This window comes from Paramisgurnus dabryanus, chromosome 22 (genome assembly GCF_030506205.2).
Source record: "Paramisgurnus dabryanus chromosome 22, PD_genome_1.1, whole genome shotgun sequence".
In the NCBI taxonomy this organism is placed as follows: Eukaryota; Metazoa; Chordata; class Actinopteri; order Cypriniformes; family Cobitidae; genus Paramisgurnus; species Paramisgurnus dabryanus.
The window spans coordinates 30,812,659-30,884,747 of NC_133358.1; the positions used below are offsets into that span (position 1 = coordinate 30,812,659).

Sequence of the window (72,089 nt, forward strand, 5' to 3'; positions counted from 1 at the left end):
TCTCCGAATTTACCGGTATTTTGATACTGATGTGTGAATGATGTCTTACTGGTAAAAAGACGGAATGTCACTGCATGTGTGAACAGCACATTTTTGTATTTACTGGTAAATTCATTCTGGTAAATTCATGGTAATTTACCAGAATTACTGTGTGAAAGAGGCTATAGATGGAGAGCCACGATCACAGAAATCGCGACGATAGTCTCACGATGGCAATCTTTCGTCTGGAACAGACAATTATCGTGCAGTGTATCCCGGGCTTTATATGTCTCCATATATAAAAACACCTGATTCAGTTTATCAGCTCGTTAGTGTGTTAATTAAGAAGCCAGATGAGTGAAATCAGCTTCATATAAGGAGACATCTAAAACATTCTGGGATGGTCATATATGCCAGACCCAACAATGAAAAATTGTGAAAATCATTTTTTTATGATTTTCACAAAAGTTTAATGCCTTCCAGAAAATTCCTCTTTAAATATATAAACATACAAATATATCAAATGAAAGAACAGATCCTCTGCTTTTAAACAAACAAACAAACAAAAAATGTTTCATCATATCTTCATTTGGTCTTTGATTATAACCTCTGAAATATGGGTACTAGGTTTCTTCAAAAATACCAAATTTTGAACAAAAAGCTGAGATAATTCAATTTTTGTAAAAGACTTTTTAACTGAGTGAATGCTTCAGTGTACAGGCGCTGTCATTTAATTAGAATTTCATATAAAAAGTTGATTTATTTCACTAATTCCATTCAAAAAGTGAAACTTTTATTATATTCATTCATTACACACAAACTAATATATTTCAAATGTTTATTTTTTTATTTTGATGATTATAATAACTGACAACTAAGGAAAATCCCAAATTTAGTTCCCCATAAAATTAGAATATTACTGAAGATCAATACAAATAAAGGATTTTTAGAAATCTTGGCCAACTGAAAAGTATGATCATGAAAAGTATGAGCATTTACAGCACTCAGTACTTGGTTGGGGCGGCATTTGCCTGATCTACTGCAGCAATGTGACGTGGCATGGACTCAATCTGTGGCACTGCTAAAGTGTTGAGACCCTAGGTTGCTCTGATAGTGGCCTTTATTGTTGGGTCTGGCTTATGGCATCATATATGACCAGCACTTGTATATTGTTAAAGTCAAGCAGCCCTTCTGACATGATTTTTATAGGAAAACTTGGAAAATATGTGTCTAGAAAATAATTAATAATGGTGTGTTACACAATCATAATATTGTCTCTCTCTGTGTGTGTGTGTGTGTGTGTGTGTGTGTGTGTGTGTGTGTGTGTGTGTGTGTGTGTGTGTGTGTGTGTGTGTGTGTGTGTGTGTGTGTGTGTGTGTGTGTGTGTGTGCAGCTGCAGTATCTGTCAGGTGTATCTGTGCAGTCTGACTGCTGGAGGTTTTTGTACGACTCTTTATCACTGTGTGAACACCCGTGTGCCACTAGGATAGTGTAAACTCATACAGTAATAATCTCCTGCATCTTCAGTCTGAACTCCACTGATGCTCAGAGTAAAATCTGTACCATCATATCTTGCTCCACTGCCACTGAATCTCTGTGAAGTGTCACCATGACGAGTTTTTATATTATAAATGATGAGTTTAGGAGCTTCTCCAGGTTTCTGCTGATACCAAGATAAATCATTGCTGGTTAATCCAGTATCAATTGTACACTTTATATTGACGGTTTGTCCAACAGAAACAGATTGATCTTTACTCTGAGTTACAGTAACTCCTCTGGATTCTGTTGAGAAATAAAAAGTTTGTTAAAAAAAAGAAAACTAACATTTAAAATAATTTTTAAACAAATAAAGATGAATTTCTGTTACCTTGAATAAAACCCCCAAGAATCCAGATGAAGGTGATGATGAAGAGATTCATTTTGTGTATTTGTTGTTTTTCCAGCACTGTGTTATAAAGTCAGACTGTTATAAACACACAGAGCACTGAAGCGTGTGATGAGATGTAAAGCAGTGATCAGACTTTACTAAACCTCCTACTATCATCAAATATTTCAATATTAAAACAGATGAGTGGAGTCTGTATCTGTACTACTCTACAATAATATCTGCTGGATTAAAGTTTGTATTCAGACAATCTAATAATATATGAAGATCAAATATGACAGCACTCACAGTAACTTCATTCACACAACTCACACAATCTTTACATTTTAAACCCAAACACACCAGAGGACTGATTTACATCTCTGTGTCTCTTCTGCATTATTGTTGTTCTAATACAGCTGCAGATAACATTGAAGTCAATTCCAGCACTGTTTATGTGGTTTGTTATTTTTTTAATGAAAAGGTCGATATATCATAACGCACTTTTCACATGCAAAATTGTTATGGCTATTCCAAACATTGTTTATCTTGTAAGCCGTTTTACACTTTTCTTATTGGGTTAGTCATTATTTTTGCACTTACCCGATTCATGAAAAAACTTAAGCCAAAACGTTATTTACTAATTTTAAACTCTGTTTATGTTTTGATATTCAGCCAGCAATCTCAATTGAAAGAAACTAGATTTGACTCTAATTTAAAAATACTATCAAAAAATCAGAAAGTTTTGGTCTAGCCATATTTTTAGATTTCTGAGACAGTTTAACAATTGCTGAACTGAGAATTTATAGTTTGTTTTTACAGCAGATAAATCTGTTCATTGTTTGCATAGCAGTGAAAATGGAATGCTGTTTGTGATAAAGCGAACCACCACCAGTTCGCTTTGAGACGTGGGTATGTCCCAAAATACCACAATAACGATGGCCCAAACCGTAAGAGTACTTTCGTACAAGGTGAAGTTTATTTACAGTGTATGAGAAGATAACCAAAAGTGATATATTTATATTTACAAGTGCAGACAAAAAAAACTAAATACCAAATAAATAAACAAAAAGGCAAAATAATGATGAAAACGTATACACAAGCAAATATCAACAATATATCAAACAACTTTTCTCCACTTCCACTCACTTTGGTTGACTTGGTAAACAAGTACCTTCTGTGAGTCTGGCCTCTCTCTTTATAGGCCAGACTCCTCCCCTAAATCGGGAGCTTAACTCTCAGGTAAGTATAAATTAATTAAAACCCTCCTTCATCTTTAAGGAATTTAAATACCAACATTTGTACAAACATAAAAATAACATTTATCTTTTAAAAGATAAATACACATATTAATACATAAATCAAACGCAATAAACACTTAACATTAACATACACTGTAGTACGGCTGGTAAATAATCAACTTTAAGTTTCTTTATGAAGAGACACTTTAAAACAATTAAACCTCAGGTGGTGTTGCTAACCCAAATTTGACTCTTAGGTGAAACTCTTAACAGACATGCAACTCTCTGTTCTCCTAATCTCTTCATCACAAAGGCTTTTGCACTGTTAGCCTTTAGGCTCATATCATTGGGTATCTGCTGAAATATATGATGTAATGTATACATATTATGTGGTTCTAAGTTGGTATTTAATATTCATGCTTAGTATTATTTTAAAGGTCATGGTGCGATGAGTAAAAAGGTCTCATTTCTATAAATCTAAGATATGATGGATTAAGGTTCAAGAACTTTGGATAGAAGATGCATTTCTTGTAGAGGTGGGGTTTTGCCTTGATATTTCTGGCTAGTTTGACCAGTTGCCAAGATACTCCTGGCTAGTTTGACCAGGTGCTCTTTAGTATCACTTGGCACAGGTCAAACTGGATTTTGGTAGTTTTCTCAAGCTGTGTATAAAAGGTGGCCTGGCAAAACATTCGGGGAGGCATCCTGTAACCAGGAGCTCCCACACTTTGTGTGTAGCCTATACAAACCTTATGGAGGCATCCTGTAACCAGGAGCTCCCACACTTTAAGTGTGTACTAAAACATCATGGAAGAAATCTTTAACAAGAATCTTACTACACCATTTTAGGTGTATTATATTCACGATGGAAGTACTCTGTAGCCAGAGTGTCTATTGCCAGGCATGACTTTGTAACTTTTGCAACTGTTGATCATTTTAATTAATTGAAATTGAATCATATTCTGTATGATATTCTTTAATTGAGTTTTGAAGCTGGAACCTGCCTGGTATAATAAATTGTTACATTTGATTCATTTTAATTCTTCGGAAATTGTATTGATTTATTTTAATTCTTTCAGAAATTATTATGACTAGTAGATTAGAAGGAGTCTGGTATTACCGCAAGATTATTCTGTCAGGATATGATCACACTGGTGTTTTGATGGTTGAATGGAGCATGGGGCACATTCATTAAAACTCTAAGGGGCGGTTTCCCGGACCAGGATTAGCTTAATCCAGGTCTAGGCCTTAGTTTAATTAGGAAATATAACTAGTTTTAACAAACATGCCTTACTAAAAACATTACCTGTGTGCATTTTGAGGTAAAACAAAGGGCCCTGATGTATTTTAAGATATGTAAGTGCAAGTTGTTTTCAGTTTGGAGAGCTCTTAAAAGTGTTTAAGTCTAGGACTAGTCTAATCCCTGTCCAGGAAACCGCCCCTATGATTTATGTCTATCACCTGCCTTAGCAAGTTGCATGAGCGCTAAACTAAAATAACTATGTTTATGATCGGAGCAAGCATGGAGCGGCCAGACATAAAAATATTAGTTCCCTTTCAGTCGGTCACTACGACGTCACGTCGACGAACTGGGAACTCGCTTAGAGAGACCAATCTGCTTCGTTTACTACTAAAACGCCAATGAACTTGGCATTGAGATATTTGCATAATGCTGGCGCCGCCCCGCCAGGTGCCTTTATAAGCAGCAGGTGCAAATAGGGAAATTAGCTTTTTCGCTTCGAAAGCCGGCTTTATCTGCTACTGAGAAGCTACTCTCTGCTCTTCTGGGAACGGTTGCTGAAGTTGATTGACAAGCAGTACTAACACAGCGGACGCTCGCAGTATTCCACGGCTCTGCATCTTTTTTGTTTTGAGTTTAGTGTGTGCGTTGCCTCTCCCTGTGCGCATCATCAGCTGAGCACCTAAAGAGTGATTTCCCTAAAAGAGTGATACGTGAGAGCTCTGTGTCTTTTTAAAGGCAGCCACTCTCTCGTATATACGGCGATCAGCGTCCTTTTCAGGATAGCTTTTCGCCCGTGCGATCTTGGGTGCGAGAAGTATAAGGGTTCTAGTGACGGTCACGAGCGCTGTCTTCGTGCTCAGGCATCGAGCACTCCGGGGCTGCGTTCGTGGAGAGTTTCTGTTCTCTCTGTGAGAGCATAACCCTCTTGGATTGCGGAGACGACTGTCGTTTCTACGGGAACGCTGTCCGCGCCTTTGCAGTGCTGACGCCGCCATGGTGCGGCTGTCAAGCGCTCGCAGGGCGCCCTTCGCGTCACTACGCTGAGTAGGACGGAGGATGCGTCCTCCACCTACCGGCCTTCTCATCCTCAGCCGGTTGAGGCTCCGGTGGAGACTGCAGAGTCGTGTTCTACGATGTCTGCCGAATCCATTGGACCTCCTTCTGGTCCCGTCACTTCTGCAGCATCAGAGGGGTGTCCATTTTTCCTCCGAGGCAGAGTCGTTCCGGAGATGGCGGCCGTGCCCGCTCGAGCGGCGGAGACGGTAGAGTTGGAAAGGTTAACCCCTCTCCGCCCGAACCGTCCCGCCCACAGGATTGGTACTTCGGAGCTGCTCGGGCCTCTCGGTCCTCTCCTCCTGTGCCTTTCTTTCCCGACGGCACGAAGAGCTGACGTGATTTGCGGCCGTCCGGCCGTTCAGCTTCACCCCTCACCTCCCTCACCAATGGAGCCGCTAAGGGCGGGGACCCCTTCAGTGGAGCGGGATGCGTTCCTGGAGGGACCACCCAACCCTCCCCTCCCGTGTTTGTAGACAGTCGTCCGGTTACGGACGCTGCCCATCAGGCATGCCGGAGAGGCGGCTTCGGCCCTGCACGCCATAACGTTGCTGCAGGCTCACCAAGGATTTACGAGGGAGCCCGCGACCTTCAGTCGTGCGATGTCCACCACAGTGGTTCAAGATCGCCACCTTTGGCTGTGTCTGGCTCACATGACGGACGCAGACGAGAACAACTTGAATGCTCCTGTCTCACAGACTGGCCTCTTCGGCGAGCCAGGGGAGTCGGACAGCTCCCCTGCGCAGACTGAGGCGATCTCCTAGGTCATGCCCCGGCGGAAGAGAGCTGCCCTTGGTCCACCACGCCGGCTCCTCAGTCTGCCTCTCGCCGTCGGCGTCCTGCGGCGACCACCTCCGTTCCCCTCCTCGGACCCCATCTCGGCAGCGCAGGGGAACCGGTCGTCAGCAGCTCGCCCCCCCGCTTAGCCGCTTCCCGTGAAATTTGGGAGTTTAAGTGGCCAGTGAAGGGCGACCCGGATTGGCAGAGGATCACTCTTCAGGAGATGGAGCTCCTTCCCCCGATAGAGGGTCGGGTGGAAAATCCTTGGTTTGCATATGTTCCACCGGCTGTTCGGCCGGTACCCACTTAACCACACATAAGAGTGCATTCCTCTTCCCTCTCCAGGTCTCCGGAGGATCGAGAGAGCCGTGAGCGGGTTCACACCAGCTCCCCTACCTCTCCTCTATCGCCAGCGGGTGACCTGAGGAGTCCGAGCTCTCCGCTGAGGAGACCGGACCACCAGCACCCTCATCGGAGTCTGCGCTCTCCGTAGAGGAGACCAGACGACCGTTACCCTCAGCGGGCTCAGGTCAGTGTCACACACACATACTGTAGATGTTTATGCTGTCACAGCAGACGCACCGGCAGTCCCACCTGTCTCGCTTCGCTGCCCCACCGCGGGTACTTCGGTAGTGTCGTTATTTCTCCTCGTACGGTGCCTGGGTGCTTGGCTTCAGTTCCCAGCCCGTTTCGTTGGGTTTTACGCACGATCCGCCTCGGTTACGAATCCGGCACTCCCCAAAATTCGGGCTTTCGTTTCACTGTGGTGAAAGCGTCCGATGCACATGTACTGCGTGCAAAGTCGATATCCTGTTGGCGAAGGATGTTCGAGCCGGTCCCTCTTACCGAGATGATGATGATGATAGGGTTTTTCCAGCCTTTATCTCATAGTACCCAAAATACGCGGTGGGTTACGATCGATTTGATTTACGCACCGGCTCTACAAAGGTGTTCTTTTTGGATGATAACGCCGAGGCTCGTATTTCAATATTCAGATCGGTTTGCAGCCTTAGACCTGTAAGACGTGTACTTTATGTGTCCATCTCCCCTCGCTTTAGACCGTTTTTTCGCTCTGCGTCGTGGGGTGGGCATATTAATACTAAGTACACTATTCGAGCTGTCTCTCTCTCTCTCCGTGTCTCCATGCTAGTCACGGCATTAAAATATCAGAGAGAGAGAGCGTTGTTCGCATTCTGCTTTTTTCTACGTCGACTTATAATAGCCCGTTCTTGGCAGACGTGCGCGAACACAGAGAGTTAATGCTTCGGCATCTCGCTCGTTTAATTCTTCAGGTCGACTGGGAAAGAGCAACTTTGCCCCGTGCAGAGGATCCTTTTTCTCAGTATGGAAATAAGACTTGATCGATTGGCGTGTTTTACAAGAGCGCGCAACCAGTCAGTTCTGACTTGCCTCGGTTTAATTCGAGGGAAGTACGCGGTCCCTCTGAAACAATTTCAGAAGCTCCTGGACATATGACAGCATGCTGCGGCTGTGACGCCGCCCGAGCTGCTTCATATGAGACCGCTTCAGCATTGGCTTACGATCGAGTCTCGAGGAGAGCGTGGCACACCGACATACACCGTGTAAACATTGCACCTGCGTGTCATTTAAATTTTTCCCCGTGGTAGACCCGGCATTTCCGATAGAAGATATGCCCCTGAGGGGTCTCCTGGCATTCTGTATGTTGCAATGCCCTCAGCACGGGATGATCAGCCACGTATGACGGGCTTGCAGTCTCAGGGGTGTGCATAGCACCCCAACTGCCGCGAGCGGTGCGCTGTATATCTGGGACTTGTACGCTCCGCTATGTAGATGCGAGGGAAGGATGTATTAGCCGACACCAATAACATTGCGACTGTTGCGTTATTTACCGTTAAGGCGGTTTTGCGCTCTCGTCACCTGTCGCATCTCGCTCGTCATCTCCTCCTTTGGAGTCAGAAGCATCTGAGGTCCCTTCATGCGCAAGGTTTAGGTGATTTATCGCAAGCGGTATCTAACACCATCGACGCGGTTCGAGCACCGTCCACAAGACGGGCTTACGCGCTTAATGAAACCTTTTTCGTCACCCGGTGCTCTTCGCAACGCGAGGACCCCAGAGAATGCCCATTAACATTGTGCTTTTATGTCTTTAACATAGGTTAGATGGTAGGCTGTCCCTCCGCCATTAAAGTTGATATCGCCGCTATTTCTGCTCATCACTCACTTATCAACGGCAGATCAGTTGGCCAGCATGATTTAATTATTACATTTTAAGAGGCGCTCGCAGGCTAAACCCCTCGCGCCCTCCCTCTTTTCCTGAGACCTGTCCATGGTGCTGAAGCCTTCAGGTCTCCCTTTTGAGCCTTTGCAGTCTACGAGTCTGATGTTTTTATCAATGAAAACTCTGACCCTGATAGCATTGGCCTCCATGAAGAGAGTAGGGGATTTACATGCATTCTCTGTTGACGTTTTGTGCTTTTAGTTTGGTCCTGCTGTCTCACTGAGACCCAGACCAGGCTACGTGCCCAAAGTTCCCACCACTCCCTTCAGAGATAGGTGGTGAGCTTGCAAGCGCTGCCCCCGGAGGACGCAGACCCAACCATGGCTTTGTTGTGCCCCGTACGCGCACTGCGACTCTACGTGGTTCGCACGCAAAGCCTCAGGACCTCTGACCAGCTCTTTGTTTGTTATGGTGGCCAGCAGAAAGGGAAAGCTGTCACTAGCAGAGGATGTCTCTTTGGATAGTTGATACTATCGCCCTGGCTTATAATATTCAGGGTATTCCTTGCCCCTTTAATTTGAGAGCGCACTCCACACGGAGCGTTGCCTCATCTTGGGCTTTAGCTCGTGGTTCCTCGCTAACAGACATCTGCAGAGCTGCTGGTTGGGCGACACCTAATACGTTCATTAGATTTTACAGTGTTCGTATCGAGCCTGTATCCTCTCGTGTTCTTTCCTCACCAGGGAGGGCACGGAGAGCAGACTCGCAAGTCGGCTTGCAGCCTCCAACTGATGCTTCATAACTGTGTCAGTATGAAAGGCCTTCAGAACAAAAATGCGTAATGGTTTGAATTGTTCTTCCTCCGCTGCCTTGGCAGCCTTTGTTGCGGAGCATTGGCTGTCAGCCTTTCACTAGCTGTATCCTCGCGAACCTACGTGTCTGGCTCGGGCTCCACATTGTGTCCCAACGGGTTCCTTTGTGAGTATTATTCCGTGGGGTTAATCCTACCAGCCCACGTTTCCCTTAGCAGAGCACTGCTTTGCTTACACAGCCACGGCTGTCATTTTTACCTCAACTATGGTTGACTTTCACCCACCATTAGCCCTTAAGAGGGGCGGTGGCTTCCGCAGCGTTCCTATCCCGCTCAGGTAGGGCGCTTCCCAGTCGCCTGCACTTCTGTGGGGTTAAAGGAACAACTAGTGCCCGGCCTTTCTGCCCTATCCTATTTCTCCAATTTCCCCGAGGGGATTTTGGAGGATTTTCTGCAGACACTGGAAGAGGTCAGCCCCTAGTGGCGTTTTGGTAGGGATTCCCAATTCGTCGGTCACGACGTGACGTCGTAGTGACCGACTGAAAGGGAACGTCTCGGTTACGGATGTAACCCTCGTTCCCTGAAGGAGGGAACGGAGACGTCACGTCCCGTCGCCACAGGGCTGCTCCCTGCTGTTTATCGACCGGTCACTTTCTCCCGGCTTTCTCAGCGAAAAGAAGCTAATTTCCCTATTTGCACCTGCTGCTTATAAAGGCACCTGGCGGGGCGGCGCCAGCATTATGCAAATATCTCAATGCCAAGTTCATTGGCGTTTTAGTAGTAAACAAAGCAGATTGGTCTCTCTAAGCGAGTTCCCAATTCGTCGGTCACGACGTGACGTCTCCGTTCCCTCCTTCAGGGAACGAGGGTTACATCCGTAACCGAGACGTTTTCCCGGCAACCTCTGACTAAGATCAGACTGACAATTTTGTGTCCGTGAGATATACGCAACGGCCGGCGTGTACTCTGTGCGATACCGGGTCCCTAATGAACGAATAACTAAGACTATGGGAATTTATAAATAATCAAACATATAAATTATGATCAACAGATAATAATAATACACTTAATTCTTACTATATTAAATTGGAGTCAGATTATAATTTAACCACAGAGATCAGAGAAATAAATTAAATAAATGGAATTATTCTTCTAGAAGCGCTACGAATGGCAAGAACACGGTCCCTTCACCACGCATTGGATACCTTCGTTGGACCGATGGGTGGCGTCTTACACCAGTTACAGTTATGATGGTTTTTCTTTATAATGGAGAGGATAATGCGATCATCCACCACTGTTATCACATTTAGACATACAGGATTTTAATGTTGCTAAGCTCACCACTGTGTTGTTTTTTTATCTGGATGTGCCAAATTGTTGATGAGGCCACTCTTAATGTTCCTGCCATCTCTCTGATGGATTTGTTGTGTTTTTGAAATGGTCTGTATCACTTGCATGGAGATGTCCCTGAACCGAATGATTTGGGTTCACAGCCACAGCTTCCAAATGCAAATGCCACACTTAAAATCAACTCCAGACCTTTAACATGTCATTCATGAGGAAATTATTTAACAAATAGACAATACCTGTCCATAAAACAGTTTTTAAGTCAACTGTCCCATTACTTTTGAAAAGGGGGAGGTACATATTAAATGGCTGTAATTCCTAAATCCTTCAGCCATTATGGATGTGAATACCCTCAAAATAAAGCTGAGAGTGTGCACTGTAAGCCAATATTCATAATATGACTGTAACTGAAATACATTTTGGTAAACAGCTAAAATAACACAAAATGTGCTTCTGTTCCAATATTTATGGAGGTGACTGTATTTGAGATACATAAAAAAAAACGTTTTATTTGTTTTCTTCCTATACTTGAAATAGTGGTCAAGAAACCCCCGCCCAACACAAAAATGGTTTGGCCACTGATCAAAATTTTAGGATGTCATTTGATTTGACGTTCAGTACGCTCAAAATATCTGGTCAGACTCAGCACAAGTCCGGTGCTCAGAAAAGAAAAGAAAAGAAAAGAGAAGAACAAAATAGAGGTTTTCAAAAGAGCGGGTTGACGTTGTATAAATAAATAGTTATTTTGTGTCAGTATATAGTGTCAGTACTACATTTATTTACTATATAAATGTTGAATACAATGTATAATAATGCAATATTCGTGGGTCATGAATCTGATAATGCCAAATGTCTTGTTACCAGTAAAAAGTAGGGGGGCCGAGGGGCCCTCAAAGATTATCTTGTCCCGGGCCCAGGCAAGACTGTCAGCTGGCCTGCACAGATGAGACAAAGAATCATAAAAGTCCCAAAATCAGGATTTGGTTGGTCAGGTTCCGCGATCAGGGCACCAAATGAGATTGTTAACCATCTGTAAACTAGATCTCCTTAGGAGGACACACCTCTAGCAGATTATGCAGATTATGTTCTAAGTACACTTTATCTAGATTAAATTTAGACCTTTTTACCCATCGCACATGACCTTTAAAATGATATCACACATGAATTTAAAACTGCAATCTCAGAACAACATATATACATAAGATTATACTTTCAGCAGATACTGTACCAAATGATGTGAGCCTGAAGGCTGAGAGGAAGGTTAAGGGTCAAAAGAGTTTGGGTTTAAGAGATCAAAGGAGTTGAATGAATGTCAGCAGCCCCACCTGAGGGTCAAATAACGGCACCAACCGAGGTTTAACTTTTTTACAATGTCTGTTTTGAAGAGTCAGTTATAAAATTTTACAAGTGTTTTATGACAGGAATATGAGAATTCATGAACACACAAACAGATTTACAGACATAAACCCCTTAAATCTGACGTGTGTATTTAACTACTCAAGAGGAACATTTAAATAAAACTCAATCTACATCATACACTATAGCAGTGGCGGCCAGTGACTTCTTTTTCAAGGGCAAAAATGCAAAGCTCGTCACAGCATGTATTAAGCCCGTCATGTGTGTTGTTCATCATTTTAAAATATGTGTTCAGCGTGTCGTATGATTCATGTGCATCATGAGTCTTGTAAAAATAAGTGCCTGCTGCACAAAGGTCTAAGAGTTTATGTTAAAAGTGAGCTTGCTTTCACCAGATAGTCGCTTAATCTCATGTGTAATCAGAGTTTAGTGTTAAATTAGTGTTGTGTGTGTGTGTGTGTGTGTGTGTGTGTGTGTGCGTGCGTGTGTGTGTGTACAGCTGCAATTACTGTGCAGTCTGACTGATGGAGGTTTTTGTACGACTCTTCATCACTGTGTGAACACAGCACTACCACTGATGCTGTGAACACTCATACAGTAATAATCTCCTGTATCTTCAGTCTGAACTCCACTGATGCTCAGAGTAAAATCTCTACCACCAGATGCTCCACTGCCACTGAATCGCTGTGAAGTGTCACCATGACGATTGTTTATATAATAAATGAGGAGTTTAGGAACTTCTCCAGGTTTCTGCTGATACCAAGATAAATCAGTGCCAGCTATTCCAGTATCAGTTGTACACTTTATATTGACGGTTTGTCCAACAGAAACAAATTGAGTTTTACTCTGAGTTACAGTAACTCCTCTGGATTCTGTTGAGAAGAAAATGATGTTTAATGAAATATAAAAGAGTCAAAAACATTCAACTTAACAACAACCTTTCACTTCTGTTACCTGGAATAAAAACTCCCAGAATCCAAATGAAGACGATGAAGAAATTCATTTGTGTTTGTGTGTTTTGTAATGATGTTGTGTTATAAAATGTTTGTGTCAGACAGTTATAAAGACTCAGAGCACTGAAGCATGTGATGATAATGCAAAGTGTTTGTCTATGGAAATAAACTCAACACACATCAGAGCTTTATCTTCATAGAAACACATTATACAGTCTGGATTAATAACACATTGAGATTAGATGAGAAGATTTGGATATCAGGAGCGTTTATGATGTCTTGTGTGTCTCTGTGTCTTCAATATTGTGAAGTTCAAACATTCAGTAAATGTGTTTTACTACAGACAGACATGTGTCTTTAAATTCACTTTTATTCTTGTGTTAAATGTGTTTACACTTCTTCACAAGTCTATGATGTATGAATATTTGCTATGATAAGATGTGTTTGTTATAGAGTCAGAGTTAGTGAAGCGTTCAGAGGTTTTTGTACAGCTGCTCAGTTTGTTTCTATCACTGTGGTTCACATTCGGCCCCGGCACGAGACTCGACGTCGGCAGTAAGTACAAGATTATATAATAAAATTATTTTAGATAGATTTTTTAGCATGTGGTTATATTCTAAAGCATTTATTTATCTTCTATTTATTATTTTTAATTCTCAGTAAGAGCATTTTGAATATGAATCGAGATTTTTTTTTTGAAGACTGAGTGTAATTCAGTCCTATAAACATTGTTTTTTTTTTAAATTCATTAGTCAAGAGGAAAAATCAAACACCTCAGTATTAAAATTATTATCATGCAGAAAAAGTCAAAAAAAGTCAAAGTAATAAGAATTTATAAATGTATAATTTTTCACATGAAAATTTTATTGATAGACAGATTCACACACTGAGGTCATTAAAAGTGTTTTATATTAAGGCGTTTAATTTTAACAGGTTTTAAAATAAATCTTGAGAATACATTTTTTTTTTTAATTTCAATAACAAGGTCAAATTTATTTGTCTTTATTAACAAATTTTGAGATCCGGGTGTCTGACAGCAGCGCTACTTTAATTTTTGTCGTGTGGCGCTGCAGACTCACTTCATATAAACACGTGATAACAGAAGACACCTTGAGTCTCGAGACCCAATTGAATATTTACACAAACTTCTGTTATAAACCTTTATAAGATTCAATATGATAGGATAAAATCATATTAAACATATTTTACATTCAAACACAACTGACAATAAATTATTTTGAAACTTTTATGCATTTGCGAGATGCTTTAATATGAAGTGATTTATAATGCAGTCAAGATATTGTACAGCTTTTGTTGAAACCCATGACCTTGTTGCTGCCACTTAAGTCATATAAAATATTGTTTTATTATTACTGTGTTTGTATTATAATAAGTGTAGTGCATTAACAGAGTAAATGATATTAACCGATGATATGATATTAAACTCAAAAACAGAATATATATTTTATTATGGATTTATTTGATTTCTTTTTAATCTCTTGATCTTTTTCTCTGTGTATCTGTGTATGTCAGGTGTAAGTCGTCCTAAAGTGATCGTCCTGCCGCCGTCCAGTGAAGAGATTTCCAGCAAGAAGACAGCAACACTGATGTGTGTGGCCAGCAATGGTTTCCCTTCAGACTGGAGTCTGAGCTGGAAAGTGAATGGGAAGATGTCAGGATCTCAGGAGAACAGAGCTGGAGTCCTACAGAAAGACGGCGGTCTGTACAGCTGGAGCAGCAGTCTGACTCTCACTGAACAAGAATGGATCAACAGAGACTCAGTGATCTGTGAGATCAGTCGGGAAGGTCAGACAGTCACTGGAGAAGTGAAGAAAGATCTGTGTTCTGAGTAGATCCTCTCTTCTTCTCATCTCTTCTTCTCATTCATGTCTCACATCAACAGTGGACAACTATTCATACAACAGTCTGGGGCTCTGCTTTATTCATTCTCTATGCTTTTCAATAAAGAAATATTAAATATTGCTTCTTTGTCTTGTGATTTCTTTTGAATTTGAACAATGAGTATATTGATCATTGGTTTATAAATAAACTTCACTCAATGAAGCATGAAGACACCTGCAGATAAATGATGAAACAAGTGCTTTATTTGATGTTTGTGGTGTAACAGAGACATCAGACTCATGTAAGTGTATGAACATCTGCTCTGTACAGAGAGGAACAGAAATCTGATGATGTAAATATGAGTTGAACTCTCAGTTTCACTCTTTGACTCTTGACTCTCTGAAATGAATCGGTTCAGTTTCCACTAACAATGAACACATTGAATAACTGAATCATTTAATTAATTCAGTGAACACTTGACCTGTATTATTTATATGATGATCACAGACTCATTCAGTTGTGTCCGACACTTCATAAACATCTTGAGCAGTTTTTATCTCATCAGTCACCTTTGACCCCCCACTGAAGCTTTAAGACATTGAGGCGTGTGTTTGTGTGTGTGCGTGCATGCGTGCATTTTGTGTGTGTGCGTGCATGTGTGTGTGTGTGTGTGTGTGTGTGTGTGTGTGTGGGTTGGTCTACGTGGTTTACGAGGACATGAATAGTGTATAATGACATGTTTATTATGCTATAAAGGTGGTTTACGGGGACACAGACAGTGTCCCCATAAACGGAAAAGCTAAAAAAACATACTAAATGGTAGTTTTTCGTAGATTAAAGACTGGCAACAGGTTTTTGTGACATTGGGGTTAGGGACTGGGGTAGGTAAGGGGAATAGAATATAACAGTTTGGACAGTATAAAATGCATTGTGTCTATGGAGATGTCCCGTAAACCACATACACCAACATATGTGTGTGTGTGTGTGTGTGTGTGTGTGTGTGTGTGTGTGTGTGTGTGTGTGTGTACCTGGTAATTATCACGTTGTGGGGACCAATTGTCCCCACAAAGATAGGAATACCAGTGTTTTTGTGACCTTGTGGGGACATTTTGATGTCCCCATGAGGAAACAAGCTTATAAATCAAATAGGGTGATGTTTCTTGAAAATGTAAAGTAGCAGAAGGGTTTCTGTGATGGTTGGGGTTAGGGCATGGGCGTAGATTTAGGGTGGGATGCAGGGCCGGCGTCAAGGGGGGGGGCATTCGCGGGCAGTGCCCGACCAAACAGGTTGTTGTGCCCCCCCTACAAAGTTTTTTATAAATTTAATACATATCAAGAATAATTAAAATAAATAAAACATTGAATGTTTCATGACTTTTAATGTAATCAAATGAGGAAAAAATAGTTGATATAGGTTTTCTTTTATTAAAATATACCAGTTTCTCTGATTGGTTGTATTGCCGGGTCTCATGCATCATCAGGCTTAAGCATATTTGTGACTTGATACTAGCAACGTGTTTTTTCGCGGCGTTTTATGGATCGTGTAAAATATGGATATTAGAACATTTAGAACGAACCAGCACCGCCTGCTTCATCTTCATGCAAACACAGACTGGCTCAAACTCAGACATTAGAGGTCGAGGTGGAATTTACAAATCTACAGGACACTGTTTTAAGGAAGTTTAAAGCTCACGTAACACACGCTGTTTCTGCATTTCTGATATTAATCTGGAGTACCTATGGAGTAGTATGACATCCTTTATATCTCTGAAGAGTCTTTAGTTTAATCAGATTTATAAAAGAAAGATTAGCTTTACCGAATCTTTCCGATAACGTACGAAAAAATGAAGAAGGAGGAGTTATAACACGGGAGGAGCGAGTACGAGTCATGCAACACTATACAACACTGTTTTAACTTATGATTCACTACATGTTCGTGTCATTTATATAATATACACGCGCCTATTTCCAACATAATACAGAAGTCTTACTTACCGCGTGTAACTCGTCATGAAAATCCACCGCATCAAACACACACACGCAAAACTCCGCTGCTAATCCGGATAATAAACTATATCCATTGTTTCCATAAGGCTGGATGTCTTCTCCTTACATCCAAAAACACACTTCTTGTTGTGCCATTGTTGACTTTTGAAATTAAACAAAGCTGAGTGGCGTGATAAGCTGTTAGCAAGCTCTAGCGTCTCCCGCTGACTGACGGCTGGGCGGGGTTTTCCAGGGGAAGTTTTCCGGCGGAAGCCCATATAAAGAAGTGATACGTATCGAAAACCCCTGAAACGTCAGTTAGAACCGTAATCGAAAAAAATTAGCCGAAACTTGTACGAACCCTGGCGAAGTGCATTCGGCACAGAAATACTCTGAAACACGCCCAACTGCATTTTTGACACTTTGCCTACGTTTAGCATGAGGAAACAACTCTATAACTGTGTTAATAAGTCAGAATGCTTGAAATACCATTAAACCCCCCCTTTAATGTTTGTACATGCTGTCTTTAGCTATTTTAAAGGTAAGTTAGCGTTGTTTTAAATTACATAAGCTTAAATGTGAAGTGTGGCTATAGACCGTTAACAGCATTACGACGTGATTATGGTAAAGCGGCTTTTTTAAAGCTAGGATGCGCTCATTGCGCTGTGCTATGAAACCCATTCTTTTCAATGGCTTGCGCCGCGCGAGGGCGGTTTGTTGCGTCAAGCAAAGAGCGAGCGCAGCGGAGCTCAGCTTGCGCTCACGCCGCGGTCGAAGTTCAGTAGTTTTGCGCATAGTTTGTGGTCTTTTGCACTTTATACGGGAAATGAGCTGACAGTCTGTACCAGTTGTATGAGTGTGTATTTGTTGCTTTAATGTCTTGTTTTTGCAAGTTATTGTTTCTATTGCGTGCCCCCCTGTTGGAAGCCAAGTGCCCCCCTGTTAGTTATGGTCTGGCGCCGGCTCTGGTGGGATGCTAGGGACATGTCCCTACCAATATTCAGGGAAGACTGAATTGTCCCTAGCAATAATTTCGACCAATTAATCTGTATTTATATATAACCACTGATGTCCGTCTTATTCTTGTGTTTTGTATTTTTTACTTATTATATTTTTCTTAATGAATCATTTAAATGAGATTAGAAATCTTTTGCAATCCCATTCTGTAAAAATAGCGCTCTATGTGGTACACAAACGGTTAACAGCTTTCGTTCTCTGCAATGCCCGCCTCCGTAACTCACATCGCTAATATAATTGGATTTGCATTTCTTTAGTCCCGCCTCTCTAACTCACATTGCTAATATGATTGGATTAGCATTTCTTGAGTCCGCCTCTCTAACGCACATCACTTTTTGATGGGCTTGTCTTTACTCGCTACGTGTGATAGGATGGTTTCACTTTGTACAACGCGCCAAAGTTCACTCAAGACGCGCGTGATTATTTGGGCGACAGGTAAGTGAGGAAGAAAGTATTATTATACCCACTGTAACTGTTTCATGCACAAAAAAGTGGTGTCACATAATGATTCAAGGACAGTGTTTTCACCAATACACGACAATCCCATGTTAACCTGAGGAGTTGTAAACTTGTGTCAACCTTTTATAAATGGGGTGGCAAGGTTATTTAGGGGTCCCTAATACATGAAAGAAAAAACCCCAACATGGTAAAAACATGAATTCATGTCATGATTGCTGAATACTTTACATTACTGCACTGTGGTCATTACTTGCACAGATGTACATAATGCAAGGTTGCATTTTATACTTAAACTATTTCTTTCACACTGATTAACTGTCTGTTAATGAAAAGAAGATTGAACTACAGAAACGTTAATTCAGGAAACAGCATGATATACATACCTACTTCAACACTGTTTTTTTTCTGGCAAAATTAAAATAAGAATTAAATATTAATTGCATATTCTTCAATGTTATAAAGTAAATATGGATTCATATATGTTACAATGTGATTTTCTTTTTTTTTTGACAAAGACTTAAACAGTTACTGTTTATTAGGCTCTAGTTTTTGCAATGCGACCATTTTATTTATGTCCCCACCAATGCCAGAATCAAACCTACGCCCTTGGGTTAGGGAATGGGGTAGGTAAGGGGAATAGAATATTCAGTTTGTATGGTATAAAATGCATTACGTCTATGGAATGTCCCCACAAAACATGGAAACCAGAGTGTGTGTGTGTGTGTGTGTGTGTGTGTGTGTGTGCGTGCGTGCGTGTGTGCGTGCGTGCGTGTGTGCAGCTGCAGTATCTGTCAGGTGTATCTGTGCAGTCTGACTGCTGAAGGTTTTTGTACGACTCTTTATCACTGTGTGAACACTGGACCATTGTGAACACTCATACAGTAATAATCTCCTGCATCTTCAGTCTGAACTCCACTGATGCTCAGAGTAAAATCTGTACCACCAGATGATCCACTGCCACTGAATCTCTGTGAAGTGTCACCATGACGAGTATTTATATAATAAATGAGGAGTTTAGGAGTTTCTCCAGGTTTCTGCTGATACCAAGATAAATAATTGCTAGCTATTCCAGTATCAATTGTACACTTTATATTGACGGTTTGTCCAACAGAAACAGATTGAGCTTTACTCTGAGTTACAGTAACTCCTCTGGATTCTGTTGCGAAGAAAACAAATTTGTTAAAAAAAAAAAGAAAACTAAGAGTTATAATAATTTCTAAACAAATAAAGATGAATTTCTGTTACCTGGAATAAAACCCCCAAGAATCCAGATGAAGGTGATGATGAAGAGATTCATTTTGTGTATTTGTTGTTTTTCCAGCACTGTGTTATAAAGTCAGACTGTTATAAACACACAGAGCACTGAAGCGTGTGATGAGATGTAAAGCAGTGATCAGACTTTACTAAACCTCCTACTATCATCAAATATTTCAATATTAAAACAGATGAGTGGAGTCTGTATCTGTACTACTCTACAATAATATCTGCTGGATTAAAGTTTGTATTCAGACAATCTAATAATATATGAAGATAAAATATGACAGCACTCACAGTAACTTCATTCACACAACTCACACAATCTTTACATTTTAAACCCAAACACACCAGAGGACTGATTTACATCTCTGTGTCTCTTCTGCATTATTGTTGTTCTAATACAGCTGCAGATAACATTGAAGTCAATTCCAGCACTGTTTATGTGGTTTGTTATTTTTTTTAATGAAAATGTCGATATATCATAACGCACTTTTCACATGCAAAATTGTTACGGCTATTCCAAACATTGTTTATCTTGTAAGCCGTTTTACACTTTTCATATTGGGTTAGTCATTATTTTTGCACTTACCCGATTCATGAAAAAACTTAAGCCAAAACGTTATTTACTAATTTTAAACTCTGTGTATGTTTTGATATTCAGCCAGCAATCTCAATTGAAAGAAACTAGATTTGACTCTAATTTAAAAATACTATCAAAAAATCAGAAAGTTTTGGTCTAGCCATATTTTTAGATTTCTGAGACAGTTTAACAATGGCTGAACTGAGAATTTATAGTTTGTTTTTACAGCAGATAAATCTGTACATTATTTGCATAGCAGTGAAAATGGGATGCTGTGTTTTTTTTAAATGGCTCCATATGTATAGCAAAAATAAAAGTGGGCCCAATATGGACCCTTGGGGGACCCCACAAGTAAGAGGAGCAACAGAGGAGCTAAAATCACCAAGGTGAACAGGGAAACTTCTATTAGACAAACTGAAACTGTTAAAGTCCTATGGCCTTTATACCAACACAATGCTCAATTGATAAAATAATCAAGTTATTAACTGTATCAAAAGCTGCAGTTAGATCTAGAAATACAAAGACTGCAGAATTACCAGAATCAACAGCTAAAGGACATCATTATACACTTGCAAAAGGGCAGTTTCAGTACTATGATAAAGCTTGAAGCCTAGAAACTAAATCTGTTTAGAAATGATTGCAGTTGATTATAAACAACTCTCTCTAAAACTTTAGATAAAAATACGTTTTAAATTGGTCTATAATTTGACAAAACAGTGATCTAGATGGTTCCTTTTTAAAAAGAGGTTGCACAACAGCATGTTTAAATGCAGCTGGTACATACCCTGAACTAAGGGATGTATTGACCAGCGAAACAATACTCGACCCAAACATTCTTCACTAAACGTGCAGGAATACTATCAGAAGAAGAGTTAGTGAGATGTAGCTGTTTGACTATGTCATAGACAGAGGAAAACATTACCGGCTCAAACTGCTGAAAAACAGCTGAGCAAAAAGTTGAAACCGTACTGTCACTGTACTGACAATCTGACAGTCAAAGACACACAGCATGGGAAGTTCTGAATACAGATGCTTTCATAATATTGTTAAGCTTTAACAAGATGGTCATTGTTGAAGCTTCTCATTAAATAATTTTGCAAAGCCAATTTGTATACAGAGATGAGACAAAGAATCATAAAAGTCCCAGATCAGGACTTGGTTCTCGCGACCAGAGGCAACAAATGGGATTGTTAACTATTTGTAAACTAGATTATGTTCTAAATTCTGAACTTTGGTACACTTTATCATAAACTAAAATTATGCCTTTTTACCCATCGCACATGACCTTTAAAATGATACCACACATGAATATAAAACTGCAATCTCAGATCAACATATATACATAAGATTATACTCAGAGCCGGCGCCAGACCATAACTAACAGGGGGGCACTTGGCTTCCAACAGGGGGGCACGCAATAGAAACAATAACTTGCAAAAACAAGACATTAAAGCAACAAATACACACTCATACAACTGGTACAGACTGTCAGCTCATTTCCCGTATAAAGTGCAAAAGACCACAAACTATGCGCAAAACTACTGAACTTCGACCGCGGCGTGAGCGCAAGCTGAGCTCCGCTGCGCTCGCTCTTTGCTTGACGCAACAAACCGCCCTCGCGCGGCGCAAGCCATTGAAAAGAATGGGTTTCATAGCACAGCGCAATGAGCGCATCCTAGCTTTAAAAAAGCCGCTTTACCATAATCACGTCGTAATGCTGTTAACGGTCTATAGCCACACTTCACATTTAAGCTTATGTAATTTAAAACAACGCTAACTTACCTTTAAAATAGCTAAAGACAGCATGTACAAACATTAAACTTCCTTAAAACAGTGTCCTGTAGATTTGTAAATTCCACCTCGACCTCTAATGTCTGAGTTTGAGCCAGTCTGTGTTTGCATGAAGATGAAGCAGGCGGTGCTGGTTCGTTCTAAATGTTCTAATATCCATATTTTACACGATCCATAAAACGCCGCGAAAAAACACGTTGCTAGTATCAAGTCACAAATATGCTTAAGCCTGATGATGCATGAGACCCGGCAATACAACCAATCAGAGAAACTGGTATATTTTAATAAAAGAAAGCCTATATCAACTATTTTTTCCTCATTTGATTACATTAAAAGTCATGAAACATTCAATGTTTTATTTATTTTAATTATTCTTGATATGTATTAAATTTATAAAAAACTTTGTAGGTTGCACAACAACCTGTTTGGTCGGGCACTGCCCGCGAATGCCCCCCCTTGACGCCGGCCCTGATTATACTTTCAGCAGATACCAAATGACGTGAACCTGAAGGCTGAGAGGAAGGTTTAGGGTGAAAGAGTTTGTGTTTATGTGATCAAAGGGGTTGAATGCATGTCAACAGCCCCGCCTGAGGGTCAAATGCAGTTTAACGGCATCAACCGAGGTTTTATTGTTTTACAATTTCTGTTTTGAAGAGTCAGTTATCAAATTTTATTACACGGCTCTCTGGAATGCTTGATTCTGATTGGTCAGTTGAGACATTTGCAGGTTCGTTCTTTTCAAATAATAACCGCTCCAAAGTAATAACGCATAGCCGGTACTACTTGTACGAGTAAAATCGCTCCGCGCCAATAAAGATCAATAAAGATTACTGTTTGGCGTCATCTTGTGACAAACACTGGACAACCACAATTAAGAATGGAAATTTTTGACATTAATTTTAACATGTACGGAAAAAAAAACATTTAAACAGTGGATAGAAGAACGAACAACGACAAGACACAGAGAGCTTACTGAGACTGAACTTGACAAAATAGAGCATGACAGCTACGAAGCCAACACACAAAAAAATACAGAATGGGCATTAAAACTTCTCAAAGACTGGTTAAAAGAGAAAAAATGGAGACAGACAAGTATGAAGCAGAGGATCTTAATAAGGTATTACGATCATTTTATGCATCTGTGCAAAGTTTCGTGGAAGGATAAAAATGTTAATTTAAAACAAATATGCCAATAAAATGTTTCAAATTCATATTCATGTTTTTTTCTTATGTGACAAGTAGCCGTGTAATAAGCGGGATAATGTAGAGGCAGCCGGTAGTTATTGGGAAATAAGCCCCTTCAGTGTGATACAAGACCCTCCGCTTCGTGTCGGGTCCTGATCACACTGTCGGGGCTTATTTCCCGATAACTACCGGCTGCCTCTACATTATCCCTTACTAACAAGTGTTTTCTCTAAACTGACAGGAATATGAGAATTAATGAACACACAAACAGATATACAGACATAAACCACTAAGTCTTTATTTTACTACTCAAGAGGAACATCTAAATAAAACTCAATCTACACCGTACACTATAGCAGTGGCGACCAGTGACTTCTTTTTACAAGACGCATGATGCAAAGCTTGTCACATCATGTATTAAGCCCATCATGTGTGTTCATCATTTTAAAATATGTGTTCAGCGTGTCATATGATCCATGTGCATCATGAGTCTTGTAAAAATAAATGCCTGCTGCACAAAGGTCTAAAGGGTTTATGTTAAAAGTGAGCTTGCTTTCACCAGATAGTCGCTTAATCTCATGTGTAATCAGAGTTGACTGTTAAGAGAGTGTCTTGCGCGCGTGTGTGTGTGCGCAGCTGCAGTCACTGTGCAGTCTGACTGATGGAGATTTTTGTACCACTTTTTATCACTGTGTAAACACAGCACTACCACTGATGCTGTGAACACTCATACAGTAATAATCTCCTGTATCTTCAGTCTGAACTCCACTGATGCTCAGAGTAAAATCTGTACCACCAGATGATCCACTGCCACTGAATCTCTGTGAAGTGTCACCATGACGAGTATTTATATAATAAATGATGAGTTTAGGAGCTTCTCCAGGTTTCTGCTGATACCAAGATAAATCAGTGCCAGCTATTCCAGTATCAGTTGTACACTTTATATTGACGGTTTGTCCAACAGAGACAGATTGAGCTTTACTCTGAGTTACAGTAACTCCTCTGGATTCTGTTGAGAAGAAAATGATGTTTAATGAAATATAAAAGAGTCAAAAACATTCAACTTAACAACAACCTTTCACTTCTGTTACCTGGAATAAAAACTCCCAGAATCCAAATGAAGACGATGAAGAAATTCATTTGTGTTTGTGTGTTTTGTAATGATGTTGTGTTATAAAATGTTTGTGTCAGACAGTTATAAAGACTCAGAGCACTGAAGCATGTGATGATAATGCAAAGTGTTTGTCTATGGAAATAAACTCAACACACATCAGAGCTTTATCTTCATAGAAACACATTATACAGTCTGGATTAATAACACATTGAGATTAGATGAGAAGATTTGGATATCAGGAGCGTTTATGATGTCTTGTGTGTCTCTGTGTCTTCAATATTGTGAAGTTCAAACATTCAGTAAATGTGTTTTACTACAGACAGACATGTGTCTTTAAATTCACTTTTATTCTTGTGTTAAATGTGTTTACACTTCTTCACAAGTCTATGATGTATGAATATTTGCTATGATAAGATGTGTTTGTTATAGAGTCAGAGTTAGTGAAGCGTTCAGAGGTTTTTGTACAGCTGCTTGCTTTGTTTCTATCACTGTGGTTGACATTCGGCCCCAGCACGAGACTCGACGTCGGCAGTAAGTACAAAAATTATATAATAAAATCATTTTAAATAGATTTTTAGCATGTGGTTATATTCTAAAGCATTTATTTATCTTCTATTTATTATTTTTAATTCTCAGTAAGAGCATTTTGAATATAAATCGAGATTTCTTTTGAAGACTGAGTGTAATTCAGTCCTATAAACATGTTTTTTTTTTTAATTCATTAGTCAAGAGGAAAAATCAAACACCAAAATTATTTTTTTAAATTTCAATAACAAGGTCAAATTTATTTGTCTTTATTAACAAATTTTGAGATCCGGGTGTCTGACAGCAGCGCTACTTTAATTTTTGTCGTGTGGCGCTGCAGACTCACTTCATATAAACACGTGATAACAGAAGACACCTTGAGTCTCGAGACCCAATTGAATATTTACACAAACTTCTGTTATAAACCTTTATAAGATTCAATATGATAGGATAAAATCATATTAAACATATTTTACATTCAAACACAACTGACAATAAATTATTTTGAAACTTTTATGCATTTGCGAGACGCTTTAATATGAAGTGATTTATAATGCAGTCAAGATATTGTACAGATTTTGGGAATCAAACCCATGACCTTGTTGTTGCTGCCACTTGAGTCACAGGAAACAAATATTCATATAAAATATTGTTTATTATTACTGTGTTTGTGTAAGGGATAATGTAGAGGCAGCCGGTAGTTATCGGGAAATAAGCCCCGACAGTGTGATCAGGACCCGACGCGAAGCGGAGGGTCTTGTATCACACTGAAGGGGCTTATTTCCCAATAACTACCGGCTGCCTCTACATTATCCCGCTTATTACACGGCTACTTGCCACATAAGAAAAAAAACTGGACATGAATATGAATTTGAAACATTTTATTGGCATATTTGTTTTAAATTAACATTTTTATCCTTCCGCAAAACTTTGCACAGATGCATAAAATGACCGTAATACCTTATAAAGATCCTCTGCTTCATACTTGTCTGTCTCCATTTTTTTCTCCTTAGCCAGTCTTTGAGAAGTTTTAATGCCCATTCTGTATTTTTGTGTGTGTTGGCTTCGTAGCTGTCATGCTCTATTTTGTCAAGTTCAGTCTCGCTGTCTGTGTCTTTGTCGTGGTTGTCGAGTGTTTGTCACAAGATGGCGCCAAACAGACAGTAATCTTTATTGATCTTTATTGGCGCGGAGCGATTTCACTCGTGCAAGTAGTCCGGCTATGCGTTATTATTTTGGAGCGGTTATTATTTGAAAAGAACGAACCTGCAAATGTCTCAACTGACCAATCAGAATCAAGCATTCCAGAGAGCCGTGTAATAAGTTATAATAAGTGTAGTGCATTAACAGAGTAAATGATATTAACTGATGATATGATATTAAACTCAAAAACAGAATCTATATTTTATTATGGATTTATTTGATTTCTTTTTAATCTCTTGATCTTTTTCTCTGTGTTTCTCTGTATGTCAGGTGTGTCTGCTCCTAAAGTGATCGTCCTGCCGCCGTCCAGTGAAGAGATTTCCAGCAAGAAGACAGCAACACTGATGTGTGTGGCCAGCAATGGTTTCCCTTCAGACTGGAGTCTGAGCTGGAAAGTGAATGGGAAGATGTCAGGATCTCAGGAGAACAGAGCTGGAGTCCTACAGAAAGACGGCGGTCTGTACAGCTGGAGCAGCAGTCTGACTCTCACTGAACAAGAATGGATCAACAGAGACTCAGTGATCTGTGAGATCAGTCGGGAAGGTCAGACAGTCACTGGAGAAGTGAAGAAAGATCTGTGTTCTGAGTAGATCCTCTCTTCTTCTCATCTCTTCTTCTCATTCATGTCTCACATCAACAGTGGACAACTATTCATACAACACTCTGTCTCTCTGCTTTATTCATTTTCTATGCTTTTCAATAAAGAAATATTAAATATTGCTTCTTTGTCTTGTGATTTCTTTTGAATTTGAACAATGAGTATATTGATCATTGGCTCGTGTGTTTCTTTATAAATAAACTTGACTCAATGAAGCATGAAGACATCTGCAGATAAATGATGAAACAAGTGCTTTATTTGATGTTTGTGGTGTAACAGAGACATCAGACTCATGTAAGTGTATGAACATCTGCTCTGTACAGAGAGGAACAGAAATCTGATGATGTAAATATGAGTTGAACTCTCAGTTTCACTCTTTGACTCTTGACTCTCTGAAATGAATCGATTCAGTTTCCACTGACAATGAACATATTGAATAAATTAATCATTTAATTCATTTATTGAACACTTGACCTGTATTATTTATATGATGATCACAGACTCATTCAGTTGTGTTCGACTCTTCTCAATGTTTTTTTTTCTCTAAACATCTTGATCAGTTTTTATCTCATCATTCACCTTTCACCGCTCACTGAAGCTTTAAGACATTGAGGCAATGAATAACAACAATATGTGCATGTGTGTTTGTGTGTGTGTGTGTGTGTGTGTGTGTGTGTGTGTGTGTGTGTGTGTGTGTGTGTGTGCGTGTGTGTGTGTGTGTGTACAGCTGCAGTATCTGTCAGGTGTATCTGTGCAGTCTGATTGATGGAGGTTTTTGTACGACTCTTTATCACTGTGTGATCACAGTTTTACTGTTGATATAGTGATCACTCACACAGTAATAATCTCCTGCATCTTCAGTCTGAACTCCACTGATGCTCAGAGTAAAATCTTTACCACCAGATGATCCACTTCCACTGAATCTCTGTGAAGTGTCACCATGACGAGTATTTATATCATAAATGATGAGTTTAGGAGTTTCTCCAGGTTTCTGCTGATACCAAGATAAATTATCGCTATATATTCCAGTATCAGTTGTACACTTTATATTGACGGTTTGTCCAACAGAAACAGATTGAGCTTTACTGTGAGTTACAGTAACTCCTCTGGATTCTGTTGAGAAGAAAACAAATTTGTTCAAAAAAAGAAAACTAAGATTTAAAAAAATTTCTAAATAATTAATTATGAATTTCTGTTACCTTGAATAAAACCTCCAAGAATCCAGATGAAGGTGATGATGAAGAGATTCATTTTGTGTATTTGTTGTTTTTCCAGCACTGTGTTATAAAGTCAGACTGTTATAAACACACAGAGCACTGAAGCGTGTGATGAGATGTAAAGCAGTAGTAATAAGGACAATATTTGTTTTCAAACTAACAAATCAAAACAAAGTGCATTTAGAAAAAAAAAGGAAAGCATGCTTAAAGTGCTCACAGATTATTGCACAAAGGTCAACAATTTTGCTAGTGAATTAATTCCTAAATGTTTAAGGTGTGATACTATTAACAGAACAATATGATGTGTTTTAATGAAAATGACATAAGCTATTAAAAACAGCACATAATAATCTGCATGATTGCAGCAAAACAATGAGAATTTGCTTTGATGTTGTGCACATTTGACTCGATGAAGTGAAGTTTGAACAAAGTGTTTTGAAATATTAATTTCTGATCTGAGAAATGCTTTAAAGCTGTTATCTTTTTAGGATCTGTTAGTGCAGCAGGGGCCAGGTTCACAAAAATGATCATTGAGTCATAATAACATTACAACCCTGCTTTATTTCACACTGTACATGTTTCACACGGTAATGTGGGGTTAACCCTGCTTCAAAGGAGGATTTTATAACCGTTAATTTCAGAGATAACACCACTTTTAAATTACACGTGTGAAACGCTCCTTACCCCAGGGTCAAAGCGGTGTTTATGAAGATTACCCGGGGTAAAGCGCAGTGTGCAAAGTCTATTTATATTATTTATAAATGGGTTGGTTTGTATTTTTTTTTGTAAGAATGTACAGATAGAGATAAAAAGGAAAAAAGAGAAAGATAGTAAGTCTTATATTAGGAAGTGAGGTAATGGTGGAAGAGATGGGTTTTTAGCTGATTCTTAAAGACAGCTACAAAGTCAGCAGATCGTGTTGCAACCAGCAGGTCATTCTATAGATGAGGAACACCTCCAGAGAAGGTACACAATAATGGTTTTTTCTCCTTTTTGAGATGGCACCACAAGCCGTTGCATGGTGGCAGAGCGCAGGGATCGAGAGGGTACATAAGGCTTTATAAGCAAGTGAATGTAAGGGGGTGCTGACCCAGTGGTGGTTTTAAAGGCCAGGAGCAGAGCTTTAAATTTGATGCGAGCTGCTATAGGAAGTCAGTGTAACTTGACAAAGAGAGGAGTGACGTGCGCCCTCTTAGGCTCATTGAAGACCACTCTTGCCGCTCCTGCAGCAAGATGACATCACAATAACAACTGTTTTCAGACAATAAAGTTGTTGCAGTCACTGTTGAAGCATCTTCGGAGGGTTAAAGGATTACTCCACTTTCCAGGGCCGGCACCACATATAGGCAGAGTAGGCAAATGCCAAGGGCCTCAGGCTTGGAGGAGAGCCTCCATAAACGCTAAATTCATGTGCGCTAGTCCACCAATCACTACTGAAGCAATAGACAAAGTTATAAGATGAGTTTGACTTTATGCGGCGCCGCAAGAACCGCAGACGATGACATCAGATTAACACAAGAACGATTGATAAGCAAACTCCTCTGTATGATTTCTAGATGAGGGTCTTATCTAACAAAACAATCCACATTCAAAAAAACTTTTAAACCTTACGTAATATGTTATCATGTGGAAAAGTCACTGATGATTTATGCAGAACTACTGCCAGTGTTTACAAGTGTAGAGAAAGAGAAGCGTTTAGACGTTGTTGTGAAATGATACTAATTAATGTTTTTGTGTCAGTTTATTGTTTAAAATGATCCGCAAATGTGCGTTTCACATATGTAACGCGTGAGCTTTCCACGTGATTATGCAACACATAAGGCCATGCTGGCACGTCACAAGGCTATATGGGTGAGGATTTTTTATGAAAGTGGAGTAATCCTTCAAATTTCAGTCGTTTTTTGTACATCAAATCATCTGCCATAATGCAAAGAACCCTCTGTGAAAATATAACCTTGATATCTTTAATATTGACTGAGTAAAATTATGTCAAAGATTGAAATGTGAAATTAAACTTTGATCATCATTTGTTTATGAGACTTTAATTTGGATTTCATAGATGGGACAGAATGCCTTTCAGAATGTAAAAATTTTGGGGTCCCAACTCACCGGTTATAAACCTCTGTTTGATGTAAATTGTACAGTGATGTTTATTAATTGTCTTCTTTTTCTTTAGCAGGTGGTCTTGCCAATAAAATACTTGTGTTTCCACATAAGATCCATTTAAATTATATTTAGCCTTAAAGTTCTGCATCGTTTAGGGGCGTGGCAACTTGAGTGACAGGTGAACTGCCACTGCTGTAACTACAGTCAAGCTAGGTGGGCGGGGTTTCAGCAATCAGTCACCTCAGCTTCACCCATGTCCCGCCTTTTTACCCATTTTCAGAGTGATGTGCGGTGACGCGCTGCCAAGATGGTGATGGCAGTCTCCACCAACTATTGGCTTAAAAAAGTTCTTCACAAACCTACGGGTGACATCACAGAAACTGTGTCCATATTTTGTACAGTCTATGATTCAAACACATATCAACATAGTCACAACATTCTCAAGTGTGTAGGTTTTGGTCAAATACTGCTGTACAAACTGATGCCATTCATGGGTTAAATAATGGTACAGGGGTCATCCCTTCTTCCTTCTATCTTCATAAAATGGAGGGATCTTCTTTGAACCATTTCTTTGTGATGACCTAACATGCAGCCTTCTTGGTTTTAAAACCAACCTAACAACAACACCACCAATAGTGTGTTTTTATTAACCAACAGATGGCGCTGTTTGCAACATTTTGAAGCTTTGAATCTCTACTTAGGTCTCTTCTCTGCTGTCTGGGTGTTTCTGTCTGGAAATGTTTAAAATCTTGTCTAAGATGAGTTCAATTGGTCATTTTTGAAGACAGTATATATATGCATTCTTCCCATAATCCATTGCATGTGTTTAAATATAATAATTAAATGGCTTTGGTTGGAGTATAGGTTAAATGTAGTCATTTATTAATTCATAAATGTTCATTATTTTGCATTAGTTTTGCATGATTCGATCTCTTCAGAGAAAATCAATCCTTAAAGCTGTGATCTGTAACTTTTTTGTTTTGGGTTAAAATAAATGAAAATCAGTAATTGAGTAAGCACATAAACCATATATTTCAAACCTTCCTCCTTAACATAAGCCATTTACAATAATAAACTAATAAAAACACATTTAAAGTTTAACTGATGGGTTGGATTTTGTGGGAAATTTTAGCTGTTTTTCAGCAAAGTAAAGATACGTCTGTATAGAGAGTATTTGTTTAGTCATTTTTAGTGTGACATGGATGGGGTGTTATGGTGCTCAGGAAGTTCACTTATTTATGATGTCTGCTCCCATGCATATTTTGATAGCCCGAGATCCTCTTTAATTTCAGCACTTATGGATATACAGATTCCCTGATGAACAACCTGTACACACATTTACATTTACGTGATCGTATAGAAATGTTACTGATGTATATGTCACAAGCCAGGGGCTGGCTGCTAGTGGTTAAGCCACGCCCCTTCTCAATTTCCACCTCGAGGAGGTCCCCAAAACCAACCCAATGACCAAACAACAACGAGGAACAGGTAAGTATAAAAAAATATTCTTTATTTATTTAAATATTTAAAAGGTACTGGGAATTGGGGAAAGGGGAATTAAAAACTAATGTCCGGCTCTGCCCTCCAGGGGGGCCACGAGCAAGTGAGTGACAGGGGGTGGGGGTTGCGTCGGGGAACGGGCTCCCGCCTCTGGTTCCCTCTGCCCGTGGCGCGCTCCTCTTCCTTCCTGGAGGCAGAATAGATCAAAATCAGTGTTGGTATAGACTTTTTCTTGTCCGTGTACCTGTAGCTAGCTCGAGGCGGTTCACCGCCTATCTCACACAGCTCCTTGCTTGTCGACTCACTCTCCTTCCCTGTTCTCTCTTTCTCCACAGACTACAGCCGGGACACGAGGACACGGTGGATCGACCTCAAAGGGTTCTCTCACCTCTTCACCGACTGCAGCTTTTGGTAAGTATGGGTTTCCTTCCTTGCTCGTTCCTTTAACACTCACACCGATTCTCTCTACTCCTCCACAGATAACTGCTGGGACACAAAGGCACTGTGAATCGGTTTCCAATGATTTCTCTCACCTCGTCGCTGACTACAGCTTCTGGTACGTTGGGCTTTCCTGAACGGCTTGATATCTCAGCGGTTACGCTGGCTCTCTCTCTCTCTCTCCACAGATGACTGCTGGGACACAAAGGCACAATGAATCGGTTTCCAATGGTTCTCTCACCTCTACGCTGACTACAGCTTTGGGTAGGTATGGCTCTCTTCACAGTTCGATATCTCAGCGTTCACGCTGGCTCTCTCTCTCTCTCTCCACAGATGACTGCTGGGACACAAAGGCACAATGAATCGGTTTCCAATGGTTCTCTCACCTCTACGCTGACTACAGCTTTGGGTAGGTATGGCTCTCTCCACAGTTCGATATCTCAGCGTTCACGCTGGCTCTCTCTCTCTCTCTCCACAGATGACTGCTGGGACACAAAGACACAATGAATCGGTTTCCAATGGTTCTCTCACCTCTGCGCTGACTACAGCTTTGGGTAGGTATGGCTCTCTTCACAGTTCGATATCTCGGCGTTCACGCTGGCTCTCTCTCTCTCCACAGATGTCTGCTGACTACCGCTTCGAGGTAGGTATGGCTCTCTGCACAGCTCTCACAACACACTCCTCTTCCCTGTAGATCTGGCAGTTTTAACAGGTCATATATTATTTAACAGGGTGGCGGACTTACGATAGCTGGCTACGCGATGCGTCGACTGGACAGTGGTTTCCTATGTGGCGCCGGGGGCCAAAACCCTCTCGGCGAGCTCGTGGGTCTACAGAGGGGCGAGAACGTCACGCCGGCACACCGGGTCGAGCGCTGCCCTTTCCTCGAGACCCGTTGGTCAATCGAAAACTGGACCGGGGCGCCCTTTCGTCGAGACCTCGGGGCGGCGGATCTCCCTCGCCTCAAGCTCTGTGATGATAAAAAGACACAGGTAAGGTAGCAATATTATAGGTAATACTCACACACCGTCAATAGCACAGTTCTTCACCGCCACTCCTAAACTCAAGTCCGCCGGGCGTTTGGCTGGGAAAATACTTCGAGATGCCACTCCGTGATTTTAAGACTGAAACACACTCACAGCATATTCATGTACAGGTCTTACTCTAGGACCGTTCTTCCTCTTCGTCGTCTCAGGAACGAGTGACTGGAGGCGGGGGTACGTCAGACAAGACAACAGCAATCTCACTGCAATACACAGCATTACACAGCACCACTTCAAGTGAAAATTTCTACATCCAAGAATCAACCACCACGCTCAGTGCATACAATAGACGCCCGTCTTCCTTTACTTCGCTCTGGACGAAAATATGGAGATGGTAACTCGGCCTAGTGTTTGTTTTCGTCACTGGAGCTGTTTCAGCACAAAGACCCTTCGGCTCACCCACCGCGCTGGTTCAGGGGTAGGGCCACCCACTCTCTTTCGGAAACACTCAAAGAGATATACAGGTCAAATACATGCACCACACTTCCATAAGGAGACTCCGTTACTCACAACTGCTGCACTTTCTTCGTCCCCCAAGGTTGATCTCACACTGCTAGGACTCCAGATGCATAGACAGGGTGGTTTGCAGCCACCAACACCACTTTTCCACAAACGTATACTCACAATGGTGCGTCTTTCCTTCCTTCGTTTCTTTCATCCAAGGTCAGTATTCGTTTAATTCTTCTACCTATAAGGTCTTCGGTATCTTCATCAATGTAAGTCTATAATCCAAACGAGAGAGAGAGCAAATACAACAATCCAAAATAGCGTACCCGGTGAGCCCAACTCAGCGCTACGATACACACCAACAACAGGGATAATAAGCACACAAACTGTGGTTTAAACTGCCCTAAAATACTCTCCTGAGTGTTGCCATCGTCCAATCACCCGGCGCTCCTCTTAATGACTCTCAGCTGTATGTAATTTGGCTGATTACAGCGTTCGCGACGCTACCGGATGTCCGGTGTTTTCTCTTACCGGTCCGGGCGGAAACATCCGGGCGGAACCAAACTTTCCCAATTTTTGGTTCCGCCTAAAAGATCGTCACTCCTGTGACATCCTCCCCCGCCAATGCATTCTAGTCCCTGGAATGCCTCGGCGTTGTCCACTCACCGTACCGGGCAGGGGGGCGTCCTCGGCTCTCCCGTTGGGAGCGTCTCACGGGTGAATCGGGTTCGACTGGCTCGGGTACTACCTCTGGTTGCATCTGGGCCGCCGGGGGTTCAACCGGCTCAGGTGCCAGCTCAGGCTGCATCTGGGCCACTGGGGGTTCGACTGGCTCGGGTGCCATCTCTGGCTGCCTCTGGGCGGCCGGGGGTAGCGCCACCGTGGGTCTCCCTGGTACCACAGCCCATCCTTCCATCCAAGGGGCCTCCGGTACTGGCTCGGCGGGCCCTTCTATCACGGCCTCAGGGTAGTTCGGACAAGGGCGAAGCATATTACGGTGTACCACACGTTCGGGGCCAGGTTTTCCCTCGGGCCGGATGGTGTACACCGGTTGTCCCGGCCTCTGCTGCTTGCAAACCACATACGGGATAGCCTCCCAGCGGTCGCTTAGCTTTCCCTTTCCTTGCCGCCGGTTATCCCTCGCCAGGACCCTCTCACCTGGTAACAGGGGGGCATCTCGAGCAGTCCGATCATACAATCGTTTGTTCCTTTCTCCTGCCGTCTGTATCTTCCTAGAAACCTGTTCGTACGCAAAGTGTAAGCGCTGGTGATGGCGCCCCACCCACTCCGTCACACTCACTTCTTCCCGGTCTGCTGCTACTCCCAGGACCAGGTCAGTGGGCATCCGTACGTGCCTGCCGAACATCAGGTAAGTAGGGGCATACCCCGTCGTGCTATGAACGCTGTTGTTATATGCTTGCAAAAGGTTTGGTAAAGCACTCACCCAATCGCTCTGCTGTCGTTGATCTAAGGTCCCCAGTAACCCCAATAGGGTCTGATTGAACCTCTCACAGCTTCCGTTCCCCTGGGGATGGTACGACGTGGTGTGGGTTTTGGTACATCCATACAACTGGCATAACTCACGGATTACCTTGGATTCAAAATTTGCCCCCTGGTCGGAGTGCAGAAACTCGGGACATCCAAATGTCTGGAACACATTTCGCCATAGAGCTGTGGCGGTGGTGTTGGCTGTCTGATCGAGCGTCGGGACTGCCCAGGCGTATTTGGTAAATAGGTCAGTGATTACCAGAATATTTTGATAACGGTCCTGAGGGCGGCCCAGCGTCAGGAAGTCCATTGCCATTATGTGGAGGGGGGCTTTCGCGTGGATGGGTACCATCGGTGCTCGGGCCTCTCGTCTAGATTTAAACAGCATGCACCGGGGGCAAGCTTGAATTAAGTTGTGCACAGACGCCTCCAATCCCGGCCAGTAGAAGAATCTACGCAGTAGGGATACGGTCCTCTCCTGTCCCTGGTGTCCCAACTGGTCATGATAGGCTGAGACCAATGCGTTTACCTGGTTGGCGGGCACCACGATCTGGCACACTTCTTCGCCCACTTTCGGATCGCGGGTCTTCCTACAAAGCACCCCCTCCTGTAGCTCCAGCTTCTCCCACTGTCCCAGTAACTTCTTCCCAGTCTCCGTCTGGGCTAGCCTTTCCGCCGACGTGGGCCGTCGGCCCTGCTCTACCCACATCTTCACCTGACACACGTCCCGGTCCTGGGCCTGCCTCTCTATCCACCGGCGGGGATCCCACCCCCAATTCCCTGGTGCAGCTTCCTGCTGGCCTCCTGGCGCCTCCACGGCCCCTATCATGTAGCCCTCCTCACGGCTATTCTCCCTTCGATACCCCTGGTGTCTGGGGCTCTTTCCCTCGGGCAGTCTTGAGAGGACGTCCGCGTTCGTATGCTCTCGTCCAGGCCGATACTGCAGCTTGTAATCGAAGTTGGCCAGCTGAGCCACCCATCGCTGTTCCACGGCCCCCAGCTTCGCCGTCTGTAAATGTACTAGAGGGTTGTTATCTGTGATGACTGTTACCTTAGCTCCCCAAAGGTAGTCCTTGAACTTTTCGCTCAGGGCCCACTTCAGGGCCAGCAGTTCCAGCTTGAAGGAGCTGTAATTTGCGTCGTTCCTCTCTGCCGGATGGAGACTCCGGCTCGCATAAGCGATCACCCGCTCTGTTCCTTCTTGCCGTTGGGCCAATACTGCCCCCAATCCCAGGTTGCTCGCGTCTGTATATAAGACAAAAGGTTCAGAAAAGTCAGCATACGCCAAGATGGGGGCCTGTAACAACTCCTGCTTCAGCCTCTGAAAAGCCATCTCACAATCATTGTCCCAGTTAATAGAGGCCGATCCACGGCCCCGGCTTCGTCCCGTGCCAACCAGCAACTGGTTAAGGGGCTTGGCAATCTTCGAGAAATCCTTAATAAATCGCCTATAATATCCCACGAACCCCAGAAAGGATCGTACTTGCCTCACAGTCTTAGGCGCGTCCCAATCCTTCACTGCAGAGACTTTCTCGGGGTCCACGGCCACCCCTGTTGCGCTGACCACATGGCCCAGGAACTTCACTTCTCGCCGCAGCAGGTGGCATTTGTCCGGCTGCAGCTTCAGCCCGTACGTTTCCATGGCTCGGAAGACTTCCTCTAGGTGCCGGAGGTGGGAATCGAAATCTGGGGAGTACACAATCACATCATCCAAATATACCAATACTGACTCCATCAACTGACCTCCAAGACAGCGTTGCATCAAGCGTTGGAAGGTGGCCGGAGCGTTGCAGAGCCCGAAGGGCATCCGGTCCCATTCAAATAGTCCGAACGGGGTCGTGAAGGCGGTCTTCTCCCGGTCTGCCTCGGCTACTTGCACCTGCCAATATCCACTGGCCAGATCTAAAGTGGAGTACCAGGCTGACTGCGTGAGGCTAGCAAGGGAGTCTTCGATTCGTGGTAAGGGGAAGGCGTCTTTCTTGGTTACCAGGTTCAGCTTGCGATAGTCCACACAGAACCTCCAGGCTCCCGTCTTCTTTTGTACGAGCACGATGGGGGCCGCCCAGGGACTGCTACTCTCTCGGACAATGCCCCGGCCCAACATGCCCTGCAGGAGTGTACGTACTTCCGCATACAAGGTAGGTGGGATCGGTCGATATCTCTCCCTACTTGGCCCTGCATCCCCAGTGGGGATGTGGTGTTCCACCACCCTGGTGCACCCGTAGTCCTCATCGTGCCTTGCAAACACATGTTGCCACTTCCGAAGGAGTGCCTGCAGTTTCTGTGTCTGTACCTGTCCCAGGTCGTCCCCTTGCAGTGACTCACCCGCTAGGTGTTTTGGCACACCTCCCCCCTGGTTACTCGCCGGGGCATCCATTTGGGTCAGGGCCACCTCGATCACAGTGGGGCACACCTGACGAAAACTGACGTCCCTCTCTTCCCTCACCTGGTGGGGTGTGACCATCGTCAGCCGGGCCAGTCGTTGATGCCGGTATAACTGTACTGCATAGGGGTGCTCGTTTCGTACCCTTACCGGGATTCTCCCCCGGTGGACCGCCGCTAGTCCCCGTGCTACCTCCACTTGTGGGCAGTCTGTATGTGGCTCTACCAACACCCACTCCTCTGGGCTCGCTTCCCGAAGGGGCACTCTTGCCCATACGATAGCCTCACTCCTAGGGGGAATAGACAAAGCAAAACGACACATTACTCTTCCCACTTCCTCCCGATCTCTACGCACCTGATTCATTTGGACCCGACGGCAGTCGGCCACTACACGCTCCCACTTGGGTCTCTCGGTAGGTGAAATCCTCGGACCAGGCCTAGCCTGGAATATCTCCTCCCAGCATTCGGAGAGGACATTCATGCCCAATAGGGCTCGGTGGGCGCCTAAACACCTATCTTCAACAATGATCACACCTTTTTGGGGAACGACTACCCCATGCACTTCAAGATCCGTCAGGCGATAGCCAATGTAGGGGATTTCTAGGCCGTTAGCACCCTTCAACGTCAGCCAGGGTGCCTCCGTTCCTTGTGTTCCTTCCTGTCCGAATATCTCCTTGGAGAGGCTTTCTGCGAACATCGTTACCTGTGAGCCCGTGTCTACCAGGCACTGAATCCATTTGCCACACACTTTTACTTCTGCCACCGGGCTATGCCCGACCATCTGCTGCCTAGAGCTGTCCCTTCTTCCCGGGTCTTCTCGAGGGGTCCCGGCCACACGACCCACTGTGGCCGGTCGTCCTAAAAACCCCCTTCAGATGCCCTGCGGGGCCCACACTGACGGCTATAATGTCCTGGCTCACCACAACGGTTGCAGATCGGCCGTCCCTGATCATCCCATTCGAAACGAGGCCGAATATAGCGGTTTGGACGTCCAGGTGGCTCTCGGCTCCTCTCCGAGTATACTCGCTCTCGGGGTGCCGGCCTTGGTTCCTCCCGCGCCCTACCTTGGCGCAGCTCTCCCAACAGAGTTTTAGATAATTCTGACATCTGCTCCCGGACATCCTTCAAAAGTTCTGCTTTCAGAGCCTGCTTCCAATCCGTGCGTTCTGGTTGTGTTGGCACGTTTTCATTTACAGCCGCGCATACTGGGGTCTCACTTACTTCAACCTCATCGCCCTCCAGAGCTAGCGCCTCCTTCCTTAGATCTTCAAATGTGAGGTCGGGGTCTCTCCGAAACTGGACCCTCAGACTCTGTCTCACGGGGCCCTCTTTCATCCCCAGAAGGAATTGGTCGCCCCGCAAGGTCTCTCCGTCACCCAGCCCATGATCACGGCGGGTCTGTAGCCGGGTGAACTGCTCACGCAGTCTCAGGGCAAACGCTCTAATGGGTTGTCGGGGGCCTTGTTTACTATTAAAAAATTGGGAACGGAGGACGGCTACGGGGGTGTGGTCCCCATATTGCTCGGTGAGAAACTGGAATATAGTTTGGGCATTGGTTCGGACAGCTTCAGGGGCGGCCTGCACTTCTCGCCGCGCTTCTCCCTCTAGGGAGTTCAGCACGAACTGGAGCCGCTAGGCTACACTAAGGCCTTGTAGGTCGGCTAGATACTCTAACTGGGCCTTCCATTCCGTCAGCCGTACTCCCGACTCTGTCCCTCCATACTTTTGGACCCAAGGGCTGCCCATAAAGACAGGCACCGCACGGGGTTGGGCTGCAGGCCCCGCGTTGTCGGTCATTGGGCTAGTCTGGTTACTCAACTCGAGGTGGAGCCCTGCCGACTACGCCAAAATCTGTCACAAGCCAGGGGCTGGCTGCTAGTGGTTAAGCCACGCCCCTTCTCAATTTCCACCTCGAGGAGGTCCCCAAAACCAACCCAATGACCAAACAACAACGAGGAACAGGTAAGTATAAAAAAATATTCTTTATTTATTTAAATATTTAAAAGGTACTGGGAATTGGGGAAAGGGGAATTAAAAACTAATGTCCGGCTCTGCCCTCCAGGGGGGCCACGAGCAAGTGAGTGACAGGGGGTGGGGGTTGCGTCGGGGAACGGGCTCCCGCCTCTGGTTCCCTCTGCCCGTGGCGCGCTCCTCTTCCTTCCTGGAGGCAGAATAGATCAAAATCAGTGTTGGTATAGACTTTTTCTTGTCCGTGTACCTGTAGCTAGCTCGAGGCGGTTCACCGCCTATCTCACACAGCTCCTTGCTTGTCGACTCACTCTCCTTCCCTGTTCTCTCTTTCTCCACAGACTACAGCCGGGACACGAGGACACGGTGGATCGACCTCAAAGGGTTCTCTCACCTCTTCACCGACTGCAGCTTTTGGTAAGTATGGGTTTCCTTCCTTGCTCGTTCCTTTAACACTCACACCGATTCTCTCTACTCCTCCACAGATAACTGCTGGGACACAAAGGCACTGTGAATCGGTTTCCAATGATTTCTCTCACCTCGTCGCTGACTACAGCTTCTGGTACGTTGGGCTTTCCTGAACGGCTTGATATCTCAGCGGTTACGCTGGCTCTCTCTCTCTCTCTCCACAGATGACTGCTGGGACACAAAGGCACAATGAATCGGTTTCCAATGGTTCTCTCACCTCTACGCTGACTACAGCTTTGGGTAGGTATGGCTCTCTTCACAGTTCGATATCTCAGCGTTCACGCTGGCTCTCTCTCTCTCTCTCCACAGATGACTGCTGGGACACAAAGGCACAATGAATCGGTTTCCAATGGTTCTCTCACCTCTACGCTGACTACAGCTTTGGGTAGGTATGGCTCTCTCCACAGTTCGATATCTCAGCGTTCACGCTGGCTCTCTCTCTCTCTCTCCACAGATGACTGCTGGGACACAAAGACACAATGAATCGGTTTCCAATGGTTCTCTCACCTCTGCGCTGACTACAGCTTTGGGTAGGTATGGCTCTCTTCACAGTTCGATATCTCGGCGTTCACGCTGGCTCTCTCTCTCTCCACAGATGTCTGCTGACTACCGCTTCGAGGTAGGTATGGCTCTCTGCACAGCTCTCACAACACACTCCTCTTCCCTGTAGATCTGGCAGTTTTAACAGGTCATATATTATTTAACAGGGTGGCGGACTTACGATAGCTGGCTACGCGATGCGTCGACTGGACAGTGGTTTCCTATGTGGCGCCGGGGGCCAAAACCCTCTCGGCGAGCTCGTGGGTCTACAGAGGGGCGAGAACGTCACGCCGGCACACCGGGTCGAGCGCTGCCCTTTCCTCGAGACCCGTTGGTCAATCGAAAACTGGACCGGGGCGCCCTTTCGTCGAGACCTCGGGGCGGCGGATCTCCCTCGCCTCAAGCTCTGTGATGATAAAAAGACACAGGTAAGGTAGCAATATTATAGGTAATACTCACACACCGTCAATAGCACAGTTCTTCACCGCCACTCCTAAACTCAAGTCCGCCGGGCGTTTGGCTGGGAAAATACTTCGAGATGCCACTCCGTGATTTTAAGACTGAAACACACTCACAGCATATTCATGTACAGGTCTTACTCTAGGACCGTTCTTCCTCTTCGTCGTCTCAGGAACGAGTGACTGGAGGCGGGGGTACGTCAGACAAGACAACAGCAATCTCACTGCAATACACAGCATTACACAGCACCACTTCAAGTGAAAATTTCTACATCCAAGAATCACCCACCACGCTCAGTGCATACAATAGACTGGAGCTGTTTCAGCACAAAGACCCTTCGGCTCACCCACCGCGCTGGTTCAGGGGTAGGGCCACCCACTCTCTTTCGGAAACACTCAAAGAGATATACAGGTCAAATACATGCACCACACTTCCATAAGGAGACTCCGTTACTCACAACTGCTGCACTTTCTTCGTCCCCCAAGGTTGATCTCACACTGCTAGGACTCCAGATGCATAGACAGGGTGGTTTGCAGCCACCAACACCACTTTTCCACAAACGTATACTCACAATGGTGCGTCTTTCCTTCCTTCGTTTCTTTCATCCAAGGTCAGTATTCGTTTAATTCTTCTACCTATAAGGTCTTCGGTATCTTCATCAATGTAAGTCTATAATCCAAACGAGAGAGAGAGCAAATACAACAATCCAAAATAGCGTACCCGGTGAGCCCAACTCAGCGCTACGATACACACCAACAACAGGGATAATAAGCACACAAACTGTGGTTTAAACTGCCCTAAAATACTCTCCTGAGTGTTGCCATCGTCCAATCACCCGGCGCTCCTCTTAATGACTCTCAGCTGTATGTAATTTGGCTGATTACAGCGTTCGCGACACTACCGGATGTCCGGTGTTTTCTCTTACCGGTCCGGGCGGAAACATCCGGGCGGAACCAAACTTTCCCAATTTTTGGTTCCGCCTAAAAGATCGTCACTCCTGTGACATATACATGCAGTTTTAAGGATGCACAGAAGACACAAACTCTCATCTTGAATGCATATTTGCGGTTCTGCGTTCTCGAGGTGAGCAGTAGAAAATCCTTTAGCTGGGAAGAGGAATACTGGACCAACTCAGGCCCGACTCCTTATTACAGATTAGATGAAGATGAGTGTTTCTGAAGGAAATGTTGCATTTGCCTTTGTATTTATACACTTAGCAGATACCTTTATCCTAATATCCATCTTTTATCCATCTCTTCAATAACTTTAATTCAGTGCTGTCCTACAGATAGAGACAGTAGAGTAAACATTACATTGCTCACAAAAACAAAGTAGGGAGATTTTTCAGTGAAAGAGTCTGATCTGAGCTCTCTCCTGAAGACCCTGATGTCCTAACATCTCACATTTGTGTTGAAGTGCTTCATTTATCAGTGTCATTCATCAAAACCTCTTTGCTGAAGTGTTAAGAGTTGTTTAAAAACTTTAGAATAGAATAGTGCTGAAAGTAAACTAAAGCTGATGTGGTTTGAAGATGTTAACAGGAGACAGAGCTGAGAGGATCAGAATCACTCAACACTACCAATGCAAATCTAATTTTAACATCTCACATTTACTGTTTGTTTAAATGCTGTGGACCTGAACACTTTCACTTCTGCTCAATAAAGTCTGTTATTAATTTATGATGTTTCAAGAGGGTTTTCACTAAACTGACAGGAACATGAAGATTCATGAACACACAAACAGATATACAGACATAAACTATGAAGGTATATTTGGTGCAAAACAACTGCACACCTGTGACAGTGGAATTTGTATTTGTAGAGATTATCCACACATGTGTATCAGTGAATTTGAAGTAACAGAGGAAGAGTTGCAAACTTGTAGATTTTTTTTCTTTCCCTCAAATACAACACAACAGTTACACATTCACAAATCCTTCAGTGCAGATGCACAAATCCCATTTTACAAATCACAGATTAAGAAACTCACAAGCTCACATTTTTTGCTACAATTGCTGCAGTAAATATGGTGCAAAACCTACTTGAACACCTGCATCAAATAATGTGAAGTCACACACAAATTTTGTACATTTGCAAAATCAGTTTGTGCATCTGTGCGATGAGACTTGCATGTGTGTACAATTTTTTTTCACAAATATATATATATTTTTTAAATATTTTCTAGCCCAAACACAAGTACATAAATACAACTGCTTGAATCTGCTGCTACGAGTTTCAAACACTCTTTTTCGTGTGCTCTCTCTTTTGCACCAAATATCTCTGAGATAAATGGTGCGAAAGTGATTTGTATACCTGTAGGCTATGGCGAGCACTGTTCAGCACTGCCCACCAGGTGGCGCCCGACACTCATTGAAGCAGAGTTTATTTTTTACCACCTATGTTTCAGCAAGGTAAATCGCCTTTATCAAGGTATTATTTTCACCAAATGGAGAAAAATATAAATGGGAGTGCTAATTATAGACACATGAAGGTAATTACATACAATACTCCAATGATTCATTAGTAAACAAAATATAAGTTCCATAAATTTCAAACCATCAATATAAGTAGATTAAAAAATACAAGCAGCAAATACACACATAGGCCTTCATTTAAATAAGATACCAAATGATGTAAGTCACATTCATTTTTAATATCATAATACCTATAAAAACAACCCAAATCAAAATCTACTTTTAAACCATGTGTGCCAATGTTCGCATTTAATATACCTAAAAGGCCTCCTGTCTAAGTAAAAATTGGTCAAACTCACCTCACCTTCTAGATGGAAATCGAAATCCCCTCTCAATTCCTATATGCAATAATGAAGTTATAGGATGATTAAGTTTAACAAAATGCAGTGCTAATGGCAGGTTCATATTTCTGCATATTATTGCACTCTGATGTTTTGTGATGTGTGTTTTATACTCTCTATTTGTTTTTCCTACATATGATTTACCACAATGACATGTTATCAAATAAATAAGCTTATATTTGTTTGGGAGTGAATCCCAAAGATTTTTCCATATCATTAAGATTCTTAATAAAATAATTTGGTCCCTTATTATTTTTAGACTTTATATATTACATTTGACTGTAAGGAAGACTTTTCTTCAATGTTAACGGATGATAACTGTCACAGGAAGGCAAGACATGCAAGATGAGTGGATCCAAATGCAGTTTTTGAGTGTATTAAATCCAAAAAAGGTACAGGAGCACAGGCAAGAACACGAACAGTAACACATGACAGGAAATAACCAACATAAAACAACGGCTGACAAACAGGCAATCAACAGGCAGGGTTACTAAACGTGACAAGAACCAATGACAGAACGGAAACAATTAATTACTATGGAAACAGAGTTCCATAGTGGAGTATGAATTAATGTCCATGGCAACAAAAAAAGGGGGCGGGGCAACAAAGGAACAAGAGGGAAATAGGGCAGACACAGACAGGACTCATGACCTTTGCCGTACCCACCATTGAGTACCTGTTGAAGTCATTAAAGTTACTTGAATAACAAAAGAAGAGAAAATCACTCACTGATCCTGACTGTAACTTCGTAAAAAAATATTAATCCATATTTAATTTTAAATAAATACCTTTTTTTGCCAACAATCCTTGATGTTGAGCTCTGCTCTTTGAAGTAAGTTGGTTTATTATTGGTTTATTATGGAAGTTCAGCCTTGCATTATGTTTGTATCATACAGTTAGTATAATGCATGTAGTAATGCATGCAGGGCAAGAATAATATTTATCTAATATGGGGTAATGTGAAGTATTATAATAATTACACATAGTTTTCTTTCATGGGATATGGACCCCCTAAAGTAGCCTTGGTCACCCCATTTATAAAAATCTAGTTCTGCCACTGGATTATTGATGTTGTATTTCAGCATATTAAGTTTATAATAAGTGTGTACATATTGTGAATGAATTTAATAAACCATTCTTGATAGCCTTTAGTTAATTTACTAAACTGATCCTATATTCAGTTAGCCTATGTTTACTTTACTGACACAGCAGTGTGCCCAGGATGGTAAAATAATTATTTCAATGAATTACTAATAAACAACACAAGTCTTGTGCATACTGACATGATTGGAAATCTATAGTTATTCGATTCTTTGGTTTTCTGATGTGTTATAATTCATATATGTAGAGCAGAGAAATAAGACATTTTTTCCTGGGGTGCATGCCCTAAAAAAAATACACATGGACCTTGGTATTTATAAAATCCTGTGTACAGCCCTGCTCACGACAATAAGAATCCACTCTCAATAGTGTATTACGAGCCGTAGGTTTTTTAATCAGATCCCTATATAAAAAATTACAAAAATTATTACATAAAAAAGATAAGGGCGATTTACTTTGCTGAAACATAGGTGGTAATTAATAAACTCTGCTTCAGTGAGTGTCGGGCGCCACCTGGTGGGCAGTGCTGAACAGTGCTCGCCATAGCCTACAGGTATACAAATCACTTTCGCACCATTTGTCTCAGAGATATTTGGTGCAAAAGAGAGAGCACTCGAAAAAGAGTGTTTGAAACTCGTAGCAGCAGATTCAAGCAGTTGTATTTATGTACTTGTGTTTGGGCTAGAAAATATTTAAAAAATAAAAAAATATTTGTGAAAAAAAAACTGTACACACATGCAAGTCTCATCGCACAGATGCACAAACTGATTTTGAAAATGTACAAAATTTGTGTGTGACTTCACATTATTTGATGCAGGTGTTCAAGTAGGTTACGCACCATATTTACTGCAGCAATTGTAGCAAAAAATGTGAGCTTGTGAGTTTCTTAATCTGTGATTTGTAAAATGGGATTTGTGCATCTGCACTGAAGGATTTGTGAATGTGTAACTGTTGTGTTGTATTTGAGGGAAAGAAAAAAAATCTACAAGTTTGCAACTCTTCCTCTGTTACTTCAAATTCACTGATACACATGTGTGGATAATCTCTACAAATACAAATTCCACTGTCACAGGTGTGCAGTTGTTTTGCACCAAATATACCTTCATAAATTTACTGCATTTTTGAAAATTGCTGTATGCTACTGTATTTATTCAAACAGTCTTTTGGCGTATTTTCCTTATTCACACAAATCCTTATTTTATTTTTCAATTGCATACATACAGGCGTTGACTTATTTTAGCCAAGGAACCATGTAGCAACCATAGACTGTAAAAAATGATGGACGACACTCTTTCGCCATTGGTGAAAAGTGAAGCCGGCAGTGTCCCGATACACCGCTGACATTTTGGGTCTTGAGTCTGCGCAGTAGCGATTTCGGGACCAGTCCTGCGCAGTAGTGAACAGGAAGTAAGCCGCGAACTCAAGGCCCCGCCCTCACAGAATGCGCATATCACAGCTGTCAATCATGACGTGACATCACCATTTTTATAGCATTAACACTCTGGGGTCGACTGCGGCGCGGGCGCCGCAAACTCTTTATTTTTCAATCACTCCGCAAGGAGATTACTCTGCTGATTTTTGACATACAGATATGATTTATACATCATTAAAAGGTTAAAGTGTCCAGTTTTTTTCTATCTACTCCCAATAAAAACAGAATGTTGTGCTTTTCGCTAAATTAAGAAAATAAACATGATGCGCGTTTTGTTCTCTCTCCCTCAGTGAAGTCCTTTCAGAAACGCGTCAGAAAAATAAACTGTAACTTAACGAATACTTGTCATAGAAACAAAAGATAAATGTCTACATAATGCTTGGAATGTCAGCTTTTAAATGATGTAAGTGAGATCGAAAACATATATTGTCATTCGGTGTAAACTGTATGAGAAAGAGGAGAGGTACCGTCTTTCTCCTGTTACCTGTTTATCTGTAATGAGATGAGATCGCCACACCCCCGCGCCATTGAAGTGAACGAGCAGAAACATCCATATGCATAACTCGTGCCTCCTGCAGTCAATGGATACGCAATCCACAATCCAGTCTCTCCATTCCTTGTTGTTTTATCCGAGTGTACCAAACATGAGATCTAAATCCTTATTTACTTGCCTATGTGTGTTGGTATCTCCAGACGTGGGTGTTTTCTTTGTTCTTCCGCCAAACATTTAATGCGATGGGAATGCACATACACAAACACAAACACGCGAGTCAGGAAACTCAACGCGCTTTTTGGTATTTTGGTAACGCTTTAGATTACAGCCCGGAAAGTACTGGGTAAGTACAGCGAATTTACAGCGTATGTTTCTGTAATTATAGTTTACTTATGAAGAACGTACGTGTAATTATTAGGGAACAATTTATAATATTTGGGGAATAAAGGGGTAACAACCAGGAAAAATACAAACAATATATGCAGTAAAGTACTGCGTAAGTACAGCGAATTTACAGCATACATTTCTGTAATTATAGTGTACTTATAAAGTACATACATGTCATTTTAAGGGAACAATTTATAATATTTTTGGAACAAAGGGGTAACAATTGCCACTTTAATTTACAGCCCGCAGATGTTGTATTTACTCATTAAATATGTGAAACAAGGGGGTAACAAGTGCCACTTTAATTTACAGCCCGCAGATGTTGTATTTACTCTGTAACAACGTGAAACAAGGGGGTAATAAGTGCCACTTTAATTTACAGACAGCATATGTTATATTTACTCTGTAACTACGTGAAAAAAGGGGGTAAAAAGTGCCACTTTAATTTACAGCCCGCAGATTCTGTACTTACTCTGTAACTACGTGAAACAAGGGGGTACATTTTTTTTTTTTTTGACTTAGACTGTAACAACACAAAACAGTAACTACAGAAAATACACTCTTAGAAAGGATGTGTTAATTTTTTACACATCTTTGTGTGTTAAGTTTTTAACACATTATGTGTAATTTTAACACATTATGTATCATTTTGTGTTGATTTTGTGTTAAAATATAAAAGTAACACAAAATGTGTTGTTTCCATAATAACACAGAGATGGTTGGATTCTGGGACAACGCATTTGTCGTCCCAGAATCAACACTAATGTGTTGTTTTTAACCCTTTCGTTCTAAGAGTGTAGTTCTAGTTTTGCTTGCTTTGTTTTCACCAAAGTTGCCTTGTCTATTTTTAATTTTGCTTGATGACCCAACAAATTCCTGTACTCTTTTTCTTTCTTAAGGTAAGTAACCTTTATTGAAAATTCTAAATAAATTGTATCGTACTAATAAATAGCATAAACACATTAACTGAATTTTAAGTTTTGTTTAGTAATCTAAAACACTTACTGCATATATTATTTGTATTTTTCCTGGTTGTTACCCCTTTGTTCCCCAAATATTATAAATTGTTCCCTTATAATTACACGTACGTACTTCATAAGTATACTATAATTACAGAAACATACGCTGTAAATTCGCTGTACTTACGCAGTACTTTACTGCATATATTATTTGTATTTTTCCTGGTTGTTACCCCTTTGTTCCACAAATATTATAAATTGTTCCCTTATAATTACACGTACGTACTTCATAAGTAAACTATAAGTACAGAAACATACGCTGTAAATTCGCTGTACTTACGTAGTACTTTCCGGGCTGTAATCTAAAGCGTTACCGGTATTTTTATAAAATACGCGATTGCAAACAGTACAATCCTTATTTAGTTGCGTTTAAGCGTATATCTCCGCACAGCAAGTTTATTAAACACAGGATCACTCGCATGTGCACACATTCACTGCTTTCATGATCAACACGTGAGGTAATGGCGGCGGCTATAAACAGACATATATATATATATATAATGTGTGTGTGTGTGAATTTACATTATATTGAAAAGTAAACCATATCATGGTTTAACTACAGAGAAAGTTACATTCCTACAAGGCTCATTATGCAACTCTTTTGTTCCTCAGCTGTCAATCACTGATTATTCAGGAGCTTTCCCGCCTCCACGCATACAGCCTTTCCCAAGCAAAAGTGTCTTAGAAATTGTAAATCAATATCTTGCTTTATGTGAATGAGTAGGCCATATGATTTTCACATCATTTTGAAGAAAAAACTCTAGACTACTAGATCCTGTTTAGAAAAGTCTTGGGAAAACATGTTCAGAATGAGTTTTGTGGACTTATATCAGTGACTCAAAAATTTTGCTTTTTCAAAAACCATGCATAAACATTTTTCTCTCAAAAATACAAACATGCACATATATGTTGATTATATAATATAGCCCAGTTTGTGCTGAACACAGTGTTGTGAGACTTTTGCCATTAATATGTTTTTAAGCAACTGAAAAAAGCACAAATGTCAGTGCATGTCAAAACTTCCCCAGGGCCCTAAAAACCCCTTAGACCCCAGAGGGTTAAATAACAAACTAAAAACAAACTTATTTTAAAAACACCCTTACTGTAAAGGCTACTGTAAAAATCCTTGAAAATGTCTAACAGTGTACTCAAGATAAACATCTCCATGATAACTGGTTTATAATTGTCTATATTAGGAAGAACTGATGACTTCATATTTTAAAATCAGACAGCGTTTCTGACATAATGTAGGCAAACCTGGGATCAGATGTTCAGATTACTCAGATCATTAGATCAGCAAACCAGTCTGATGTGTGTTAAAATTGTGTCTTTACTTTACTGTTTGTGTGTGTGTGTGTGGGGGGGGGGTGCGTGTGCATGTGTGTGTGCAGCTGCAGTATCTGTCAGGTGTATCTGTGCAGTCTGACTGATGGAGGTTTTTGTACGACTCTTTATCACTGTGTTAACACGAATTTACTGTTGATATAGTGTCCACTCTGACAGTAATAAACTCCTGTATCTTCAGTCTGAACTCCACTGATGCTCAGAGTAAAATCTGTACCATAATCTTCTCCACTGCCACTGAATCTCTGTGAAGTGTCACCACAACTTTCACTTACTAACTTAATGATGAGTTTAGGAACTTCTCCAGGTTTCTGCTGATACCAAGATAAACGATCGCCATGTATTCCAGTATCAGTTGTACACTTTATATTGACGGTTTGTCCAACAGAAACAGATTGAGCTTTACTCTGAGATACTGTAAGTCCTCTGGATTCTGTTGAGAAGAAAATAATGTTTAATGAAATATAAAAGAGTCATAAACTTACAACTTAAAAACAACCTTTCACTTCTGTTACCTGGAATAAAAACTCCCAGAATCCAAATGAAGACGATGAAGAAATTCATTTGTGTTTGTGTGTTTTGTAATGATGTTGTGTTATAAAATGTTTGTGTCAGACAGTTATAAAGACTCAGAGCACTGAAGCATGTGATGATAATGCAAAGTGTTTGTCTATGGAAATAAACTCAACACACATCAGAGCTTTATCTTCATAGAAACACATTATACAGTCTGGATTAATAACACATTGAGATTAGATGAGAAGATATCAGGAGCGTTTATGATGTCTTGTGTGTCTCTGTGTCTTCAATATTGTGAAGTTCAAACATTCAGTAAATGTGTTTTACTACAGACAGATATGTGTCTTTAAATTCACTTTTATTCTTGTCTTACATGTGTTTACACTTCTTCACAAGTCTATGATGTATGAATATTTGCTATGATAAGATGTGTTTGTTATAGAGTCAGAGTTAGTGAAGCGTTCAGAGGTTTTTGTACAGCTGCTCGCTTTGTTTCTATCACTGTGGTTGACATTCGGCCCCGGCACGAGACTGGACGTGCGCAGTAAGTACAAAAATTATAAAATAAAAACATTTTAAATAGATTTTAGCATGTGGTTATATTCTGAAGCATTTATTTATCTTCTATTTATTATTTTTAATTCTCAGTAAGAGCATTTTAAATATAAATCAAGTTAAATCATGCTATAAACATAATGTTGTTTAAATGCTCATTAGCTGAGAGGAAAAATAAACACCTCAATATTAAAATTATTATCATGCAGAATTAAATGTTAGTTTTTTACAAAAAAGTCAAAATAATAAGAATTAATAATTTATAATTGCTCACATGGAAAATTAAAGCAAGACAAGTTTTTTGATAGAAAGATTCATGCACAGAGGTCATTTAAAGTGTTTTATCTTTAGGTGTCTAATTTTTGTGTGTTAAAATTAAATGTGTCATATTATAAGATTTTTTCTAGACTGAAGTCATTTTGTTTTTAAGGATAAATTTGCTGAATTTCAAGGACAAGTTCAAATACAAATTTATTTGTCTTTAACACATTTTGAGATCCGGGTGTCTGACAGCGGCACTACTTTAATTTTTGTTGTGTGACGCCGCAGACTCGCTTCATATAAACACGTGTTAACAGAAGACATCTTGAGTCTCTTTACCAAATAAATTCAGTATTCATCTTAAAATGAACTTCATAAGTAACTGACAAGAATTTGTGGTATTTTGACATGTTTGTGTGTTTGCGAGATGCTTTAATATGAAGTGATTTGCAATGCAGTGAAGATATTGTACAGATTTTGGGGATCAAACCCATGACCTTGTTGTTACTGCCACTTGAGTCACAGGAAACAAATATTCATATAAAATATAGTTTTATTATTACTGTGTTTGTATTATAATAAGTGTAGTGCATTAACAGAGTAAATGATATTAACTGATGAGATGATATTAAACTCAAAAACAGAATCTATATTTTATTATGGATTTATTTGATTTCTTTTTAATCTCTTGATCTTTTTCTCTGTGTATCTCTGTATGTCAGGTGTAAGTCGTCCTAAAGTGATCGTCCTGCCGCCGTCCAGTGAAGAGATTTCCAGCAAGAAGACAGCAACACTGATGTGTGTGGCCAGCAATGGTTTCCCTTCAGACTGGAGTCTGAGCTGGAAAGTGAATGGGAAGATGTCAGGATCTCAGGAGAACAGAGCTGGAGTCCTACAGAAAGACGGCGGTCTGTACAGCTGGAGCAGCAGTCTGACTCTCACTGAACAAGAATGGATCAACAGAGACTCAGTGATCTGTGAGATCAGTCGGGAAGGTCAGACAGTCACTGGAGAAGTGAAGAAAGATCTGTGTTCTGAGTAGATCCTCTCTTCTTCTCATCTCTTCTTCTCATTCATGTCTCACATCAACAGTGGACAACTATTCATACAACAGTCTGGGGCTCTGCTTTATTCATTCTCTCTGCTTTTCAATAAAGAAATATTAAATATTGCTTCTTTGTCTTGTGATTTCTTTTGAATTTGAACAATGAGTATATTGATCATTGGTTTCTAAATAAACTTCACTCAATGAAGCATGAAGACATCTGCAGATAAATGATGAAACAAGTGCTTTATTTGATGTTTGTGGTGTAACAGAGACATCAGACTCATGTAAGTGTATGAACATCTGCTCTGTACAGAGAGGAACAGAAATCTGATGATGTAAATATGAGTTAACTCTCAGTTTTACTCTTTGACTCTTGACTCTCTGAAATGAATCGGTTCAGTTTCCACTGACAATGAACACACTAAATAATTGAATCATTTAATTAATTCAGTGAACACTTGACCTGTATTATTTATATGATGATCACAGACTCATTCAGTTGTGTTCGACTCTTCTCAATGTTTTTTTTTCTCTAAACATCTTGATCAGTTTTTATCTCATCAGTAACCTTTCACCGCTCACTGAAGCTTTAAGACATTGAGGCAATGAATAACAACTGTGTGTGTGTGTGTGTGTGTGTGTGTGTGTGTGTGTGTGTGTGTGTGTACCTGGTAATTATCACGTTGTGGGGACCAATTGTTAAAAAAACTTAAAAAAGATTATTGCGCAAAGGTGAACCAGTTAATAACGTTCCATGTCAGCTGTTGGACAAACAAATAAGTAGGCTGATCATTAGGGCATTAAACTTAAATTATTAGTCTACATAATTTTTCTTAAGTCTCAATCTTGTCATCAAACATTAAAAAAGGCTACATTATGTAAGCGGCATAACTGTAATTCTGACATGCCTAGATTTTTTCAGCATGAATTAAGACAAGGACAATTTCTGCCATGTTGTTTATTGGCAAACAACTTAAACAAATGTTATTAATTAGAAAATAAATACTGTGGTGTTTTGAGATCATTTTGCTTGTATGTGTCCTGTCAAGAACAGAAAGATTGTTCACTTTTTGAAACGCGTCTCTCCATGTACTGTATGCACTTTTGCACTTAAACACACGCACACACACACACAGACGGAGGACAAATTCCAAATGGCACTTCAGGAAGAAGATGTAGCATAAACAATCGCTCCACATAAAGTGAAAATGATGTTGTTTTTCGGTGCTTTATTCGCCAAATGTATTTTAATGGACTACTGTTACGAATCACTCAACTACAGTATGAGACACAGTAGCACAACTATCACTCACGTTTATACATCAAGAGTTCTGATCTTTGCTCACTTTAGCACTTTTTGGTGGTTAAATTGTTTAAAATCACTTAAGTGTTAACATTTGCAAGCCTTTGAAACACGTGCAAATGAACAACTTTCACCCAATTTAAATTTGCGTACTATTCCGCGAATCACATGCAAGCCGAACCGTGGGTCGTGATCTGTACGAATGCGTTACACTAGTATTTAAAAACAAACATCTTGAGATACTTGGTAGATATTTACCTCTTATGATTGAGCATTATAGATTTGGGCTACTTGCTAGTGGCAAGCTTCATTTCTCCGATGAGTCAACGACGACCAGAAGTGAACTTCACCGAGTCATATTGCACAGAAATCTTGTCAACCAGTTACCATTATTTTAAATAAACGATTCTGTTCCGGAACTTATTTTTTGAAAGTTTCTGGTTTTCGTTCCATGAACCGGTTTAAAGCCTTGGCAAAAATATGAGAAGTTTCACTTGGTTCTGACAAAAATGACAAATTAGAGCTGGCCAACCAACTTAGTGATAAACTTGGGGTTTGTTAGTACAACATAATTTCATATTTTATGTTGCTTATGTTGTTTTATAAGGCAACTGTGCATAATTAAAAAAAAAGTTAACTTGTTGTAATTGACAGTGAGCAGTGCCTAAACTGTGTTAACATTAGTAAGAAGTTTAATAGATAACATACTGTACGACTGTTGGGAAAAAAACTCAATGACAACATTCTTGTCTTTTAATATATAATTTAATGGTCAAGGGATAAAGGTCTATGATTTTACAAGATCTTGGGAGCAATGGTCACAGTGAATTTCTGTCCCAAAGCTCTTCTAGGTGGCCACAACATTAAAGGTTGAAAGGTCAACCATCTGTGCAGAACATTTCATACTTCCTCTTTCGTAAACTTGCATATCTGATCTTTTGTAAACCTTCATATTTCTTAAAAAGAACCATTGACATTTTAATGCTCTTTTGGACTTCTGCTGACCTGGGTGTGCACTTTTTATGCACTTGCTAATTTGCAGAGACACATGGGGGCGGTTTCCCGGACAGGGATTAGACTAGTCCTAGACTAAAACATTTTTAAGAGCTGTCCAAACTGAAAACAACTTGCACTTACATATCTTAAAATACATAAGTGCCCTTTGTTTTGCCTCAAAATGCACACAGGTAATGTTTTTAGTAAAGCATGTTTGTTAAAACTAGTTATATTTCCTAATTAAACTAAGGCCTAGTCCTGGATTAAGCTAATCCCTGTCCGGGAAACCGCCCCATGATGTTTAATAGACTGAACTCTGTCAAAGCCTTTCTTACAGATAAACAATCATTAAAACACTTAGAAACGTTTCTGAGTAAAATAGCAAATACAAGTTTAAAAAATGAACGAACAATAAAATTATCAACTACACGACATGTTTTGTACAGATTTAATAGCAAAAGTGTTGTAGAAATAACAGATTTTGCAATAGTAGGATGTGCTAACAGTTAAGACAGAAGTAAGGTACAGTAGGTATTATCTTAATATCTAAATAATAGATCACGCTGAATCAGACTTATACTTCAGAAGGTGTGTGATCAACATTATTGTAAAATATAGGGGTGATTTCTCAGACACGACTATTTTAATTATGAAATATAACAAACATGCCTTACTAAAAATATTAATTGTGTGCCTTTTAATTAACAAAGCCATAACAAAGGGCACTGATGTATTTTAAGATATGCAAGTTGTTTTTAGTTTGGACAGCTGTTAAATTTATTTTAATTTAGGATTTAGTCTAATCCCTGTCCGGGAAACCGCCTATAAACTTTGCTTCTGTGTTGCTTCAATGTCAAATATTAGCTTTTATCTTAAAACTCTTTCTTTTCCTTACAGTTTACTTATTTCTAACAGCACATGTACATACTTGTATTTATACATTTTTAACAATGAGGTACTTTTTCTATTTTTTATTGCATACGTGATGGAGATTACTTTACAACAAACTGGTAATATGAGGATTTATTTACTGTCTTATATGATTTTATTTATGCATTTTCATATAGGATACTTAGGCTACCTGCTGAAAGTGTATGACATACAGTCAATAGTCCCTTTCACACATACAGTCTTTACTGGTAATTTACTGGTAAATTGCAGTTAACAGATCATGTGTGAACAGAACCTTTCCGGTAAATCAGTGCTCCCAATTTACCAGTAAGACAGGTTGTAAGATTACCAGTAATTTACCGGTAAGCGCTATGTGTGAACGAAAAATATAGGATTACCGGCATTTAGAACGGACGACGTCAGACCGCGCTGACAGCTTCGGGCCAATCATAATGATTTAAAACAGATAACGCGTTTACGCCCAGATTGTTTACGGACGTTTCCACACATGCAGTGCTTGAAAGTCGAGCACACCTGAAGTTTACGTCCACATTTCTTCACCAAAGTTGTTTAAAACATCTTACCACCTACTTGTCGAATTGCCGACGTCCTTAGCACGTCCTATGTGAAGCCTAATGTGCAAAAAGTACTGTTGTTTAAAACGCCATCGGTTTGACGTCGCCTCGTGCAATGTTGTTTGGTCATGAGCAACTTCGCGACTGTCAGAGTTTACCACAGACGTGAAAACAACAAAATACGGACCGTGGATATGAACGACGTGGATTGTTTACAAATACAACACTGAGCTTGCCGCGCGCCACAGGTACTTCCGCTTTCTCAACGAATTTACCGGTATTTTGATACTGATGTGTGAATGATGTCTTACTGGTAAAAAGACGGAATGTCACTGCGTGTGTGAACAGCACATTTTTGTATTTACTGGTAAATTCATTCTGGTAAATTCATGGTAATTTACCAGTATTACTGTGTGAAAGAGGCTAATGTCTGCTGCGAGTCACGTCAACAAATAAAATACAAGTACTGTAGAGGAACACTATTGTTACAATAAGGTCTACTGTAAGGAAAATAAATTGTTTTGAGATATAAACTAATATGTGGCATAAGAGTAACACAGAAGCAAAGTTTATATTTTTCAATGGTGTTGGTCACACGCAGTGTGATTCAACGTCATTTAGATATTAAGATAATACTTACTGTACCTTACTTCTGTCTTAACTGTAAGCACATTCTACTATTGCAAAATCTGTTGGGTGTTGTTTCGGTGACAGTCATTTTTTGCAATTCATTCTGGTACAAAACTAAAGCTATAATAACATAAAGGGCCCTATTTTAACAATCTCAGCGCATGGTGTAGAGCGCACGGCACACAGTCTAAAAAGGGTGTATCCAAATCCTCTTTTGCTAATTTAATGATGGGAAAAATGGTCTATGCGCCTGGTGCACAGTCTAAAAGGGTTGTTCCTATTCTCATAATGAGTAATGTGTGTGTTTTGGGCTTAACATGCAATAAACCAACGAGAGTTTCATCTCTCATTCCCTTTAAAAGCCAGATGTGGCGCCATACTGATTCCTGATTTAGATGGCGGAATTTGTAAACTGAAAAACAAAGCGGATTAAGACGACCACCAACCACATTCAATGACTTTCAGGATACAGGTGAAGCAGTTCTTTACGCCTTATAACATCTCATAATCAGTCCTCATTTATGTCCGAGAGACTCAATAATAATCTTTTACATTTTATCCCTTTCATTCTTCATATTTAAAACGTTTGTGTGCTGTTGCGCATCCATATGCAATAAGCAAACGCGCGTTGTTGTCCCGTTTAGGCACATAACAAGCTCTTTAAATGACAAAAAAAAATTACATCATTGACTTTAGACCAGGTTTGAGTTGGTCAATGACGTAGTCTATTGTAGTTGCTTCAAAATAGCAACACGTCATGCACCTAAACACACCTCGTTTTCAGACCAGAACGCCCATGGGCACAAAAATGGCCGCAAATGTATTTGCTATTTAAACAACGTGGTGCTAAACATGAAAATGATAACTGTGCTGGGTTGAAACTAGCAAAAGACACTTTTTTACATCTTAAAATTAGGGCCGGGACTTTAAGGCGTTAATTAAGATTAATTACACAAAAAATAACGCGTTAAACATTTTTTACGCATTTTAATCGCACTTATTTTTGCACAGCGGAACATTTCTCATTGGATGAGTTTCGGCGGACCGAATATACTGGAGCACCAACTAGCGTTCATCATGACTTCAACAAACCACAGTGAACATGAACGAAGAAGCTGATGAGATCGCTTTGGTTTGGATGGGAATTTTTTTATAAAAAACGAACAGATGGAAGCGTCGATAAGAGCATGGTTGTGTGTAAGCTATGCAACAAGGAATTTGCATATCACCGCAGCACATCGAGCCTCAAGTATCATCTCAATGCAAAACATATAGCAGCTAGCGTGGACGTTAGCCCGACTCCGAGTACAGCGACTTGGTTGAACAAAAATAAACAATATTTTGTTGCTTAAGCTTATGTATTCAGTCATTATTCATGGTATACTAAAAATCCATTTGAAGAAATAACTTCTCAATGTTCTCAGGTCAAATATTTATGTGATTAAAATGTGATTAATTTTGATTAATTAATTACAAAGCCTCTAATGAAGTAGATTATTTTTTTTAATCGAGTCCCGGCCCTACTTAAAATACATCAGTGCTCTTTGTTTTGCCTCATAATGCACAGTAATGTTTTTAGTAAGACATGTTCTTTAAAACTAGTTATATTTCCTAATTAAACTAAGGCCTAGTCCTGGCTTAAGCTAATCCCTGTCTGGGAAACCACCCCTGTGTGTTTAATGAACTGCCCATGCATGTTAAAAAAACATTAAATTTGGGCATCCGTGGGTCCTCCTATCTGAGTTTGGGCTCAACCCCTGATGCATTTAAATTCTCAAGACTCACTCAGTTGTGATCAGATAAACCGTTCACCTGATCTGACTCAACTTCTCTTATATTAATATCAACCTGTATGTGGTGAGTATTCTGCACTTGAACTTCTTCTTTTAAAGATATATAAACAGTTTATTAGGCATGCTTTAGTTAAGTCTTTCCTTTTATAGGCCTAGAAACTATCGGTGTACATAAAGATGATGTGCAGGGGTCCTGTTATATATACAATTATAAAATTGCATTTTTTTATTTTAAGTCAAGCCTGATAGGGGCTTTAATTTCTTTTTAATTCAGTGGTTTATCAACTACTAAGTGTCAATTTACAATATTACATTTATGATGTTTTAATTATTTTCATGCTTTTTTTATCTGCAGCAAGATGTTGATGTTAGCAGTTTTCCTCCTCTGTTTGCTGTCTATGTCATCAGGGTCTGGTAATGGTAACACATTTTATATTTATTATTTAGTAAATCATATTATTTCATATTAACTTTTATTCAAGCTAGCACAGAGAGCCTCAACAAGAACACGGGGCACACAGGAAAAAGTGCTCCCCTCTCTCTCTCCTTTTCTCTTCCCCGCGCGCATTCCCCCACCAAAATAAAAGTCCCTCATAATACATGAAAGAAATAGGTAAATGCCTTATAAAATAAAATAGACAAGAATGAAATACAACCATATAACAAACTTTGTCTGTCTCACATCAGTTACCCTGGGGGAAAAGAAACGTCCACGTTTCAACTTACAAATGGGAGTTCAAATGTTAATTCAATTAACAATTCAGTGCAATAGAGGAAAGAAAAAAAAACATACATTAGACTGTAAAGATGATCCCTCCCAATCCATTTGTAGGCACAAAACAAGTATCAAATGATAAAACAATAATTATTCCGTTCAATAACAATAAGGCATATTTTTTTTATATATTTTTTTTTACAACAGTTAACAAACCAAAGGTTGAAACAGACACGTTATGACAGAATTTTTATTTTATTTTTTTTTACTTCACAACAAAGTCTTTGAACCTAGCAGGCGGCTTGACAGGCCTGCGACCTAACAGTCTAGAATTCATAACAACAGAATGACCCAGCTGCTGTGATACAATGTCTATGTCATTAAGGGGCTCAACATCGAAGTGCCCCGTTTGCGGAGTTAAGTTTGACTGGGGCTGTTCTGAAGGCAAAGGCCTGTCTGAGGTCGGATAAGGTACTTCACCAGAAAAGACAATAGAAGGCAAGTTCTCTTTCTCAGCTGTTCCAGATAAATTAGTACTAGGGAGAACATCCTTTGCAAGTGGTGGTTCACTAGGAAACAGTACATCTGACACTGGTTGACTCAACTGAGATGCAGGAGACAGATACGGTTTGAGACGGTTATAATGTACAACCAGCGGTGTCTTTTCAGGAGCGGCTTTTGACTGAATGGCATAAAGTACAGCATGACCCTCAGTAGGTTGAACAATTTGTGTCACAACATAAGGTCCTTTCCAGCGCGGGGCGAGTTTACATCGCGAATGGGCAGCATCACTCAACCACACTAAATCGCCTACATTGTATGAGCTGTATTTGACCTTTTTGTCATATTGGGCTTTCTGCTGAGCATGAGCATGTTCATGATTCTCTTGACGGGACCTGTAAGCAAACTGTAGCTTTCTACAGACAGACCTGGCATACTCTGCTGGGGAACCAGGGGATGCACTAGAGGGTTCTACAGGACTAGAGAACAGTAAATGAATGGGCAACCTGGCTTCACGACCGTGAACAAGAAAGAAAGGTGTGTATCCAGTACTACTGTGAATACTAGTATTGTAAGAAAACTGTATTGACCTTAACATTGTATCCCATGGTTCAGCTTGCTGATACAGGCATTTGCTTAACTGATCCTTCAGGGTGCGATTAAATCTTTCAATTAAGCCATCTCCTTCAGGATGATAAGGAGAGGTTCTGGTTTTGTTCACACCCAATTTTGAACACAACTCCTTAATCAAATCTGCCTCAAACTGACGCCCTTGATCAGTATGGAGATATTCAGGGACACCATGCTCTGTAATGTACTGCTCAAAAATACAATGTGCAACGGTTATAGCCCTTTGGTCCTTCATAGGGTATAAATTCACATATTTGGTGAAGTAGTCTTGAAGGACTAGAACGTATCTATGTCCGGTCGGTGACACAGGAAGCTCAGTAATGTCTGCTGCCACCTTTTCAAAAGGACCATTAGCATGAATAGTCTGCAGTGGAGCTACTCTATGTGGGACTGGCATAGACCTAGACTGGCATGCAACACATTGTTGACAATATTTCTCTATGTCTCTAGCCATGAATGGCCAATAGAAATGCTCTTTTGCCCTCCAAAGTGTCTTTTTATGACCTAGGTGTCGTACTGTGGAATGACCATGCAAAAACTGTAACACCTGAGGAACAACTTGACTAGGAATGACAATATGAAGGGTACGACACTCTTTTGGTCTGTTACAAGATAGACGGTAGATTTTGCCATCCTGTAACTGCGGTCTATCAAACTGTCGCCAATATACCCTGAGATCTGCTGAACTTTTCTTTACAACCCAAGCTGGAGGTCGCTTTCCTTCCTCCAACCAATCACGCACTGTCCTCAGTGTGCCGTCATCTGTCTGACATTGAGTGACGTCAAGTGATAGAGCCTCAGAAAGATCTAAGACAGCATTAACAGTAACTGGAGCAGTGCTTTCAGACTGTTTTGATTCATTTGAATCGGTATTGTCATAAGTAGGTTGGGAAATAGAGTCACTGTGACTTGGACGCCTAGACAGAGAGTCTGCATTTGTGTGCTTCACACCATCTCTATGCTTTATGACCCAATCATACACATCAAGCTCTAGCGCCCAGCGAGCCCTACGCCCTGTGGGATCTCGTTCGATAGGCATTTTCCTCAAACCTAACAAGGGGCGATGGTCGGTGACAATGACAAAAGGACACCCTTGCAAATAATGTGAAAAATGTCTGACAGACCAAACAATAGCCCACCACTCACGGTCAAAGGTGGCCCAGTTACGCTCAGTTTTGGTCAACACATGACTGGCATAGGCTACTACCTTTTCAACTCTCTGCTGTTTCTGTGCAAGATCAGAGACAATTGCTTGGTGAGAGGCATCAGTATAGAGAATGAAAGGCTCACTGAAATCTGGGTACGTAAGAATGGGAGAGGACGATAAAATACGGCGAAAGTATTGAAAAGCCTCCTCACATCCTTCTGTCCATATGAATTTTGCATGTTTTTGTGTCAGGGCATGTAAGGGAGCTGCTCTGTCTGCGAAACCTTTGATGAAGCGCCGATAGTAAGAGCAGAGGCCCATAAAAGCACGCATCTCTGTGGGTGTAGTCGGACAAGGCCAATTCAACACTTTGTCGGTTACTTTTGGGTCAGGTTTAATGCCGTCTTTTGAGACAATGTGTCCTAAAAAGAGCACGGACTGTTTGAAAAGCTGGCACTTTTGAGGATGGAGTTTGAGACCTGCCTGACGCAATCTGCTTAACACCTCAGTAAGATCAGTAATGTGATTGTGAAATGATTTACTAAAGACAATTATGTCGTCAAGATACACCAAAGTCTTAGACCAATGGAGGCCACGGAGGACAAGCTCCATCAAGCGCTGAAATGTTGGAGGTGCATTAGTGAGGCCCATTGGCAAAACCTTAAAATGATACAAGGAATCGCCAGTGGTGAAGGCTGTTTTCTCCATACTAGCATCCTCCATTGGGATTTGCCAGTAGCCACTGGACAAATCTAACGTGCTAAACAAGGTAGCTCCTGCAAGAGCATCCAAACTGTCATCTACACGTGGCAGTGGGTGTGCATCTTTAACAGTAATTGAATTTAGGCGTCTGTAATCGATGCAAAATCTGTAAGACCCATCCTTCTTACGAACCAGTATAACTGGTGAGGCCCATGGGCTATGGCTAGGCTCAATTAAGTCAGCGTCAAGAAGTTTCTGCACTTGTTTGTGAATTTCCTCATGCAAAACAGGTGATGTGCGATATGCTTTCTGACGCAGTGGGGATTCAGAGGACGTGTGTATGTTGTGTTTGATCAAATTGGTCCTACCAAGATCAACAGGATTAGCGCTAAAAACATCACAGTTCTGTTGTAATAGAGAGTGAACTACTTTCATCTCATCAGATGTAAGAATCTCTGTATCAACATGCACATCAGGTAATTGGCATGACGGGTTGGAAACAGTAACCTGAGCTACAGAGCTAGTTACAGGCACATACAAATCAGAGGGCATGTTACGCACAGAGTACAACTGACCCAAATGGGCTTCTTTGGGCAGATCAATGTCTTGATGAGTAGGGTTAAGTAAATGAACTACAGTAAGGCCATTGACAACATTAGAGAAACTGCGAGCGACGGCTAGATATTTGTCAAATGCAACATTTGGTTCCAAAATACCTTGAAAACCATGAAGCTGACTTCCCATTTCTGTGGCACATGTCACTGAGGCAGGAACAACAATCTCTGTCAAAATGGGGGACTGACACCTGTGAGAGCAGGGACACATTACAGCAAAAAGGCAATGTTTGAGAGGAACTAAGAAGAGGAATTTTGTCATTCTTAATCATAAAGAACCCAGACACAGTGTCAATTAATGCACCATGAGTTTTGAAAAAGTCCCACCCAAGAAGAACTTCCTGTCTAGAGTCTCTTACAACATACATGTCCAAGCTGAATGTGTGTGAACCCAAGCGCAAGGTAACAGGTAATGAACCCAAAATGTCCAATTGTTGACCTGTAAGTGTGTGTGCAACCTGATAACTTTTCAGCAAGGGGCGATGTTTCAGCGCAGGGATGTGGTTACGTAACGTCTCACTAATCAGGGACAAAGCGGCACCAGTGTCCAGAAAAACAGTGACTGCTTGATCTTCAACGAGTCCCTTTATGTACGGTGTCCAGGTTGCAGTGTCCACTGAAGAGACTGTGGGGTCACCATGGGCCGGTGTCAGTTGAGCTGAAGACTGGCCCTCATCTCCAGCTACCACCCGTTTCCCGAGCGCTGATGCTCGGCGAAGTGTACATGGCGTGAATGGGGTCGTTGTGGACTTGGGGAATGACGAGTGTAATACCGTTCACCCCTCTGCCGGTCTCTGTCCTCAAATGGGCTGATGTCATCCCTGGAATGATATCTGTAGACAGGCGGAGCAGACATAGAGTCGGCATATGCAGTGTATCTCCGTTCAGGGCTAAAGTGACAATCTGCTCCCTCATGATGTAAAGGTCTCCTAGGCTTTTCCCGCTGCTGATGGCTTGGGCTGGGGCTCCAGTGTGATCTACGATGGTCATCCCTAGAACGTGCAGGAGATCGTCCTCTGGAGTAAGGTGCATCCGCTGTATTGAAACGTGGATAGCGGGGGGCTGCAGTGTAGCGGTCATCTCTGGTGCTGTCCATAGAAGGCGATCTCCCACGATAAGGGAAATGTCGTTCAGGAGATGGGGCAGCATAGCCATGATGAGACTTTGATGGTGCTAATGTAGCTACAATGGACTGCAGTTTGTCTACTTTCAGATGAAGTTCATTGAGCTGGGCTGCCAGGGTATTAGTGGGCTCAGTAGTGAGGCTGTGCACAGGAGTAGGTTGAGAAATTGGAGATGTAAAAGATGGGCAGGGCTCAGTAGCACGTGCCCTCTCACAGCGACCAGCCACTTTAATTGCGTCATCAAGAGTGGTAACACCAAACTCGTACAACTTAGCTTGCAATGCAGAGTCAAGTCCAGCCGTAAAACGTCGCAAAATTTCACCCTTAATGGCAGACTCTCCATAATCTGGATAAGCCTGGCGAACAAGGCGGGTCAATTCAGCAGCATAAACTTCCAATGGCTCTGTAGTGAGACGTGGTCTAGCATTCAAATATGTTTGGAAAGTTCTCAGTTGTTGTTTTTGATCAAACACTGCAGACATTTTGAGACATGTGGTGTAATAATTAGATTTAATGTCATCTGACAAACTGTCCCAGTAACTAAATGCAGCACCTGCCAATCTAGATGGAAGCACTTTGGCAAGCTGAGGTTTGTCCATACCTGAGGTCTCACAGCATACTTGAAAACGGCGGGCCCATTGAGAAAAGTTTTCGCTGCCATCTCCAGTGAAATCAGGGGGTAAAACAGCTCTAAATTGCACATGAGGTGTTGACACATTGTCTTCTGCCATGTTTGAACAAACTGATATCAATGTCAAGCAGTTATTGCAGCATCACAATAGTTCAGTCCAGAAAAATCTCTTATTTTTGAGGAAAATAAAGTACTAATGAATATTTCAATGTAATGGCTACGATGGTGACATGTAAAGCATTTGTGAAGCAGGAAAAAAAAATTATATTTAATAAATTGGCTCTTTAAAATTGTCTCTTTGTTTTCCACAATGTGTGCTATTCCTTTCTTCTGTTTGAAATAAGCAGATTAGCAATAATTTCAGTTATCGAAGTCCGCCACTAGTGGGAACCAATCGCACATTTTCCAGGTTGGGCGGGAGCTGAGAGATGTTGGCAATGAGCCAATTCCCACGAGGCGAAGTCAGCGCGGATTTCTCACTAAATAAAACTGAATAAACTAACGACTGCACTTTAATAAGAAAACTCACATGAGAGTGAAAACAAAGTGAAACTAACCCAAAAGTTATCAATATAGTTTCTCTGAATACCGTCCACGAAACTGGAAAGAGTATATGCAAAGGAAAAAACGTTTCAAACGCAAAATAGCCTTAAGTACGAATGTTCCAGCATATATGATAACACAGCAGCCAATAATACCAGTCCAACAGCAACTCCGAAGTCTGCAAATGTCCCAGTTTTGCTGCGATATCCCACCGCTGCCACCAATAAATATGTAAGGCGTGGAGTATAGATGTTTATGCTTTCCAATAAGATGATGGATGAAGGTATTCTCAACTATTAACTTTTATTCAAGCTAGCACAGAGAGCCTCAACAAGAACATGGGGCACACAGGAAAAAGTGCTCCCCTCTCTCTCTCCTTTTCTCTTCCCCGCGCGCATTCCCCCACCAAAATAAAAGTCCCTCATAATACATGAAAGAAATAGGTAAATGCCTTATAAAATAAAATAGACAAGAATGAAATACAACCATATAACAAACTTTGTCTGTCTCACATTAGTTTAGCACACCATCAAAACACGACAAATAGTGGGATTAATATTTTTGCTCCAAACTAACTTTATAGCAGATCAAGTGTTTTGACCTGATGTGGTTTCAGATCGCAAAATGAAACAGATAATACACTCTTTCTTTTTGGTATTCTGCACAGTGCTAAAGTGTTGCATTATAATAAATAACTATACTGCATTATGAAAATACCCAACATGACCGGAACAACACAGATATACCATATATAATCCTAATTAAGTTTATTGTCTTCTTGTTTTATCCATCAGAACATCTTTATTTGCATGTTATTGGCAGCAGGGTAGATAAATGCCCTTAAAAGCATAGATATGTATAAATGCTAGATATCTTACCGCCGAGTCCCTAACGGCATCACCTGGCGGCCATCTTACCACAGGGCGCTCGCTCACTCGTAGCATTGAGTTTAATGGTGCAGGTACTTTTAAATGACCATAACTTGCTCAAACGGTTTGGTTTTTTACAAACGTTATTAACGTGGCTATAATTCTGGATGCTTTAAAATGTTTCATGAATTTTTTATTTATTTTTAGTATAGGTATGCGGTGTCATAGGTACATCTTTGACGTTTATAACAAACCAAACCGTTTGAAAATTGGTAAAAAATTAAGCAAGTTATGGTCATTTAAATGTACCTGCATCATTAAAACTCAATGCTATAAGTGAGCGAGCTCCCTGTGGTAAGATGGCCGCCAAAATGCGGACGTTTCACTCAATTGGCCAGCAGCGCGGACGAGACATCTAGCCTTTATACATATCTATGCTTAAAAGTGTAAATTCTGAATCGGACCGCAGGGTTCTTCGTGTGTCAATTCTAAAGTGTCTCTGCGCGATGGTGCACGAGGGCGTCACGTACTGTATGAATGAACAGACTCGTGTAAAGGTCAGTTCAACAGTGGCTCATATCACCGCGTTTGGAATAAAAATGGAATAAGTATTACTCTTTTCTTTAGAAATTAAAAGTAAACATATAAAATCAATTAATGTTTCCAAACATGCATGCCTTTGAACCAGAAGCCCCAAGAAATTTTGTTTTGTGAAGTGCTTTCATGACGACCGCGGGTCATATTTCATTTTACAGGTATGGAGTCCGATTTTCATTTTCATAACTTGTGACACAAATTAAGACATTACTGTCTCTAATTTTTTTTAAATAATATAAAGGTCAAATACAAACGCTTGAGCCTTAGACCTTTCTAATGATGTATTGTTTGTTGTGTTAAGTACAATATTTTACATTAAATAGGTAAACAGCAAGAATCAGGCTGCGCTCGCGATGATATTTGATCAGTAAGAGCTTTTAACTACATGTTAACATGAACCTAATAACTGCACTTATACAGCATTCATGTAAAGCATTACCATGAAATCAATGATAAGTTCCATCCTTACAATTTAGAGATGGACATGGTCTTAGATTTCATTGCACTAGATGAATTTCTCCAAACTAATAACACGAGGATGTAACGTAACATTGGCCTTCGATGAAAACATTACAGAAAGTATGAGAACATTTTCAGAAAGCAGCTGAAATCTAGTTTTACGAATTAGTTAAGCATAACTCACATGCTGTCACAAACCTTACAGTAGCAGCATGTAGGATAAATGTCATTTTTCCCTATTAGCTTACCTGCTGCCCTGCTGCTCGTGACGCTCGTGTAGCTATTTTTGAAGACTCGCGGCTACCGCTACGTAGTGCGTGCTGCAAAGGAAACTCCGCCTATCGCCCCACCTCCGCCAAAGGATAAAACATTATATTATTTTTTTATTATTAATGTTAGTGGCAGTTGTATATAGACGCGTATTGTTATTCATAATAATATTTATAATAATAATCATTATTATTCACTATTAGTGGAGAGGGGCACATTACATTTTGAGACAATAGGGGCAGGGGCTTGAGCCCCTGCGGCCCCTCCCCTGTGCACGCCACTGAAGTGGAGTAATCCTTTAAATTTGATAAAGTAAAAAAAAATACCAAACCCAGCAACATTTGACTGAGTCTGTGAAAAATCAGCTAAAGTTGTTTTTTGTGTTTACATAAAATCATCCACCATAATGCAAAGAACCTTCTGTGAAAATATAACCTTGATATCTTTAATATTGACTGAGTTCGATTATGTCAAAGATTGAAATGTGAAATCAAACTTTGATGCTGCAAGTATCATCATTTGTTTATGAGACTTTAATCTGGATTTCATTGACCCGGACAGAATGCCTTTCAGAATGTAACAATTTTGGGGTCCTAACTCACCCGTTATAAACCTCTGTTTGATGTAAACTGTACAGTGATGTTTATTAATTATCTTTTTTTTCTTTACCAGGTGGTCTTGCCAATAAAATACTTGTGTTTCCAGAGAAGACCGCTAACAGCTATGTTACAATCACTCCAGAAAAACCCTTGAGCCTCACAGCTTTCACTTTATGCATGCGTGTCGCCACAGAGCTGCAAGGAAAGAGAGAGGTTATTCTCTTTGCTTACCGTACGTATGATGTTGATGAGCTTAATGTTTGGATCGAAACAGACGGAACCATAAGTTTGTATCTTAGTAGTTCTAGTGAGGGAGTGCGTTTTAACTTGCCGCCTCTTACATTCGGGACGCATCTGTGCTTCACCTGGAGCTCATCGACCGGTCTCACTGCCGCTTGGATGAATGGACAACGCAGTGTTTACCAGATATACAGAAAAGGTCACACCATCCGTTCCGGTGGCACGGTGTTGCTCGGTCAGTATCCTGAATCATTTCTGGGTGATTTTGATGCAGAGCAGAGCTTTGAAGGTGAAATTACAGATGTGAACCTGTGGGATGAGGTTCTCACTACGGATGAGATCAAGGGATTATATTCACACACCACTGTAAAAGTGCCAAATGTAATTAATTGGGTCACAGCTCAATTTGTCAAATATGGCATTGTGGTAGTGATACAGGATGATTTTTCATTCAACACTCAGATGTCTTAAAACAGATCAGGAGTCAAATGAATTAACCAATAAATCTTTCTGAGCATTACAACTTGAGTGGTTTTGCATCATTTGGATAAACAGAAGTAAATGATTTTAAAGGTGCTGGAGAAAAATAACAAATTACATCATGCCGACAAATAAAGGGGATGTTTTAATGATCCTATATAATAGTATAGATGCTGTTATTATCTTATACTGTCTATGAAGTCACTGAAGTTGAACTGAATTTTCTGAAAAACAGTCAGGTTTAGCCCAAAGTGATACAGAAAGAGGGTATGTGTTTATTATTATTATTATCATCTAAAGCAGGGGTTTTAAACTGGGGTCCGGGGACTCACAGGGGGCCTCCAAGAAGTTCAGAGAAAACTTATTTATTGAGTGTTTATCTTTTATTTCTTGCTACATACATTTCACAATCATTTATATTTGCTTTGTGTCTTTCTTGTGTGTTTTTCTTATATACTGTCCCCTTTATTTCACTCAGTGGGGTTTGTAAGGCAGGATTCCTTGTAAAACTCTTGTGAAACAAGATTTATTGTACAAGTGGCTGCAGTACAAATACATTTAAATTGAATTGTTCACTATACATAAAACAAACTGATATCTATATACACTGTCAGAAAAAAAGGTACAAAGTTGTTCCTTTTTCTGTCGCTGGGGTGGTAACCTAAAAGATACCTTTTTGTACCTTTATGGGTATAAAACACATTGAAATTTTGTACCTTATGGGGTACAATATTATACTCTAAGGACCTTTTGTGTACCTTAAGGAACAATTTTGTACCAGTTCAATTTTAGGGGTACAAAACAGTTAACTGTACCTTTAAAGGTACATAATAGATCCTTAAGGAACAGTAATGTACCTCAAAAGGTACAACATTGTATTATGTTTATATAGCTGTAAAGGTACAAAACAGTACCTTGGGGTACCACCCCAGCGACAAAAAAGGTACAGTTTTGTACCTTTTTTTCTGACAGTGTAAGGCAGGGGGCCCCTCACAGACGGTTCATCTGGGGGTTCTTGGCATAATAAAGTTTATGCAAGTCAGGATGATCAAAAACAAACACCACACAAATCACACAATTTCAACACTTTCACTCCTTTTTTTATTTTTCATACAAATAAAAAGAAAGAAATTAAAAAAAAAAAAACTCATATTATGAGGAGCAAAATTTCAGTCTTTATTGTGAAGCCAACATGGAAGTGACTGTAATTGCAATTCATCGACTGGCCACTATAGAGACTGGCTGCAAAATGAAGCTGATCCCATAGACCCCCATGATAAAATGCCCAACTTTACAGCAGAAATAAATATGTTTACAGCCTGGTTATTGGTCTATATAGCTTGAAGGGGTGAATATTTTTGTAACTCATCCATTTAAATTATATTAAGCCTTAAAGTTCTGCATCACCCTGCTGAAAAAAACCAATAAAACCATTACAGAAAATTCTAATGGTTTTCATTAAAATACCAATAGGAACCATTAGCTTTCACCATTAAAACCACTACACTGTAGTGTGTTTTGGGCCATATTCCATTAGAACCAATACATAGAACCAATAGAACCAATACATACCATTAGAGACAAAAAAACACAATACACTTTAGTGTGTTTTGGGCCATATTCCATTAGAACCAATAAAATTCCCAATAAAACCAATAAACGCAATTGAATTTCTGTGATGGTGTCTATTGTTTTTTAGCAGGGCATTTAGGGGCGTGGCCACTTGAGTGACAGGTGAACTGCCACTACTGTGACTACAGTCAAGCTTGGTGGGTGTGGTTTCAGCAATCAGTCACAGCTTCACCCATGTCCCGCCTTTTTACCAATTGTCACGGTCTCCACCAACTATTGCAGGAGTGGGGAACCCTGGGTCCTGGAGGGCCACTGTCCTGCACAGTTTAGTTCCAACCCTATTCAAAGACACCTGAATTTAATTTTCAACTAATCCAGAAGACTTTACTTTGATTTTTCAGGTGCGTTTAATTAGGGTTGGAACTAAACTCTGCAGGACAGTGGCCCTACAGGACCAGGGTTCCCCACCCCTGAACTATTGGCTTAAAAAAATCTCTTCACAAACCTACAGGTGAAATCACAGACACTACATCCATATTTTTACAGTCTATGATTCAAACACATATCAATATAGTCACAACATTCTCAAGTGTGTAGGTTTTGGTCAAATACTGCTGTACAAACTGATGCCATTCATAGGTTAAATAATGGTACAGGGGTCCTCCTGACCTAACATACAGCATTCTTGGTTTTAAAGCCAACTTAACAACAACAACAGTGTGTTTTATTAACCAACAGATGGAGCTGTTTGCAACATTTTGAAGCTTTGAATCTCTACTTTGGTCTCTACTCAGGTCAGTTCTCTGCTGTCTGGGTGTTTCTGTCTGGAAATGTTTAAAATCTTGTCTAAGATGCCTTTATTTGGTCATTTTTGAGGGCAGTATGTAACAAATTACATAATCCATTGCATGTGTTTTGTTAAAAATAATTAAAATTGCTTTGGTTGGAGTATAGGTTAAAAGTAGTCATTTATTAATTCATAAATGTTCATTATTTTGCATTAGTTTTTAAACACATGACTCCATCTCTGCAGAGAAACTCAATGTTTGTAGTCCTTAAAGCTGTGATCTGTAACTTTTTTGTGTTGGGTTAAAATAAATGAAAATCATTAATTGAGTAAGCACATAAACCACTGGTTTTCAAACCTTCCTCCTTAACATATAGCAATTTACAATAATAAACTTATAAAAACAAATTTAAAGTTTAACTGATGGGTTGGATTTTGTGGGAAATGTCAGCTGTTTTTCAGCAAAGTAAAGATACGTCTGTATAGAGAGGCCTTTAAATATTTGTTTAGTCATTTTTAGTGTGAGATTAGATGCGGTGTTATGGTGCTCTGGAAGTTCACTTATTTATGATGTCAGCTCCCATGCATGCTGATTGGCTGAGAGCTCAAATCCAACCCGAGATCCTCTTTAGTTTCAGCACTTTTTTGCTATCAAAACCCCCTGTAAACCTCTGTCCCCCATATAAACCCATCCACTAGAGGTCATCAATGATAACATTAGTGTATAAAGTTTGTCACTAGAGGTCAGTAAACAGCAGATAAACTCATCACTGATGACTATAACAGGACAGATAAGGACAGATAATAAGAGTTTACAGTAATGATAAGATTCATTAGATGAGACTCATGTGAGAACTATAAAAATGTGACAGCAGTTTCTGATCAGAAGCATCAGTCCACTGATCTCAGGTCAGATGTTAGGGTGATGATCAGGTGAGACTCTGAGACTCTACAGGATATTCAGTCTTCAATTCTGTGCTAATAGCATCTATCAGAAAGGCAAAAATCTTCTGTAAAAGTCTTTAGCATAAAATGCCTGTATGTTCTTATCATGATGTTTGATTCGTTCTTCAATTCAATTCAATTCAATTTTATTTATATAGCGCTTTTCACAAAAGTCAATTGTTTCAAAGCAGCTTTACATAAATAGAAGCAGTGAAAAGCACAGAAAACGACAGATAGCACAACAAAATACATGATAGCATGAGCAGTTAAATTTGCTGCGGCTATGACTCAATATTATAATTGCACGTATTACTAAAGCAACGTATAGAAGAGGAATCTAGGTAAAGCCCAAAAAGGCTGCCTCCCCGGGGTGAAAAACCCCCTAGGAAAAAAAAAAAAAAAAAAACCCCGGGCTTTTATCCGAGGAAAAATAAGTCCTAGGAGGGAAAAACCCTTGGGAGAACGGAAATGGAGATTTAGCGGAGATTAAGCGGTTCTGCCGGTGATCGTTGGTCAGGTATCAGCTGGGCATAACGTTGAAGGACAGCCAGTAGATCAGAGGTGTGCCGACTTTCACATCTACCGGGACTGGGTCTGTTTGTCTCGTCCTCGGGTCGAGGACGAGACAGGGAGAGAAAAACAAAATCGTATTAGCGTAGCGGCCGTTCATATGTATTGAAGTGTCACACAGTGATGTGGTTTAACTCAGCTTAGTTCCAGACAGACTAAATATTGCGGCATAATTATGTTATCCACAGTTGAGGATTTAGCAAATTGGGGGCCCAATGCGAGGGATTTATATGGTAAATAAGGGTCACCTTCCGATCTTTAAGATAAAATGAAACCTGACGACCCGTTTGACTAAGGCCTAAAGCCCCACTGTCGTCGTTAATGCAGGTTCAGTGGCAAACGGGTCTATATTGTATACCATTTACAGGACCAGGAGAAAACGCCAAAAACATCGCAACCCGACCATACGTGCTAACCCGTTTGACTAAGGCCGGAAGCCCCACTGTCGTCGTTAATGCAGGTTCAGTGGCAAACGGGTCTGTATGGCATACTA

At 40.9% G+C, this 72,089-nt stretch overlaps 1 protein-coding gene and 3 gene segments (V, D, J or C); all 4 read left to right on the forward strand.

The window, feature by feature from the left end:
• The first annotated feature begins 13,086 nt into the window (after nucleotides 1–13,086).
• Nucleotides 13,087–14,809, forward strand: LOC135740477 (Ig lambda-2 chain C region-like). The segment is given in 3 exon segments: nucleotides 13,087–13,150; nucleotides 13,281–13,382; nucleotides 14,361–14,809. Coding segments are annotated over 3 exon segments (474 nt in total).
• A 9,484-nt stretch (nucleotides 14,810–24,293) lies between these two features.
• On the forward strand, nucleotides 24,294–26,505 carry LOC135740479 (Ig lambda-2 chain C region-like). The segment is given in 3 exon segments: nucleotides 24,294–24,357; nucleotides 24,488–24,589; nucleotides 26,057–26,505. Coding segments are annotated over 3 exon segments (474 nt in total).
• A 23,292-nt stretch (nucleotides 26,506–49,797) lies between these two features.
• Nucleotides 49,798–51,525, forward strand: LOC135740480 (Ig lambda-2 chain C region-like). The segment is given in 3 exon segments: nucleotides 49,798–49,861; nucleotides 49,992–50,093; nucleotides 51,088–51,525. Coding segments are annotated over 3 exon segments (474 nt in total).
• Nucleotides 51,526–56,885: 5,360 nt separating this feature from the next.
• Nucleotides 56,886–67,713, forward strand: LOC135740635 (C-reactive protein-like). The gene is made up of 4 exons (XM_065259095.1): nucleotides 56,886–56,904; nucleotides 57,752–57,791; nucleotides 57,957–58,015; nucleotides 67,076–67,713. Exons 1-4 carry the CDS (start codon nucleotides 56,886–56,888, stop codon nucleotides 67,711–67,713), a joined length of 756 nt encoding a protein of 251 aa, XP_065115167.1.
• The last annotated feature ends 4,376 nt before the right edge of the window (nucleotides 67,714–72,089 follow it).

Excerpts from the sequence above, each read along its gene's own strand:
- LOC135740635 (XM_065259095.1), top strand. Across the intron at positions 57,792-57,956 it reads CATAAAGATGATGTGCAGGG|CAAGATGTTGATGTTAGCAG; the intron begins GTCCTGTTATAT and ends TTTTATCTGCAG. Across the intron at positions 58,016-67,075 it reads GTCTATGTCATCAGGGTCTG|GTGGTCTTGCCAATAAAATA; the intron begins GTAATGGTAACA and ends TTTCTTTACCAG.